The following is a 72089-nucleotide window of genomic DNA, read 5'->3' as shown; positions in this document are numbered from 1 at the left end:
GTTTGAGAACATTACAATACATCTAACGAACATCACAATATCAAAATAGTGATTATCCCCTGTTTCTCACTTTTTCCCTGTGGCTTTTTTGCCGTCAGCTGCTCTTATGTGGGATTGACAGTTATGGATTTCTTGCACTAAAATGTAAAAGGATAATTTATTAAATTATTTATTTTTTATTTTAGTAGGGAAGAAGGTTTATTGATATCAGATTAAATGAAAGAAGGTGAAGTACATATAAAAGATGGATTAAGAATCCTACTTGGTGCATCAGAGTAATACAAAAAAGATTGCTGCAAAACTGCCCAATCTGTGTCCTTGTTTGAAATGGTAACTCTACTGATATAACAAATAACTATTAACAGAACACCGAGGATGGCTATAAATATCATATGCGCTTCCAATTTCTGAATTTGAATTGTTGTGATATTCTTTTAGTGGGCTTGTAATAGTTGCTTGTTCATTATTTTTTGAACTTTAAAATTCGATGCTATTGTCATTCTCTTTGTAGTTCCAAAATTCAAATCACCCAGAGGAGAACAATCTCAAAAGGGAAAGTCCAGCATTTATGAAGGGATTAGATGCTATCACATCTTCTCTTACTCATATTGGTGGTAGCATTGGTAAATCTTTGGAGGTGAGGTTTGATGTGAACATTTTTGCTTACGTATTATATTTCTCGTGTCTTATAAACATGTTCTTTACTTGGTGTTTTCAATCTTTCAAAATGTATTAGACATTTAGATCAATATTAGAATTCTTGGTTATGGTGAGGATGTCATGTGTCCTTTTATTTTACTATGTATTTGCCTTGTGGGCTTATGTAGATAGGGATGGGAATGTTATTGTAGTAGGTTGTTGGTTATATTATTTCTTGTCAGGCTTCAAATACAAATTTCAAACTTCCTTTCCTTCCAAAAAGTATGTGTTGTGATTCCTTAGCACCTTTGCTAATTCATTTGTGTAGGAAGGTTTAACAATTGTTGAGAACCGGACTTCAGATATCATTCACGAAACTCGTAGGCATATCAGGAAGAAGCCTGGAAGCTTTGTAGGGCAAAATCAGGAGAGAAACCATTCTAGTACAGTTCATCAACAATCCCAATTGCGAAACCAGATGTCACCTAAGCAAACAGACCAAGAACTTCAACTGAAGGCATCACGCGACGTAAGGTGGCAACTGTGTATCACTTTTTATTGTGGTAGAAGTACATGTGTGGTTAACTTGTGCAGCATCAAAATTGCTCAATATTCTAGGTCCATTTTTTTTCTTTTTACATTTTTTTTTCATTTTTACTTCATGCTCTTAAAATATACTGAATAAATATTTGTTTGTACTGTAAATATCTTGCTTTCTCATATTCAGTTAATCAAATAATAGAGATATGACTAAGGGTGGACAATTTTGAATGTGTCTATTGATTGACGCTTCTATCTTAGGATTCATGGTCATCAATACATGGGGTGTGAAGATACAATTTGGTAATTTACATAATACAAAAATTGTCACTCATCAAATTCGAATCAAAGTACATGAAAAAAACACACATTTTTTACACAATGAGTTTCTTTTAATTTTTTAAATTCTAAAATTACAAATCAGATGTGTTGTGTGGAGTAACCATCTCTGTCAAATAACATAGGTACCTGTGCTCATATACATACAGCATAATTATAACCGTATCAAACAAATCCCATTCCCTTATTTATAACACTATCCTTTTGTATATTTTCTTGTGTTTGTTTCAAGGTAGAATATGTATTGGTCCAATATGCATTGCTAGATGGTAAGAGATTTTTGTCTGACCTTCGCAGTTAATGGGTGTAAGCGAGCCTAAAGAAAGCAATCATTTTTCTTTATTTGTATTTAGAGTCTGGATCACACATCTGTATTTGAATGTTGGAGTGTCAGACCTTAAAATGTTTTTTTTATCAATTAATTACATTTTTATAAGTCAGTATTTTTATTTTAAATGTATGGAGTTTATAGACCCTTGAAATTTGAATAGGAAATGTGTAAGAATTTTTAAAAATTTCAATGATTGTTGTTCAGTTTGAAGAAAGACTCAGTAGTGCATTAGCTAGTTTTTTCTTAACAATTATTTTTCACCTGACAGTTTCATGTTTCTCACAGATGAACTTGTTTTTGTGAAATCTTCAGCTAAAAAGATATAAAAGGAAATGATATTTCTATATTTCTATTGAAGGGGCAGCCTTGATGTTGAAACTTAAAAGAATGATAGAGTTAAAGTTGCATTATCTCTTTAGTAGTCTTCAATTAACCATGTTTTTTTTATTAAACCATAAGCCTCCCATAATTGATAATATGGAACCTTACCTGCCCACCTATCTGGATAATCATCGTTTGCTACGTTGAATATAGATAATCAAATTCATAGTGATGCTTATGTCCCTAGTTTCCATTGAGTATATCTCTTCTCACCTTCTAAATTTAATCACTAGTTTGATCTCCACAAAATTAATTTGCAAACCTATAGCTATTTTTAAAAACTGTGGCCCTAAAACTTGCACATAGCCATAGCCATAATCATCCTAGGTCAATCTTGTGGACTCTACAGCTGAAGCAAGAGTAATGCCAAATTAATACTTTGGTGTTACTTTTCAGGTTTTTCTCAACTCATTATTTTGCCTTTACTATTCTTATATACCATGTGTTGGATTGATATCATCACTAATGCATGAATACTTTTGTATTTCCTTTTGTGCGTGTTTCTTTAGATAAAGGATCATGTTTAATATTCCTGATTTATATATTCCCTTTTCTCCAAAGGAAAAAAAAAGTTGATTTTTAGTATGTTTGTTTCATGATCATATATTAAAGTTTATGACTGAATTATTCCTAGCATGGTTCCAAGTTGAATCATTTATCAGCTTCTATGAATATATCTTAATCTTCTTTATAAGATGTGTTGTTTGCATTTTTGTTTATGTCACAGGTTGCAATGGCAATGGCTGCCAAAGCAAAACTACTTCTTCGGGAGTTGAAGACTGTCAAAGCTGATCTAGCTTTTGCAAAGGATCGATGCGCTCAGCTAGAGGAAGAAAATAAAATCCTCCGTGAGAATCGTGAAAGGGGAGACAACCAAGATGATGATGATGATTTGGTATGCATGTCTCATTGTCCTTTTTTATCCTTTTGGTTTTTCAATTTCATTAGTTCCCCTTTTATGCATATTTCAGTGGCATACAGAAGGTTATCATCTGCTATTCTTTTCACATTTGATTTCTCCGCATATTTGATATTGTTTTCACATATTTGATTTCACACGTCCCCTTTTCCAATCTATTTTTTTTTTAGCACAGTTGGCCTTTACTTTTGTTTCAGTTATGAATTATTTTATGCTTTTTATGACGTGGTTCTTATTGATCCTTAAATTCACGCCGCATAATGATAAAGCCACTTTTGTTTAACGCACTTCAAACCCTATATAGGTAGAAGCCTTGTGCACTGGCTAGCTATTTTTAATTTTATGCTACGCATTCAGGGGTTTAAACTTATAATGTATGATAGTAGTACTTTAACATTGCAGCCTGCTTATTTTCTGGTTGTCATTTTCGTTACAATTTTAGAATTATTCTTGGATGGTTGTTGACCCTTTTACTTGCTAGACTTCAAGTTTTCTTCTTTTTAAAGTTTGAGTTTAACTTGACTTTATGGATCAACTGTAAAGATGTTAGGAGCTGACATTGTGCATCCCTGTGGAGCCCACATGTCTCTTATATTTAGCACATTAATAATGTTTTGTTGGGTACAGAGGATAGGAATAAAGAGAGAAAAAAATAAGTTGCCAGAGTAGAACTAGATGAGAAATAATGTAGAAATTAAATGTGTTTTGATTGAACAAGAATAGAGAAGAGATGAAGAGAATAAAAGTAGGTTAGAAATAATTAATGAGTTCCACCATTTTTAAAATGATTTCTTTACTTTTCTTCTCTCACCAAATGTTCTATTTTATTTCCATCTGCCCCATTCTCTCAATCTAACAACATCTAACAGTAAAAACCTTTATGATCTATTTGGACAAATTTCTCCTTAAGCACTTATTGAAGAAAAAGAAAAAATAAAATCAATTTTTTCATAAATTAAAATTAGCTTAGGGATAAATTAATATGTAGAGACTCTCATAATTTTTCTAATTTTTTTATTTTTTAACTTGTATACAAACTAATTTTAGCTAATGTAGAATTTTATTTCATTTTTACTTTTTTCCTTGAAATTTGTATGAAAAAGTTTCTTAATATGTTTTTAACAATTTTTTTTATCCGAGCCCATCTAATTTAAACTTGAGCTGAGGTGGCTAATGCTGGTTGCCCTTATGTATAATTTGTTTACAATAATTAGAGCCAAGTGCCCAAGCCTAATTACATTTTTCATCTAGGTTGAGTTGGCTACATGGGAACAATCAGGCAGGCTAACCTGTTTAAGTTAAAAGAATATATTTTATTTTTTAATTTTTAAAATAATTGTGTTATTGAAGTGACTGAACCAATCAAACCAACACGTGGGGTTAATGAATGGTCTATGATGTGTCATAGATAGTTTAACCTTGCGCATTCCATTATGAGGCATCATGTCTTAAATCGTCATATCACTAGTTCATATGAAATCTCCAATACATCTAACTCTTAGGCTATGAAATCTCCAATACATCTAACTCTTTGATGGGTTCGGGCTGAGGTTATGCACTCCGTTATATACTATAATAATTTGATTATATTTCTTGTTTATATGTGATATCCAACAGATACTTTGTCACACTCTTATGTTGCATAATATAAAAGTATTTGTTGACCATTTGACTTGTTCTATTTCATTCCTGATTATCAAGATAGTTATCGTATGATTTGATGGTTGGGTTAATTCACATTTTATTTGACTTTATTAAACAGTGTCAGTTTCTAAGCTCACTTATTGTATATGGACCGCAACCCATCTTATCCTTCCCCTTGTTCTTTTCCTCTTCTCTATTGTTTGCATCATTCGCCCCACTTCCCAATGCCATTCAGAAAAAGGAACCAAAAAATCTCACCCAATTGATTCGATTATCAGATTAGTCCTCACGAAAAATGTGTTTTGAACATACTTGTAATTCCCATTACAGATACGACTGCAACTTGAATCTCTTCTTGCTGAAAAAGCTCGCCTGGCGCACGAGAACTCAGTTTATGCCCGTGAGAATCGCTTTCTAAGGGAGGTTGTTGAATACCACCAACTTACAATGCAGGATGTTGTCTACTTCGACGAGAGTACTGAAGAAGTCACTGAAGTTAACCCTCTTAACCTCCCCCAAGTGCCTAATATATCCCTGGATTCTATTACTACACCCACATCCCCCCTATCACAGTCTCCAGATCCCAACCTTGGCATCACTTCAGAATTAACCAGAGGCATCCCATCTACTGTATCTGGAAAGGATGTTAAAATCGTAAAGGATTCACGGAATTCTGAAACCACTAGAAGCATCTCTTCCATCACAGGACATGATGCAAAATAACATGAAAGTCGTCTGTTGAGATAGTGATGCACCTCTTTTTATACTTCTTTTATTTTATATTTATATGCTGCTCGTTTCATGTATCGTGGGTGACATTTCCTTGATGTAATTTTGTACCTTAACCTTATCTCCTGTAACTTTGGGTTTCATTTTTTTATTTTTTCATTATATCAGCATATGTTACTTATGTCAAAGCAGCAATACATGACAAAAAGTTCCTGTATCATGGCTAAACTTGTCAAAATCATCAACTCATATTTAATATTTGGTTTAAATTATGTTAGTTCTCATACTGATAGTTTACTATTTATTTGAAAATCTCACTTAGGTCTTTAGGTTTTGGTTGGTTTTAATCGAATCTTCATCGAATTTTATTTTTTAAAATGTGATGTAATTTGATTGTTTCTATTAATATTGTAATAATGATGTTAACTTATGTGTGATGTTTCAGTTTATGATTTTTTTTTTATTTTTTTTAAATATATTTTTTTAATTAGTAAATGAAGATTTTTTTATGAAGATTTTGTTACGTAATATTCAGTGTTATGTGTTACAATTGAAATAAGTGTCGTGTATAAAATCTTAATTTAATTTTTTTATTTTATTATTTTATTTCAACTTAGTTTTAAGTTTTATTAAATAAAATGATTTTGTTTCCTTTTAAATTATAATTAGATTTAATTTTTATATCAATGTTATAATGATATTTTAACAAGATTTTTATTTAAATTATATTTATTAATCTTTGTTTCAAATATTTGTATGAGTTGATTTAAAAATGGCAATTTTATAAATATAAATGTAAAATTTTAAAACAAAATTTAAATAAACTTAAAATTATTAAAAATATTAATTTTAATAAAAATATCATTATAATAATTATATAAAAGTTAAAAGGGTTTAATGGAGAGAGTCTTTATCACACCACACATAATAGTGTGAAATTACTGGTATATAAATATTTAAAATAAAATTTAAATAAGATTTAATATAAAATATAAATTTAAATAAATTTGTTAAAAATATTAATACAAATATCATTATAATATTTATATAATGTTAAATTTGATTTTAATTTAAAAAAATAAAATTGTTCTAGTTTAAAAAAAAAGTTGTTGTCACGTTTACATTTCACTGACAAATAAAAATTAAAAAGAAAAAAAAACATGAATGAGTTAACGTTATTAGTATATTATTATTAAAATAATCAGTTATATTTTAAAAATAATATTAAAATTGAATAACTTAAATTAAATTTTTGAAAGTAAACCAATTTATAAAATATCAAATTTAATTATAATTAATTTTATCTATCACATTTATTTCTTATTTTTATTAGAGACCAAATATCCCTGAAATAAAAAGCATAGAAATATTTTCCTTTGAGATCAATAATCTAAAGTTTAATGAGTCGTTTGAGATTCAAAAGTTGTCCTAAAGTTTAATTCCTAACAAAATCATAGTTTCGAGGATACTTGTAAAAGTACTCTGATATCATAGTCAACTTAACATTGACAGTTTAGATATTAGTAATATAATAAATGCAAAATGTTTACCTTCTTACTTTAAACTTGTATTTATAAATTGAAATAAACTTTTGATTAACACAAACCTAATTACGATTAGTCACAATTTATTTCTAAGTTAGTCAATTGATCTGACTAATCGATTCATTTTGATAACTATTCGGTTTTGAAAATAATTTGCATAAATCTAAATAAGAATTTACGGTTTAGTCTATAACTGAACAAATAGTCCTACTATATACCCATCTATACTTATTATTATTGCACGAGATTGACTTAAAGCTTTAAACTAGTAATCTAATCACCACCAAGGTAAACCTTAACCATAAGAAATATTGGTTAATCACAAACTTCTTTTTGTTTAAAGGGTTTGAAGTTTAACTGAAAACATATATGCTTTAACTTACAGTAAAAACTTATAATATTTGAAAAAAAAAGCTTTCTGTGGATTGCTTTTTCATTAGGATGTTCATCAATACAAAACAGATCCAAATCAGAAAATATGTACCGAGTTAGAGCTTCCCCAGAATAAACAGATCCAGTTAATTACATTATTGATATTTGTTATTAAGCCATATTTTTTATCATTTAAAATAATAGGATAAATAACCATTGCGAGTTTAACACGATTTTTACTTGAATATATATATATATATATATATATATATATATATATATATATATATATATATATATATATATATATATTAAGAAAAAAAAATGTGAGGCTTGAGAATGGAGAAAGCTTTGTTTCAGAAGTGGAATCTGTGGGCATGATATGATATGATGATGGCGTCTGCCAAAAGATACTCTTCCGATAGACAAGGATCGAGTTTCTTTCGCTTTTCTCTCTGATTTTTTACTGAAATTTAGTTATCCTTTCCAATTTACAGTTTCTTTCACACCCTCTTTCATTGTCACCTAATTTAACTTATTCAAAATTATTATTATTATTATTATTATTACTATTTCATTTACTATTTATGTAGTGATGATACCCCAAGATTTTTCCATTTTCGTAGAAATAAGAAGTTCTTATTATGGCAATTATAGTAAAAAAATATATTCTGTATAAAAGAATAATTTGTTTGAAAAGAAAATAAAAGTTTTTAGTCAAAATTTAATTTTGATCCTTAAGATTAAAATATTGAGATTGAAATTGAATACAATTCTTTTACTGGTATTTACTATTTAAAATAAAAACTACTTACGACAAGGATTATGAAAGTGATGACGCCATGGAAAAAAGAAAAAGAGACCCATGACGCAACTTGATTGATTATGGATGACAAATCTTTTTAAACTGCGTTTTAAATAGGAATCCTTGGAAAGTTTAACGTCCATTCAGCAACCAAGAGAAAAAAAAAACAGAACATGTAATAAATAATCAACATGTCAATTTTTATTATTGAATAATAAAATGAAAAAGTGATTTCACAAGGTAGCAGCAGTGCTGCTGTTCATGATAACTGTCTTGACTTTAAAATTAAATTCCATATTAACTTTTTTTTTTATATTAATGTTGAATAGTTATCAGAAGCTCTTAAGTTTTTTTGACATCCTTTTTTCCTAATTAGGCAGTTGAAGAAGCCACTGAGACAGGAAGTTAGTTGTAGCATTGACTATTAAATGTATGCCTTAATAATAATGCTATTATTAAATTACAGTTGCAATTACCAGCTATTTTTCCACCTCTCTACCTATGAAACAGCTTCACATGCTTCTTTTTAGTACAGAGTTCACATGCTTGTTGGTACCTACTTGATTTGACACCCTCAAATTGCAATGTTTTTCACCTTTTCCTCTATCTTTTTAAAAACCATTATTCTCTCTGGATTTAATTCAGAATCTTAAAAAAATCTTCTTAACTCTATAATTCTGGAAAATATCTAATATATTCCTACTAGACACAAATCTAATGATTTTTCTTTAGATTACCTATTACAAAATACAATAGTGAAAAACTATTGACCGAGTTTTAGAAAGAAAATAATATATATATTTACAGCACATTGGTAATCAGATAAAAATGTACCAGAAAATATACATAAGCAGAAAAACAATCCAAGTAAAATCTAAAATTGGCAAATTAGGGTCCCATGAAACACAATACAATACAACACAACAACACAGCAAAACAGAACAGAACAGCAGAAGGAGGAATTTGCATGCAGTAGCACATTGACATGTACATCAATGTGAGTGTGAGTGTGAGTATCTCCATTCCCAATCTCAAACGGCAAAGCTTCCTCTTCTTACATATCCTGATTCTTGATATTTTTGCAATTTGTTAATTTTCTTTCTTTCCTCAACCCATTTTCTCTCTCTCCCTCCCCACCATTTTTGTTCTTCAACCAGATTCTGGAATGGGATAAGGCCGTGCCTGTTTGCTACTTCCTTCAATCTGAAACACCAGACTGAATCTTTGACGACAATTTCAACATTTTCCCCACAGCCCACCACATCACGTCACTTGGTCCCATGAAAGATCTGATTTTTAGTTCTTGGGGGGTGGGGTTTCTGCCGTTTTTCCTTTCGTCATTGGTATCTGCAGATTGCATAAACAGAATGGTCAACACTTTTTGCTCACCTTGTGTACTTTAAATTGTAAAGTCTCTCTCTTTCTCTCTCTATTTTCTGTCTCTGTGTTGCATTCTTTGCGTGTCTGAGTCTCTGGCTGTTTCTTTCAGTGTTAGAGATATTGGTGGTTTTAATTTGATTTTGACTGAACGAATGAGATCTTGATGAGGGTTGGAACCATTTTTTTGTTCTCATTGTTGCCATTACTTCTTTCTCTGCCACTTTCAATCGCTCAGCTCCCACCTGACACTGCAATGTCATCCCGGACCCTTGATGCCATTCTTCAAGATTGCGCCTTTAAGGCATTTTTGAGGCCAAAAACTGGGGTACCCTATGATGCCCAAGTGCCCAGAAACCTAACGGGGATTAGAGTTTCAGCAATGAGGCTTAGGAGTGGTAGTCTGAGGACCAGAGGTGTTGAAAGGTACGAAGAGTTTCAGATCCCAATTGGGGTGTTTGAACAGCCTTATGTGGAGAGGCTTGTTTTGGTGTACCACAACTTGGGCAACTGGTCTGAGAAGTTTTACCCTTTGCCTGGTTACTCTTATTTGGCTCCTGTTTTGGGTCTGATGTCATACAGTGGTGCCACTTTGAATGCTTCTGAGTTGCCTGAATTGGACATTAGAGCTTCTGATAAGCCAATTTTGATCAAGTTCCCTCATGTAAAACCAGCACCATCAGGGTCAGTGCCAAAGTGTGTGTACTTTGATCTACAAGGTTCTGTGCAATTTGACATCCTATCACATGGTAATGTATGTTCAACAGTCCAACAAGGCCACTTCTCTATTGTTGTGGAGTCTAATGCCCCATCTCCAGCACCTGCTGCTGTTGCTGTGGCTGCTGATGTTGGAAAAGGAGGTACTAGGAACAAGCACAAGGTGTGGATAATTGTTGCATCATTTGTTGGTGGGTGCCTGTTGTTGATCATGTTGAGTCTATTGATTGCTAAAGTGAGGAGAACCAAACAAGGGATGAAGATTCAGCAGTTGGAATGGGCAGCTGAGAGCAATGAAACTTTGCATATGGCATCCATTGGAGGCACCAAAGCACCACTAGCAGTGGGGACTCGCACAAGACCAACGATTGAAAATGATTATGTACCTTAGATTTCAGGATTCTTGTTGGATCCACTTTTCTCTTTTTCGCTGCTTTTTGGAATTTTTGTGTTCATAATGAGTTCAAAAAATGCTTTAGTTTCCCTAACTGATAGCCATCATAATTCAGGCTTCTTGGTTTAGTTTGGTATGATTTCCATGAATCTCATTGGCTTTGCTTTTACAATATTAGACCAAAAAACCAGAAAACTTGGTTTTGTTTGGTAGAATAGAACCTTCATTTATGTCATCTCTGATACTTTGTTTTAGCTGGGAAATCCGTTGTGTTGATTTAGCTGTTTGTGGACTCACTATATAGTAGAATTCAGAAATTATGATTGATGTGATGTAACAATATTCTGGAGTAACAATATCTAAAATCCTATGTTATTGTCTCCGAACATGCCGTGAGCTTTTGTCATCAAAAAAAGATGAAGATCATGTGTCTTGCTCAAACAACATTCTTAGTGCTAATATTTTTTATTTTATGAAATTTGGTCTGTTGTTAATAAAAGATTAAATTAAGCCTTTCAACTCATAAAAATGCAGCAATGTGACCATTTTATGTAATGACTTGTTTTCAGGAGATTTTTAAATGAAGAATGCTAAAGATTTAAGTTTTTAAAAAAAAAACACATATATAAATAAGATCATTTTATTTTACATTTTTCTATAAAATCATTATATCTAAAACCTACTTTCTCTCTACAATTTTTTTAAGGATATCTACCTTTTTTTTCTTTTCCGAAGTTACAAACTTGGAAGCAACAAAGAGTAAATATAAAGTAAAGTGAACAAAATTATGTTCAGACTGAGTTTTTTTCTCTCTTTAGGTTAAAAGGATGAATTTTTGTTAGTCTAAATTTCTAGCAGTGCATTTGTTTGTTAGCTTATAGTAGCAAAATTTAGCAAATCTAACACACAAAATCTAAGCGAAAGTCAAATCAGATTGTTTGATTCCAATGAGTAAAAAGTTTTTCCTTATTTATTTTATAGATTGTTGATGTTTACGATAACTCCTTGTTCAACTTAACCTTATATTTGGATAAATTATAACTTGCAGGAAATTTAAATGTATTGAATTTAAATTACTTTATTTTTGAATTTATTAAATTTCTAATTTCTAATTGTTTTGTTCAGATAAAACTATTCAAATTTATTATATTTTAAACCTTTTTTTTATTTGGATAAAACATTTTAATTACAAACAAATATAAAACTTATAATTTCAACCTTGAAAACATGAATAAAAAAATAATCATAATAATAAATAGATAACAGTTTGTCATACATCGAAAAGTCTATTTTGTGATAGTGAATAAATAATATTTACAATATAAAAGAATAAATAATTTATATCAAAATTAAACAAAACGCTCTTACTCTCAATAAAAAATAGTTTTATTGACATCAATAATAATAATATAAAAATCCTATTTGACCACGGCTAAAAAAATAACATAGTGATGTTGATTGAGAAATAACTGATTGATATCGAATAAAAATAATATATGTTGATGTTAACAGAAAATAATTACGTTTGACATAAGTTGGAAAAGATTACTAATATTATAAAATAATACGTATATTGGTAAACAAATAACTTTACGACAAAGATTGAAAATATTGCGCAAAGGTCTCTTTATCCTATCATTTTCTTATAATTGAAGCTTTGGATTATGATGAATCTTTTAATATTTTAATTTTTTTTCCTTTCTCGTGATAAATATTTTCATTATTTCATATGATAAAGAAATATGAATAACTTTAAAATCTTCTTTCCTTTCATAAAAACTAAAAAAAAATAAAAATATCCGCTATACAATACTTTCGCTAAAAATATCTTAAAAGTTTTATGAAAAGGAACGATTCATAATTTGAAAAGATTTTTTCATTAAAAGAAATATTCAAAATTTATTGTTTTATAAAACAGGACACTTTAAAATTTGAAAATATATTTTTTGTTTATGAAAAAGGAAAGATTAAAAACTGAAAAGGATATTTTCTATTTTTATAAAAAAGAGAGATTTAAATATTAAATGATTATTTTTATTTTATTGAAAAGGGAAAGATTTAAAATTTTATAAATACTGCAATTTTTAATTATGAAAAATATTTCTTTTAATTTGAAATTATGTTTGATTATGTAAGCTTCAATTGATTTGAGTTCATTTTGCATTTATTATAAACTTTCATCTCTTTAAAAGTATAAATATTCTATATTCTCTATAAGTTTTTAGATTAATATTCTATCATTTTCACGATCACATCGCAATATTTAAAGGTTGAAAAAGATTTGATTAAGTATTTTATCAGAATTTTGATTTGGGTAAGTTTTTTTAATCCTTCTTTTTCTATTTTCCTAGCACATGTGGGGTTGTGTGTAATCCACATGTTTAATCAACTGATAAATATAAACTTTCTTTTAGATTGAACTAGTGGTGTTATTTTGGTTTTGTAATGTGTACTCTCAAAGTTATTTGAAAGTTTCAGCATTGTAGAAGTTTTATAATTATGGAAGTTAGTTTTCTTCCATAACAAAACTACCTCTAAATAAGGGAACTATCCTGAACTTTTGGATTGATATTGACAACCTTAGTTTAAAATGATTATGATAAAAAAAATACAAAAAATGGAATTGCTTGAGTTGCATTTAGATGAATTGAATCTCTTATTGGTATTGTGAATAAAAAAACAAAAGGTTTATATACGAAAACCTTGATATGTTTATTTAGACGGTGCATTTTGGTATTTAAAACTAAGCTAATAGGTTTAAGTGGAGGAAAATAGTTTTTAAAATTGTTCAAAATATGTTTTAATTATTTTGTATCTTTTGTTGTCATCTATACTCCTTGAAATCGAGTTGTGCTCAAGAAATGACATTAAATGTATGTATAAAGCATTGTTGGTCACTTAAGAAATATAACTTAATTTTCAAGTAATATTTTGAACTTTTTGTGAGAGAAGCAAACACAATTATCTTTCATAATTTAAGCAACGAGGATCAATGTTGATTCTTGTCTTGAAAAAGAATATTGTTTAAAAAATGGTGACTTAATTAAGTTGACATGCCTTTCTTTCCAAATGCTTGTTTCATTTGTGGAATTTAAATGCTATAATTATATTATGTATATGGTTGAATCATGTAATCATTAAATGTTTGATTGGAAATATATAATTGAGTTGTATTTTACACAATAATTGATCGAATTATGAAAAGGTGGATATTTATGATGACAATATCATTGAGTCGAGGTTTATGGTATTTATAAGTAAAAAAAAAACATTAAATAAAAAATGTATTATAGTTTTATCGATGGTCTAAACCATATAAGTTTGGGTGGTGAAAAGCTAAATCATGTTCTTATACTAAAAAACTTGGTATGTTTTGAGTCTTAGTTTTTGTTTCGGTTACATTTATCTGGGGTCGGTCGTCCTTCGTTGTTATGCTCTGATCGACCAACTCTTCAAGTAATCCTTTCCGATTGGTGGTTGACCTGCAGAAGACACTTCGACGCTCAAGTCAGATATGTTTCATAAAGAGGTCTATATTTTAGTAGAGCGTAACACAATCTGACCTATTAATACCTGCCGCTATACTTCATATAGTACAGTTTTTATTTTATTATTATTATTATGCATCTTTGAAAAGGTTTTGAGTTGTGATGAATTACTCCTATTTCATTTAGATAATGTTGTTATATAAAAGAGTTATTCATGAGTCTTGGGTAATTACTGATTCCTTAAATTTTATAAGTTATGATGTGAATGATAATATAATTAATAAATATATGTGATGTTATAATAATAGATAATAATATTATAAATTTGTAAATGTATTCGTATATATATATATTTTAAAAATTTATTTAAAATTAGTTTATCCTTATTCTTATTTTATTTATTAACAGATATAATGGAAATTGGTACGAAAACATATAATATGCAGATAATGATTCAAAATAACATGGAAGTTTTATGTTTTATTTACTTTATTTTTTAAATATTATGGAAGCTCAATGTTTAGTTATATGTTATACTTATCTTGAAAAAGGATTCAAAATTAAAAAAAAAAATGTTTTTAACTAAAAGAAAAAACAGAAAATGATATTTTATGTAAAAAAAAGTTTTGAAAAAATATTTATATACTGATAAATGATAAGAGAAGATTATCTAGGAATATTTTATTTTGAAGTTTAGTAAAAATAAATAGTGTCTATAAAGATGACTGCACTAAATGTTATAATATAATAATTAAGCTAAATGTTACGATGAACATCTAACATTTTGAATCCAAATATATGAATAATATCCTTTTTTATGTTGTGTTGTTTGTCTTTATTTGTATAAATCTATAAAAAAACAAATACTTTATTTAAAAATTCTTTATTGATTTAAAAGAACATTAAGAGACGTGAACACATTCCGGAATGATTTTTTAAATATTTTTTATATGTCCAATTTGTATAAAGAGTACACTTGTTTATGCAAAAGCAAAGTAGTATTTGATCTAATATAAAAGGCTATACACCTACATCAAACTAAATAATCGATGTTTTTTGAAGTTGCATATATAAAAAAGACTACATGAAGACAATAAAATAACTAATTGCATATACTTTTACATTATTATTCTCTTGCGGTGTCTAACTCTTTGAAAAAGAAAACTTCTTATAACAAGTTTTTCAAATAAACTTTGTATCGACAAATATCCTCTCTAAGAGAGTTTTTATATATGTACTTATTTTAAAACACTTTGTTGTTTTTTAATAATCAAAAGTAATTTAAAACACTTAGTTGTTTAACTCCAGAGAGTTAAACTTATATTCAGTTGGATTATCTTATGTAGAAGTGGTTATACTTATTGTAAACTAGGAATGGTAAAACTCGTTATATCTTTTCAAAGATAATGGAATCCTTTAATTTTTAAAGGATAAATGTAGTTATTGGAATGAAGCAGTATAAAAATAAATCTCTATATCATCTGTTTACTAGTTTTCTAAACATTTTTTTAAAAAATTCTTAAGTGTTCACAACTGTCTATAGACGAGCTGATCCCTATAAACAGAGTCTAAGACTAAATTACGAAAAAGTTTTTTAAACTATTCAAATTCCTTTTAGAGTTTACCTATTATTTCCCTGAAAAACTTATTTTCTTAAAAATGAAAATAGTTTTTGTCACTTTTATTTTAAAGGCCTGATTCCAACACACGGGTTCTAGCAGGTAGATGCATCAGTATGAGTTACCACTTTCAAACCTTCATAATCTATATAAACAGTAATTTTAGATTTTCCATAATACATTATTTTAAAATGAATTCACTAAAATAACCTCCTCAATAATAAAAATGAAAACTTTAGCCAATTTCATTTGAAGAGAAATACATTGTAGTCATCTAGGATGAAGAAAGTAAGATCCAAGTGGCATTAAAAATGAACCAATGCATGTTTATTTGTTTTGAAAATTTATTGCAGTGAGATGTGATGCATCATCGACAACATTGCATGAGATTTTTGAAGATTACTAACTTGCCAAAAAATAAATACAAAATAGCATTGTAGGGTGTGCATGAGTATCATAATTGTCACCTATCTTGTGGCTTATTTGCTCCACACGTTCTTGTCACTGGCCCAACATTGCACATTATCATTTATTTATTTACTTTTTTATTTCTTCCAATCTCTCCTACTTCTTCTAGGAATCCTATGCTACCACCTAGCTTCCTTCTTCTTCTTCTTCCCTTCAATCTTTCATTCTATGCTTTCATTTTCTTCATCTTTCTCTCCCCCATTAATAAAATTCAAAAAAGAAACAACATTTCTTTCTATTTCTGTCATTTTGCAACTCATGCATAGGTGCCAACAAATAGAGGAATAACACCCTTAAGGAATCTGACACAATTACATCCGAGTTCAGTCTCAAGCCTCATTCTAATATCAAAAAGATTGATTTTTTTTCATAAATAAATTAATGGGCATTTTCAATTTCTCACGTTACATCTTTGGTTACAAAAAGTTTATATCTTTTTATAATGGTAAGAGTACTTTCACATTATATTTTATGCCAATCTAATTGATTACCGAATAAACAATATTAGGAACTCATTTAATATATGTTTTGACATGGAAAGGTATTGTATTATAGTGTTTCAAACTTCATGCATGTGATAAGTTTTATTCCAATTTTATACTACTCGGATGCTATTTAATACTTTATACCTATTTTAATGGGATATTTTATTTCAATGCACAACTTTTATTCTTAATTTCAAATAACAACCACCATGAATTAATTGACTTCATTTAACATTATTTTTTTCTTTCTTTTCCTGTCACTTTTTTTTTGAAAAAACACACATAGAAAGGTGTGAAGTGACTTGTTCCTTAGTAATAGTAATAATAACAATGTAAAAAAAAATATGATTTTTATCATTATAATAATAACAATGATGATGTTTGGGTGATTCCTTAGTAATGAGGGCTATGAAAATTCCAATCAAAGCAGAATTTGTTTGGTAGGTGGGTTGGAGTAAGACAAGAATAGGGTGACAGGTGTTTAAAAAACAAATAGCATAACATTAATACTAACCAGATTTGAAACAAACTGTAAGCAAGTTGATTATAGTAATCAATAATAGCGGCTATTAAGCTGTCAAAATTAATAGCAGTATAATAATAATAAATAATAGCTTGATATTTTGCCCTACTTTATGAGATTTGATATGCTAAGCACCAAAGTAGGGAAACGAAGTTACAAATTTTGATTGATTTGAAGGCAGTTAGAAGATATTTTTCTGTGTTTCTGTTGTTGCTGTTTATGACCAAGTAAAACTTCCAGAGACTTCACAAGAAGAAAAATATTTTATACTATTTCGTTATTAGTATTCACAATATATAGATACTGATATGCTATTATGTATAAATATATAAACATAAACATATTAAATATAATTCATATGCGTGAAGCATGATAATAGGTAGCGATTGGTTTCAATCTACATGCTCATGATCTGGTGACACAGAACTAGTGATCCTCATTGGTCATCGGAGTGGCTTCTTTCTTTGATTCTTCTTTCTGATTGATAGGAAAAAATCCATGTTTTGGAGGCTGCATGATTGCTTTAGCATTTTTAATTTGTCCTCTGCAATCTGCTTATGAATTGAAGTGAATATCTGATGAGATTTCTCTTGTAGTTTTGACTGTTTGGTTTTTTCATCCATGATCTCTTGAATCCCCTAATACGTGTTTGATTAGAGAGTTTTCTGTTTTGTTTGGTAGCAAACCAAAAAACCCACCTGTTTGTGTTTGTTAAGGAATTAGGAAAACACGCAAACATGATATAAAGTCTTCTTGCATATGCAACACAAGCCAACAAAACATCAATTAAAACACACCCAGAGAGGTACAGAGTGACACCCTTTAAGGCTTGCTTTAACTGCTGAGCTACTACAGAAGTGGCCCTCCTTTTTATTTGTAGCTTTGTACCTTCCTTTATTGTTGTTTTTCCCTGACCATTTTTCTCTATTGTCTTTCTAACTCATATGTTAGGTGATTCTGTTCATATCGGGATTTTTGAACCACATCCAATCTCACTCGATCAACTCTTTCTTCTCCCCTCTTGTTGCCTTTCAATTTTCTCAAAAGCCTAATCCTTGCAACCAACCAACCAACCCACATCCTTGTACAATTCATTTCTAACATGTACAATCAGATTTCCTTACCTTCATCCCAAAGGGCCAATTCACCAAACATAAACATGAGAAGCACTTTTGATGCTGATAGGTATGTAGATGATGTGATTCTTCTGCCGTTTATTTTGAAACTTCTGTTTTTCCTTTGCACATACATTTGTATATTAATTTCTTTCAATATGTTCTTATTTACCTTTGTTCTAGTCAGTACTTAGCGGAGCTGCTGGCAGAACGCCAAAAGCTTGGACCTTTCATGCAAGTTCTACCCTTATGCACCAGACTCCTTAATCAAGGTCCGTTTGTTCCATATCCATGTATTCAAGTATTTTTCTGTGAATTTTCTCCTATTTCTTCTCCATTCGTTTAGACTAATCTCTATTGTTTCATTTGAATTAGGCCATGTCATGGCAAAAATTACCTTTCTGGTTACTTGTACTAGTTTTTCACTGTTCTTTGTCTTCAAAGGTTTTGAATTGTGGTCGCAGTTTCGTTGCATTCCTCAATATTGTGAGAAATTGCGGACAAATGCGACCGATGCATCCACAATTGTGGTTGTAGAGATTCCAACAACCTTGACATTGCGGGTGGAATTGCAGCCAGGGACTGTTTATTGAAACCTTTATTTAAGGTTCTTTAAAATGCACTGAATTGTCAATTTCTGACCTTCACCAGCCTGAACCAGTTAATGCTTGAGAATGAATCTTGGTTACTAAATGCCTAAGGAATTAGAAGTTTAAACATGTATGTTTTGAAAAACAATCAACTGAATTACACTCTTCTTTTGCAAAGCTATCTTCCCAGTGATTATCTAGAATTTGTTTCTCTTGATCAATCAACAACAGGGAACATCTTAGAATGATACTTTTTGGGTGTCCCACAAAAAGAATATATGGTACTCAAAGATGGTGGCAATTTAGCCATTGCCTCCTTTCAGAGAAATGCAAAAATGTTTCTAACTTTGAGACTTTATATAGTCTAAGAAAACAAAAATAGGCGTTGTCTTTTGCATGAGTAGAACAAACCTTCAAATGATCACTTTTATTCTTAATGGCATTCAGTTTTGATAATCAAGATGTTCATATAGATGGCATTCACTACACTTCCTAGTTCCTATGCATAATTTACAGTTGCCTTACTATCAGAAAGGTTGCATTAATACCATTCATGTTCCTTGATTCACTAATCTCTGTACAAGTTCTTATATTCACTATTACATTTTTATTATCAGAGATTTCAAGGGTTACTGGAAAGAATGAATTGGTGCAGACCCAAGGGTTTGGTGACTTTGATAGAATTCGATTCATAAATCCAAATCATATGGCTTCTCCAAACTCAACATCAAACTTTACTGGCTGGAACAGTCTGTCACATGAAGTAAGCACCTGAGTTTTATGTTCTATGCAGTGTATATCATTTATGTATTGTTGTAAAAAATCTGATTCTTAACCTGTATAGTTCTAGCACTAAATGCGTAGATTCCCTCTTCTCCATTGTGTCCAAGGTGGCAACATTGCCTCTATCAGAAATTTATATATGCTTTAATCTTTGTTGTATAACACAGTTTGATTTCTTTCTATCATGTACCGACATTCCTCTTATGTATCTGTTTCATTATTTCATTGTAATCTCTAGTTTCTTTTACTGATTTGTTAAACTTGTTATACATCAGAGGTTAGCTGGTATGCAGGGACTAAACATGGATTGGCAAACTTCACCCGTTGTTCCAAGTTCTCCCATTGTGAAGAAAATATTGCGCTTGGATATTCCTAAGGATAGCTATCCAAATGTAAGATTTGTAACATGCTTCACAGCACTTTACTATAAACAATAAATCAAGCTTATTATTATGATATTCTGATAGTTTTAGGACTTCAATTTCTATGCACTGTCAGTGTAAAAGTTTTACACTGTCAATGAATCAAATATCATGACTATGACTAGTATGACTTCCAATGTAATTATTGTAAAAGTCAATAAACTTGCTACATATGAAGATTTTGATTGATGATGATGACAATATAATGGGTGCATGAACTATTTAGTTTTGTATTCTGTTAACCTTTGGGTTAATAAGGCTATTTTAATTTTCAGTTTAATTTTGTTGGCCGGCTTCTTGGCCCTAGGGGTAATTCACTGAAGCGAGTTGAAGCTACTACAGGGTGCCGTGTATTTATCAGAGGGAAAGGTTCAATTAAAGACTTAGACAAGGTAACATCCTCTGGTTTATGCATTGTTCACTAACTTTATGGAGCCTGATTTTCTTGTCATCAATTTTTCATAGTTTCTCCTTTAAATTTGTTGAGTACTTTTGTTGTTTCCACATCAATGTTTTGTAAGCTCTAAATTTGTTCTAATTTTCTCACTATAAAGGAAGAGTTGTTAAGAGGAAGGCCTGGCTATGAGCACCTGAATGATCCACTTCACATTTTAATTGAAGCTGAACTACCTGCCAGTGTTGTTGATGTAAGGTTGAGGCAAGCACAGGAAATCATACAAGAACTACTTAAACCAGTGGTATTTTTCTCCCTTTCCAACTACGTTACAGAGTTTACAACTTTTTGATTCTATATAGTGACTTTTTACATGGAAATAGTCATTTTTCTTGTTTTGACTGACATGTCAAATATCTATACGATATTTTATAGTGTGGTAAATTATCAACCAACTTAGTCTGATAGTGACATTTTAATTGAAAAAAGTAAAATGTTTTAAGGTGAGGACTAAACTGAAACCAGAAAATGTGATGAGAGATTTTTTGCAACTTTTTCCCTCTGTATCATGGCTACCACTTATGGTTAACAGTGTGACTAACTAATGAAAGGCAATATTGTAAGCATATTAACCCATGCCCTTCTTTCTGCACAAAATTGTATTTGTTTTTCTTTTCCTTCAAAGGAAAGCCTATACCAGGAAAAGTGCTACAAATCTTTTATTGTGCCTTCTTTTCAAACAAATTTTCTATGAAGAAAGAAACATGATGGAAATATCTTGTGTAGTTAAGGAAGTGTTTCTGATTCTCCTCCCTTTTCATGTGCAGGATGAGTCACAGGACATTTACAAAAGACAACAACTAAGAGAACTAGCTATGCTTAATTCCAATTTCAGAGAAGAGAGCCCTCAACTGAGTGGTAGCATCTCTCCATTCACTTCTAATGAAATAAAACGGGTCAAAACTGATCAATAGTGATTATATGTTGAGAATTGTTGCATTCCTTGAATGCTGAATGCTTCCTGTAACTAAATTTTGTAAAGCTGCAATGAAAAGACCTTGCTGATTTGATGCTGCTGATTTGAAGAACAAAATAAAGGAGAGAAACAACATAGTATTCATTGTCACTAGACAAGAACAAAAACTATTCAACTACATTTTGACCTATTTATGGCCCCATTATCATAATGATATTTTTTTTATCTTAAAACTGTCTATTTGCAGTATTGGAAAGATATGTTTTCATATCAGATGTACTTCAACTTCTTATATCTGCAATTTTTCTAGTTGAGTTGCACTTATATTTATCTAAAAAATTGACTTCACTCAAATCCTTATCACATGCATGACCATATGTAACTATGCATGTTTGCTACAGTGTACTATTTATCTACAGAGCACAATAATTTCTCAATATCATGTGACAAAGTTTGGCATATGTTACTGAGCATTAAAAGTATTTCACTACTTGTTCTCAATGTGGCCACTTCTTTGATAAAAAGTTTGGAACAAATGAGCACCAAGCAAAAACAATTGTGCTATATGCACTTTTTAACAAACCCCTTTTGTAGCACAAAATCATGTCTTGGGGTTAACATCAATGGTGGGGGCTTAGAATTTATTGTTGATGTTGATGTTATTGACCATGACTATGGTGATAGTCTAAAAAGACAAACTAACCTTCTTGTAGGTTGACTCATAGATCATTGTCTGTGTAAAGTTGGGGATATTCTAGATTGCATTTCTCCACCATGCATGCAGCAATCATTTCACTATGGACATCACTTGCTTTCTTCAACCCTTTATGAACCTCCTTTACACCCCATAAAGATAAACTTTTTCTTGGATGGGAATAAAGATGAACTCAAAGATGCTTTTCTACTAAATCGATCTATCAGATGACATCATTGTATCATTATAAAATCAGGTCAGAAATCAGTTTCTACTAAATGGATTTCAACCTGTTTTTTTGTCACTGATGTTGAGATTGAAGAACAGAAATGAGCTTTTCGAAGTCCATTTTTCATCACAAGGAGCAAAAGAATGTGTTTAAATGAATGTTTGACTATTATGTTTGTTCAAAATAAAGTTGAATTTGGGAAACAATTGTACTTGGAAGTGTTTTTCATATTTCTAAGGGTTGGTTTTGAATAGCTTATTTTGCTTAATGGTTTTTTATACATTGAATATATTAATTCAACTATTAGATTGAGAGTTCTTCTCACTGACTAAATTAAATTAAACTTGCTAAACTTTAAAAAAGGAATTAAAGATTACTTTATATTTGATATTTCATCAGTTAACTTTATCTTTAACTTATAATAATCTTTTTAAAATTTAAGAATATAGGCTATGAAGTTACATATCTAAAAATTAGTATATATAGATGATGAAAAATATATTATGTTAGTCCATGCATATATTATTCAAAAAGAAATATTTAAATATCATTAAAATTAATATTAAATTATATTTATTTCTACATTCGTTCTAAAAGTAACACGTTTTATCTAAGTTCTTATGCGATCGGACTCAGGAGTCCAATCCATAAATAATTTTCTATACCAAAAAAATGACAAGTTCATTAATAATAACTCAATATATTATTTTTAATATTTATTTATTAAGATTAATTTCGCGTATTTGTATTATATTTGTGTGATTTGGGTCTTAGATTTATATTGCGTAAATTGACTAAATTACACAAATAGTTTCTTTAGGTTTTGAAGAATTACGTTGATACTGCATTTGTTAATGCTACACAAATATTTTATTTTAAAAATATTACATTGTCCCATTCTTTTGTCACATGTCATCATTCTTAAGTTTTAATAATATTACATCATATCTTAAATTTTAAACACAATATATATACAAAACTATAATTTAGGAAAACTTCGTGGACTTTCAATGTAATTTATTTTATTATATTATAAATGTGTAATTCTTATTATTATTAATTTTTTTAGGTTAAAGTATATTTTTCGACTCTTTATTTACATATTTGAATTCGTTCATATAAAATTTATTTATGTATTTTTAAAACGTGCGAAATTCATCTTCATTTTGGACGGCGTTACTTTTGTGATCAGCCAACGGCGAGTTCGGTCGTCGTCGTGTAGGAAAAACAATATCGGTTGGTAGAAGCTATCTGGTTTTGGTTTGGCGCAAGAGAAAGGAGTAAAAGGTGTTAGATCCAATTCATACTTTATAAATAGGTGTAAACCTCCTCTCCAATCGATTTTGTGGAATTAGGTTTAAAATCCACTTCTAACCCTAGAAATGTTCGCGTTGACGCTATCAAAGCCGCTTGTAGTGATCATGGTATTCGACGACGATCCTGGTTAGCAAGAGGCACGCAACGGCAAGCTGCGGCTAGTGCAGACATCGCTCGTTAGAGGAAGAGAGAAGGGTTTTGGCCTGGTTGCCTTTGGTGTGCGTGTCCATAGGATGATTCCCGGAGATGAGAAGAAGATGAAAGAGAAAAAGAAAAAAAGAAAAAAATGGAAAATTAAATAAGAATTAAAAACAAAAACTAGATATTTTTTAAATTACATGTCATTTCTTGTTTTAAACTATCAATCAGCCATGTCAAATATCACTTGAGTACGATCTTCTTCAATAAACAAATGATCACAAAATTAACACTGTCAAAAATATATTTAACTATTTTTTTAATCGATTTTGTCAATGTTTAAGTAAATAATAATATAACATAGTTAGTTATTATGTTATTTGACACATGTATTACTGATATTTGATTGCAATGTAATTACTAGAATTGTCATATACATATTTTTTATTTAATCAAGATAATATATATATATATATCTAAAAATTTGAAGAACTAAAATTATAATTAAGTCTATCTATTACCATATATTTATTTCGTGTGAATTTTTCAAAATAACAATAAAACCTAAAGATTTTAGTAAGATTAATTTTTTTATCAGCTCTAATTAAAGGAAATACCATATGTTGCAAGATTATATTTGAATAAAAATATATAATATAATATATTTTAATTTTTTAAAAATGTTGTTTTATCAGTTTATAGTTTACTGTAAATATTTCTTGGTAAATAATTTCGCAAGACAGATGTATTTATCTTGTCAAGATAAACAATATTTAATCGTCAACATTTTTACTGATATAATGATTACTAAAGTAAACTAAATCAAATATTGTAAGTCCTGAAAGTAATTTATTAAATACTTCATAATAGAGTAAATCACAGTGATATTTCTTGAGGTTTTCATAAATTACACTTTTCTTTTTATATTAGTATAATAATCTCCTCTAATTTAATAAGTATAATAAGATAGAAGTAATGTGAGTACTAAATATAATTGACAGCGTGGTTGAATATATATTCTGATAACAACAAGTATTAAGAAATTTTAATTTTGTCTTTTATAAGCATATAGTTTGCTGAATTGGTCCAAAGTTAGATACGCATGCCACACATGTCACCAAAGGAAACTGATGCATCAAACTGCTTCTTCAAACTTCCTTTTAAAATTTCGTTTTTCTGGAAACTTTCTTTTATTTAAATGTAATTTGAAAGTTTAAAATAATAGTAATTACTCTTTTCTTGTTTATAATTTTGTTTATTATATATATATATATATATATATATTATAAATATTTTCTTAAAATAAAATAAAATAACTATATTTCTTACTTTCTTCACAAGAACCTTAAAGGGAACCTCCACTCCTTTTTTTTTTGTTATTTATCTGAATTATCCGGCCTCTTTTAAAAAAATGATAACCCTTCCTTATTTTTAATTATATAAAAATATAACATTTCTTTCAAATATATTAACAAGTAATGTTCCTTTTACTTTTAACCTACCATATAAAGTCTATTAATAAGTTATTTACTCCTTTTTCTTTTTTTCTTTTTTATGAAATGTTGATACATTATAAATTACGAACCTCAGTGAATATAATTATCACTAAAATAATCTAGTTCTACAATGAAATAAATTTTAAATTTATCATGTTACTAAACAAAACTAATTAGTTTTTGGATATAAATTCAAAATCTCCCTGTGTCATTGAAAATTAATTAATATTTAATAATTACGACATCAAGTAAATTTAATTAATATTTAATAATTTACGACATTAAGTAAAGTTAATTAATATTTAATAATTTATGACGTCAAGTAAATTTAATTAATATTTAATAATTTATGACATCAAGTAAATTTAATTAATATCTAATAATGTATAACACCTTCCTTTCCATGTATTTTTGTTATTTTTTTCCAGAAAACACCATACACACCCAATTTACTAAGTAGGGTATTCTTGTAAGATATGTCGGTAACAACGTGGTCCTTTGTTATTGTATATAGACCCACTCCAATAATAATAATAATAATAATAAACTAAACAATTTTTTTATAAATTACAATTAACCTATTTATTATAGAAATTCTTTTTATTAATTTTAATTTATGAAAATTCTATATATAAGAATACACGTTTTTCATATTAAATCAGCTTCTTCGAAACCATATAGCTCATTCCTTCTTTACCCTTATTATTGATCCAACTTTTCTTCCTTCACATTTACACTCGACCTTTTAGTTTTAAATACGATACAAATCTAGAATTAAGAAAATAAAATACTTTTACTATAACGTACAAAGATTAACTAACACCAAAGTTATTTCAATAATAATAATAATCTCAAATTTAATTTCTAATCATATTAACTAGTTAATTGTCATCTTAATAAATTCAATAAAGATTTTTTCACACAAAAATTAATCAACCTATAAAAAAAAGTTAAGAACACATGATACACTTTTGGTAGTTAAACTTTTACTAGCAGTTGTGTCATATTTTACTAATTTCGAATTTCTTGATATTTCTCAAATTTTTAAATTTAGAAAGAAAGAGAAGCATTATTATGACTTTCTAGGGTATAGTACATAGATATTTTTTCGTTAGAGGTCTAGGTCGCAATAAAAGAGAATAATACACTGACTGAGACACCATTAAACTATTGCACAATATATTCAAATTGAGTTTATTTTTATTTTAACCCATAGTTTTAATTATAGCTGGCTATATATGATCTGTGTCTAAGGCTATGGATATGATATTTTTGTTAGTTGCGGTTCATTTTTAGAATCTCTGTGAGCCTTGCATGTGTCACGACTTTTGTCCTAGTAGGTTCATCAATCGTCATGGAAACAAGCACAGGTTTGGATCCGACGCTTCCGCTTCTCCAAAACGACAATTATGAGAACAACTCCGCCAAAAACGGTGGCCGGACTGACCGACTCACTCGTCGGAACTCGGTCAACTCTATCAGAACCTTCTTCTTCTCCAAGCTTCCCGATAAAGTCCGTTCTGGCCTAGACTCCGAGTCTCCCTACGACGGCATTAACCTCTCCTCCACCACCGCCTTAAGCAAAGGTCTCTATCTATATATATGAATATAAGTTTAATGAATATTTATGTATAGATATGTTTGGTGTTTAATTTTGTATTGAATAACTGTTCACATAATGTATCATTAAGTTTATATTTGTGTTATGCATATATCACGCTGGTGAATTTTGTATTATGTGTAAAGTCAAATGTCAACAGAGAAATTATTGAAGGCTGTGATGCGTGTTCTTGAATCTTGCTTTTTTCTGTGAAGTTCTTGAATAATGTTTTTTCTTTTCTTTTTCTTTTTCTTTTTTATTTTTTTGCTAAACTAGTCAGCTAGTTTCTCATTTTATAATGTATAGCCTCTACATACTTCTATATAACAATTTATCACTGTCGGGATGTTTCTGTGGTGATTTTAAACTGTTAAAGTTTCTGTTATCTTGTAAACGTCGCGGAATATGCTGTGTTTTGGTTTAGAACTTAGATCGAAATGACTGTAGGATGAAATAAATCCTGTGTTTTGGTTTAGAACTTAGAACGAGATGACTATAAGATGAAAAAAATCGTTTGGGGTTCTTTTTAACTTTGAATTTGGTTGAGTTACAGGGGAAATAGAATACTATGAAAGACAATTAGCTACTCTGAAATCGTTTGAGGAAGTGGACTCTGTGGTGTCATCTGATTGCATTGATGAGGAAGACAGTGCTGGACTAGCTCAACAAGAAAGAGCGATGAGGATTTCTAATTATGCAAATGTAGCATTGTTGATATTAAAGGTGATAGATATGTCATTTTGTGTGTCTGTCTAGAATGCATGTGTTATATCTGAAGTAGCGACCAAGTCATGAAAGGATTCTCTCCAGTGTTTAGAAGAGAATTGATTTTTTGAACTAGCTTAGATCCTGTTGGATAAATGTCTTCACAGTGTAAAAGAAGTAAGAAAGACAAATAAGTAAGCTTAAAAATTATATTATATATAAGTTAAAAGCAGTTTTAGAAGAAACTAAATGAAAAAACTTTTACGTATTAACAATCACGTAAGCTTATTTTGACTTGTGGATGAAGCTTAGTTGATTGTTTAAACTTGTTTAATCATAATTAACTCCTTAAGTGATTGTTTTTCTACTGCCATTACTGATAATTTTTCTGAAAAATAACAATATATACATATCTTTGTCTAGAGTTATGCGACCATAAGGAGTGGGTCAATAGCTATTGCGGCATCAACTTTGGATTCTCTGCTTGATCTCATGGCTGGTGGCATACTTTGGTTCACTCACCTCGCAATGAAGAACATAAATATCTATAAATACCCAATAGGAAAGTTAAGAGTTCAGCCAGTTGGCATTATTATCTTTGCAGCAATCATGGCTACACTTGGTGGGTCAAACTGAATTGAGCTATTCCTGTTTTCTCACTGTCCATTATGCTCTTATATTTTTATTCAAAAGTGTTTCCTTCTCCTGGAAGTTGCATGCCACAATATCCCTTTTATTTAAATTAAAAAAATTCAGTTAAAAGTTAAAGATTTCTGATTCAGATTTCAATCTGGATGTGCATCAGCTCATGCAATGCAAACCAATACGAAGGAATCAAATTTCTATACTTTTGCTCTTTTCAGTAGAATCTAACTGCTCGAAGTTCTAATGTCTATGGTGAACTTAAAGAGACAATATTGTTTCCCAAACAATAGAACAAAATTCTTAAAGGCTTTCTTATTTACCTAATTAAGGAAAAGGATTCAGCTTAGGTTATAGCTGATAACAGGTTGCTTACAGAATGTCCAATATGATGGGAGATAGGTTTAGAATTATTATTTTTTCATTCGACCATAAATCAAAAAGGTCCAAGTATGAGAAAGAATGCTGCAGGCGGTATATCCGTCTTCCCCAAGCTTTTAAACCCCCACAATTGACAACATACAGCTTCTACTAGAATCAAAGTCTTTAAATTAATTTTTCTTAATGAAGTGATAGATAAAAGGTGAACTTCAATATGTTGAAGTATACGTTCAAATGTTAATGGTTGTAATCCTACTGCTTTTTAAATTTACATATTTAGTACTCTACAGTTTTCACATATTTGTGTTATTAAAAGCACTGAAATGCATTCGTATATTAACAACTAATTCAATTCACTATAGGCTTTCAGGTATTAATCACAGCTGTACAAAAACTAATACAAAACAGTCCTAGTGAAATTATGTCCCCGGAACAGATAATATGGTTGTACTCTATTATGCTATTTGCAACAGCAGTGAAGCTTGTGCTCTGGCTTTACTGTAGAAACTCGGCAAACAAGATTGTCCGTGCCTATGCAGATGTATGGTGGTTTTCTTCTGATGTTTCTTTATGAATGAAGTTAAAATACAACTGAACTATCTCAGAAATGCCAACTTGCAGGATCATCAATTTGATGTTGTAACAAACGTGGTTGGATTAGTTGCAGCTGTACTTGGTGATAAATATTACTGGTGGATCGACCCGATTGGAGCTATTATGCTTGCAATTTACACTATTACAAATTGGTCACGCACTGTCATGGAAAATGCAGGTATATCCTTATCAGTGTTCTGAACAGACAGATTTTAGCGAGTGTACATGCCCATGAGAGAAAACTATAAACGAACATCGATAACTTCTTAGCTACGTTTACTACACTCGTGTTCCATGTTGGGAAACGGGATATTAAATCAGGGTTCTCCACTAAGCACAAATGTCGTTAACTCTAGAAAGTAGATTCTTTTACATCTCGCTCTTACTGCTTCCACCACCACTTTTCTCAAGTCGTGGTGTCCATCAAAACTCTACTAATTCTGATTCTGGATAACTTTCTATGTAGTTTCACTGGTGGGACAATCTGCACCTCCTGAAGTTTTGCAGAAGCTCACATATCTCGTTATAAGGCACCCTAGAGTCAAGCGCATTGATACTGTTCGCGCATATACATTTGGGGTTCTGTATTTTGTGGAGGTATGCTATATTAATACAAAATCGATTTGGAAGAACTCTAGCTACAAGGCTAACCCTGATTGCCAAAAATTAAACTATAAATGACTACCTATTTGCTAATTTTAGCATTCTATATTAGAAACGAACAAATAATGTTAGGGAAGTTATTTTCTAGATCTAACTCATTATCACAAGAAAAAAGCAACGAACAAATAGCTCTGTTCTATTCCTTTTTATTATATAATGTTAGAAAAGTGATTGTCTAGGTTCAACTCATTTTCACAATAACATTCACGCTGAGTGACAATTAGATGCGATGTCTCCAATTGGGTTCAATTATTTAAATCTTATAAATTACAACTTGAAACTAAATCCAGGTCCGCTTGAATTTATGGAGCAGAGACTATCAGAAGCGATTTTGCATCCAATTTTGTCCCAGAAAATCTTACAGGTGTCACATGGCATCTAAATTTAATATAGAAATTCATAAAAGAGGAGGGAAACACTTTATGAAATTTAGTTTTTGATAGATCAACAGTCTCATTTTAAATTTTGTAGTTGATCATATTTAGATAAAACCTGGTCATTATTGTTGTTATACAGAAATATGCTTTCCATTCGGGCTTTCCCTTAGTTTATAGTAGTTTTTTTCTTCTATGTACTTAACACTGAACATATTTGTAACGACTGAAGGCTTGGGTATATCGATACTTGCACATGATTTAGACTATATAACTATTTTTTCGTAATGGTTCGCATTAATCCATGCTCGAATTATTGAGAGATAAACTATGTGCATGTATGAAATTGGATGCAATTCTCTGGTAGTACAAATAAAATATATTTCTTCTATCTGGATTATGCTGATTGCATGATTTTTTAAATCATTAATAAAAATTAAGAAGTCATATTTCAGTACGATTAGATTTTGTCTCTTCATTTGGATTTGGTTTGTAACAGGTTGACATTGAACTGCCAGAAGATTTACCCTTAAAAGAAGCACACGCCATTGGGGAGAGCCTACAGATAAAGCTCGAGAAACTCCCAGAAGTTGAGCGGGCGTTTGTTCATTTAGACTTCGAATGTGATCATAAACCAGAGCACTCAGTTCTCGTCAAACTGCCCAACAATCAGTCTTAAGCACATTTTTCAGGTATATGTATAAAACTGCCCAACCTCTGTTGTAGAGTCTATGGCAAATAACTTCTTCACGAAGAACGAAACTTTAAGCAGTAGAGAAGGATCCAGCTGTTTGTATGTGTGAAACGGCAACCATTATGTTTGCAAAAAATTTCCTTTTAATTAAATTGTTATTTAGTTCAGAAGACTTGTCTGGAAAAGACGAAATACGCTAAAAAAACAGAGAAGGGGTCCTTGTAGACCTCGACATCTTTACCACAGCTCAGAAACAATATACACAACAGAAACCATATTTATTTATTTCTATTCTGTTTAAAGTGTGACAGAATAATGAGATTTCAATACAACAAATGTGCGTCTTTCAAGCTCCCAGGGCATTTGGAAGACAGATTGATACATAATTTATAGTTACAGTTCAGACTATAATCAACAGGTAACAAATGAATTCACCAGGTGAAACGAAAAGCCATACATTCAATTAATTTCCTACTGGTAAATGACCTAAGCAGTAGCTGGTAAGAAAGCTCTTCCGGGCGCACGATTTGCCAAAGGTCCGTGACACCCAAGAACCTGAGAAGGACAAAATCAAATAGTCAATCTACTAATCCTAAAGAAACTCAAATCAAAATTTCCAAGTTCCCTTCTAAGTAAGGGATTTATTCAAGAATAGTGAATCACATTGCAGAAATACTTTTCAAAATAACATTTTATGATCTAAGGACAAACCTTGGCGTTGACCCCATCCGGCACAATTCTGTTTTCAGACTTCAACTTCAAATACTCACTTCGACTTAGCTTTGTAAATCCCCTGAAAATTTAAAGAAAACTACTAAATAAACGGGCATTACCACCAAATTAACCTTATTTAAGCAAAAAAAAAAAAGAGGTTAAATTCAAGCTGGTTAACAATTCTTGATGTTTTTAATCTTTTAAAATATATGAAATTTGATTTTAATATTTTTAAAGAAATTATTAGTTTTTTTTCTCAAAAGTGATTCCCATCGTCATTAAATAATGTCGAATATATTTAGACATATAATCTTAATTATCATTCTAATATAGCATATATACATCATGTCATCAATAAACAATAACAGAAATTGTTTAAAAATAAATAAATTTACAGAGCTAAAATGGTAAGAATGTAAATTCGTACGGGTCATCCACATAAAAGAAAATTATCCTCCAATGAAATAAAAATCATGTATGCCTTTTTAATTTTAATACAATGTAGAAGCACTATTACTCGATTTTGCAAATACCAGTTTTAAGAATTAATCTGCCACCAAGTTTTTCGCGCAACGGTTAAAATTTTCCAAATTATTGTAACATCCACTCTATATTCTTAATATTTCAATTTTCCCAACGATTTAGAAGGGTTGTTTATCGATTTCAATCAATGCAAAAACTGATATATGAATATATGAAACCAAAATAACTAACCACTTTCTGCTGACAATAATCTTCTGACGGCCAGGGAACTTGAACTTGGCGCGGCGAAGAGCCTCCTGAGCGTTCTGACCATTCCCATCCTTACATCGAACGGAGAGCAGCACCTGTCCAATACTCACTCTCGCGCATGTCCCCTGCGGCTTTCCGAACGCCCCCCTCATCCCGGTCTGGAGCCTGTCCGCCCCGGCGCACGATAGCATCTTGTTGATACGGAGCACGTGGAAGGGGTGCACCCTAACGCGCAGGTGGAACGCGTCCTTCCCCGCGAACTTCGCCATGTACTTGTTGCAGGCTATGCGCGCCGCCTCCAAGGCCTCGCTGGACACGTTCTCCTTCTCCCAGGAGACGAGGTGGACGCAGAAGGGAAACTCGTCCACGCCTTTCTTCTTCATCCCCACGTCGTATATTCGGATCTTCGGATCCGGAACGCCGCGGCAGAACCGCGACTTCGGATACGGCTTGTTCTTTATCTGACGGTAACAACGCGCCGGTCCTGAACCACATCACACGCTCACCGTTACAGAAATTGGTAACACAATTCCTCATCCTCTTTCAGTCATTAACTATTCGATCATATCATATCGTTCTTTAGGACAATCATTTCCATTAACCAACTGGTTACAAGTTTTAATAGCCAGCGTAAAATTATTAAATTCTACATTTAACATTTAAATTTAAAATCAATTCATACATAAACCCTACAGTTAAACTAAAGTTGATGGAAAACTAGTTTAACTAATTGCTTCATGTTATACTTCAAAAAGTTCTAGGCCTGTTATTAGTTTCTAATTATATAAATGTCACAGAATAGGGTTATATCTAAAGACGAAATGTAAGAAAATTTACTGAATCAAAACATAAAAGATGAATATTCTATGCTACCAGATAAAGGAATTAAATCATCAAAAAAATTATCTAAATATGACCTAACTAACTACTTTACTAGATTTCTACATTATTCAATGATAATATATTTGGCGTAATACATTGAAGAAGCAGATTTAACATTCAGAAGGAACCGAAAGAAAAAAAAAAAAGAGAGATTCTTGTGGCTTACTTCTTCCCATTATGTTTGAGTTGCGTTGATGAAATAGTCCAAGAGTTTAAGAAGGAGGGGGAGAAGATGGTGGTCCTTTTATACCCTTCGGAGGTGCACGCGGTTTGTGTTGGTGTGCGTATGGGCGTGCGTCATGTTTTCTGGCGTGGGCCCGTTTTGGGTGTCGGCCCAGAATGTTCGAGAAGAGGTTAGCTTTTTGGACCCGTTATTGAGACCCAATAAGACCATTTTCAGGTAAGCCTTTTAAGTTCCACCGACTTAAAATGATTTGGTAAAACTCGCCATCTATAAAATGTTATAATAATTACCATGATTTATTATTAAGTACATATAATAAAATAATTTAAAAAATAAAAAAGTGCTCCTAATTTAACGAAATGTTCCATTTTTATTTTTAATAATAAACGCACCAAATACACCCAACAGGCACGGATGTATTAAAATATCTATTTAGTGTATGTTTCTCATAAAACTTTTAAAATTGTGTATTAAAATAAATTACACCACTCATTCAAACACTAGTAAGTCACTTGCACAGAAGTTAAACTCCTATTCTTTAATGGTTCTTTCTTTACCGTTTTGTTGTTCCACTTCGTTATTCTCGAACCTCACCATTAAATCATCAAGACAATGATAGAAGTAACATTTGAACATAGAATCTAATTTCTATATTCCATTACTGTCATTGAATACATGGCTAACAAAACAAAAATTTATACTATAATTAATTTTAAAAATAATTATTGTGAAAGATAATAAAATTAATACAGGATAAAAAATCTTTACAATATTGTGTTTATACTATTTACTTCCGAACAATCCTTATAATTAAAACTTTAACATTTCAAGTCCGGAAGTAAATAAAGTTGCATTTAACTGTATACTCAACCGAAGGATGAAAAATAGAGATTATAGACAAAATTCTTTGATCAAGTATATATTATGAACTTTTTAAACAGCTGTGGAATTCTTTTTCATTTTGATGACAATCTCAACTTTGAAATCCTTCCAATTTATAGCATACAATAAAAAGGTAAAGAAACAGATAATCAAAAAATAGTAATTTATAAACATGGTTCAAGAGGGAAGCTACTCTTTTTAGCCAGTAGGATTAGATTAGAGTATCAGTAAACAGTTTGAATAATTCCATAAATGAAAAGTTCAAACTTAACCAAAATAAAGAAAGAAAAAACTTCAAACATTTGAATAAGCTACTTCAAACATAATTCAACTCCCTAGTACTCATCTAGCACTACATACAAACAACCAGTGAGCATATGATGGTATACAAAATCGATGTTATTTACCAGCTAGAGCTCTATCAGTATATCATATTATACAGAGAAGAAAATTTAAAGGGTGAAAATGAAAAGCAGTAACCATATGGCCAAATTATTTAATGCACAGGCTAATGACAACCTCATTTGAATCACCATGATTGCAGAAGGTAATAATTTTTAACTTGTATAGTTCTATCTTGGCTTGATGCTTGGTATTACTCCACTAACAAGGTCGCTACCAGACACATCCCCTGATACAAAAGGAGTCTTCATAGTAGAAGCAGAGGATGAAGATGGTATACTGTGAATGTCAGTTTTGCCAGAATCACTGGACATAAATTCAGCTTTCTTGGTATCTGATTCTGGCATTGTGGACCATATGTTTTCAAGCTCTCTAACCACTTCTGCCATTCTAGGCCGTGCCTCTGGCTCATCTTCGCAACACTTCAAGGCCAATGTCAAAAATTTCTCCACATGCTCAGATGGATAAGACCCCATGCGTCCATCGATAATTGAAAATATTACACCTGATTGGTACGCAATATTAACCTGAATAGAATTCAGAAAAGTTAGTGCAAAGGTGAATTTGGGGTATCCCCAAGCCAAAAGCTAGAGACTGATCTCACCAAGTACTCAGATTAGTTTATAAGACTGAAAGATTTAGAAAAGTAAATTGTCAAACACTCTATTATTTGACATCTTAAGGCATAGGAAATGGTTGAAGGAATATTTACACGACAAAAACAAAAGGATAGACAGACATTACTTGAAAATTCTTTAATTTGATTCAACCTATGATGTGAAATACTTAGTTATGCTGCTGTCTACCCAAAATCTTCGATTAAAGGAATAATAGTTGGACATCAATAACCAAAAAAAAAAGAACCTTTGTTGACGAGAATTTATGTAGAGAGAAAGGACTCTCTCTGTCTTTGTATTGAGATGACATGATTCAATTACAAACAACACTCAAACTATATGAGGGTGAAGTATAATGAGACAGCAGAAAAAGTTCCAGCTGTTATCAGTAGGGAAAAGGGAGAGAAAAGAGGTTCTACAATAAGCAAATACCTCTCTAACAATATTTTTTCCGTGTGAGATAGGATGCATCCCAGTCAAAAGTTCCAGAAATACAACACCAAGACTATAAACATCACTCTTGTCAGTCAACTTGTGAGTTAAGAAGTACTCTGGATCAAGGTAACCCTGCATATTCAAAACAGTGAGAAAAATAGATTAAAACTCACCAAGTAAACAAAAGTCAACCCTTCAAAAACCATGTTGAGATACTATTTCATTACTGAAGCTTAATTGGACGGAGACAACTGCATGAGTGAAGCATGATATAACCTAAAAAGTTAACCCATCTTGCTAAATTGGTCATCCTTATAACTTATATACCATTATTTAATCTCTAATCAATGTACGACTTGGTGCTATCACAGCAAGCTCTAATACTTTTGAAGTTTTAATGCCTGTACTTTTCTCAAAAGAAACACTCCTAACATTAGCCTTAACTAGGTCAACCTCTATAGTTTTCTCAAAACCATTATTTTCTTTTGAACATTACTATACGCTCTATATACTACTACTCGATGCTAGCAGCCTTTTCCATGGTATTAATTTGGCTTGTTAATAATACAGTGCAGAGATAATTGCTACGATATCATTGATCTGTTATTCCTATACTTATTTATCCATTACAGCTTACACTAATAGTATTTATACAAGTGCCAAGATAGATTAGTAATTCAAAAATATGATTTATAATCTTGTAATTATTATTCATGTTCGCTATTTAGCAAAACCAAATCCAATCATGAAACCCTTACCGGGGTCCCCTTTACCACCGTAGATACATGACCAGGAACAACTCCTTCCATATCTGGAACTGGGGCAAGCCGCGAAAGTCCAAAATCAGCCACTTTTGCCGAAAGTTTAGAGTCTAACAATATGTTGCTGGCCTTTACGTCTCGGTGGAATATTGGAGGATCAGCTTCTGTGTGTAGATACATGAGGCCTTTAGCTGCTCCTAGTGCAATCTTCAATCTCATGGCAAAAGTCAAGGGTTCTTTCGCTGTAACTGTAAACAATAGGCTTACTCTTTAGAGAGACATCTTAGAAAGGAAATTAGGCACACAACTATGTATGTTGGGCTTCGAGACAAGTAATATGTTCAAAGCATATGTGGCTACTCATTCATCAGAATAATGCAATGAAACCAAAATCTTAATAATTTCATAATATTAGAAAATAAGAGCATAATTTATACCTGAAAGGTGATCCCTCAATGTGCCATTAGACATAAATTCATAAACCAGCATCTGCAAGAATGAAGCAGCAAGCCAAATGGAAGGAATTCAATATAGTCAGCAAGAAAGTTTAAGTCATACATGAATATCAAAATCCAAATTTCAATAACAGCTTGATGTGAGTTTCGACCTACATATAACTTCCTTTTGTTTAAAATGGTTCTAGCTAAGCCCGTAAGTGCTTGTTTCTTAATTTTTGTACAAATAACTTCCTCTAGGAGTTAAAAAGGGGTAAAAATCTATGGGATTATTGGATATTAACTTCCACAAAGGGCATCACGAATTAAGAAAATCATTAAGATTACGAAGTAAAATAGTGAGTGTTAAATTTTATGAATTTGGAAAAAGAATTACCTGTTCACCTTCTTCATCACAGTATCCAATCAGAGAAACAAGGTTGCGATGATGTAACCTTGATAGTAATGATATTTCTGTAAGGAACTCCTTCTCACCTTGCAGAGATCCCTCTTGAGCACGTTTTATGGCAACAATTGTGCCATCAGAAAGAGTCCCTTTATAAACCTTCCCATAGCCACCTTGTCCAACTTGAGCAGAAATGCTGAAATTGTTTGTGGCGGAGGACAATTCTCCATAAGTAAAGGCCCTTACACCATCAATTTTTATAGAGATTTTAGATGCTGCAAATAAACGTAAGTCTATGTGAATAGAGAAGACTTTATTAATAAATCATTCATTAACCAATCAGATATGGTTTGTAGTCATAGTACCACATAATTTTTTTGATTCCATCATATCAAGTTCAAACAGGAAGAAAAATGGATATAATTCCACCAAGAATGTTGAAGTTCTGATGGGAAAAACTTAAAACAATAGTAATTTTATACCTAGTGCAAACTATATCTTTACAGCTTATAGATGAATATCCAAACTGCAGTTAAATTGATTATACATTTTGAAAAACACTAAAAACAAGTACAGCCAATGTTGCGGTATTAGCACCTCCTTAGTCATAAGTATCCAATTTACAAGCAAGGCTGATGATTACAATACAAATCATGATAAGAAGGGATAAAATTCGATTTGAGCAACCTGCAACCACATGAGCTTCTCAATACACAAGCATCTTTAATATTACAAGATTAACAAGCTACATAGCATGACGGTCTTGAGCTAAACTTCTTGGTTCTCCGTATGATTTTTCAACTTTGATTAGATACAACGTAAAAATTCATACAAACATAGATATATTTCAGTGGCAGAAGTCTTGTCTTTTTATTAATGTCTTATATCTTGTCCACACACTCCCCAACCCCATAAAAATGTCTCTCTTTTTCTGTATACTGGTTATGGCCTAGAGCTATCTTTGGTGTTCTGTTCATAGCTGTTCACAAGGCCATTGTTATTTCTGAATTCTGATTTGCAAACATTACGAGCTTTGCTGTGTTAAATTTTGTCATGTTCCTTGTTGTGTATAGGATTCAGTTCACCCTCCTCCCTTCCTACTAGTCGTATTTTCTCTCGTTTTTATTTAATCAATTTTCTCTTAACAAAATCTAAGAAAAATATCCAAGGACATTTATCAATGAATGCAACAAAAAGAGACAGAACATCTTAGAACTATTTCAAGAAATCAATTTATTATGACATGTCCACAGAAGCCATCCCAATGGTAAATATGACATTAAAAGAAACTATATTTCAGATATGGTTCAGGCAATAATAATAACACCAAGACTTCTCATCGTGAAGAGGAAGAGCACTTAAAACAATTTAAAGAGGAAAGTAGCGATACAGCTGATAATTCATGTTACAGAACTCACCCTGACGTCGCTTTGAAACAGTATGGTAACCTCTCATTTTGATTCTCAATATAAGAAGGGTAACAATTGCAGATAATGTCACTGCACAAGCAATTGCCCCTACAACTATGCCAACCAGTGCACCTGTGCTTATTCCTGATTTTGAATCCTTGCCAATTTCTGCAACAACAATATGGGCAGTATGAAGACAGTCCTGTGACAGTTATCAAATATGATATTCAATATTTGGAAGTACAGCACACATTTGTGCAAACAAAATTGGAAAAGTGGACATAATGTGTGTGATACAAGATCCTCTCCTTTTGACTCCTAATACTCCAATACCTAAAACAGAAAGGCCATGTGAAAGCTATCAGGAGTTAGCAAAAATGATGCACTAGGGTATTGGTCAAAAGTGGCACTTTATCTTCTTCATCTTCTTATGAAGCTTGGACATGCCTCACAAATGGTGTGTCCCCATGTGCAACACATATCGAGCACCAACACATGTAAAACACATCGATGAAGTGTCAAATTTGACAGACTTTTTTTTTGTTTGGAAGATAATTTTGACATGCCTTAAACACAATGTTAATAATGACAAATACAATGATTTTTTAAAAACCCATAAACTTGTAAACTCATTGCATAAGTTGATTTTTATGTTATGATTACATAAATAAGGAACAAATCTTATACTATCACTACTTTCACTTTTTGAATATTAGATAGATGGATTAAATTCATTTTTGTATTAGGTAACAATATATTTATATTATTATATATGGCTAACCTTGTTTATAGATGATATTGAGTACATAAATTATTGGTTGTTAAATTAAATAATTCATAATTATCTAATATATAAATTTGTGTCCCATCTCCAACATTTTCGACACTACACATGTCAGTGTCGTGTTCGATGTCAATACCCGTGCTACATTTTGCAAATTATTAATGGATATTAGGGTTTGGTTATAAGACAACATAGCTTCACTAGGAAAGGGGATGCAGGAAAGGAAACTATTTCAAGGACAAGAATTTATGTTGTTGGTGGGTTGAAGGATTAGCTAAATCCGGACTTAATTCTTCCTTTTTGATTCCTCTATAATTTCACTTCAACTTTATTTACTGTTTTCTTTCATTAATTCACAGATTTGAATAGCTATAAATTAGTCATGTATTATTTAGACAGATTTCATATGATAGAAGAGTTTTTACTCTAAACCCTAAATTTCTTGTAGTGATCTAGGAACTTTCAGTTTCTCACTTTTCAATCCCAATTTTTCTTGAGTTTTGATTCATGAAATCTTGTTTGGTGGGAATTTGTTCCTCTCAATTAAATGTGTATATTTTGTTCTGGTACACCTAAAGTCTCATATTCCTCAGAAGTTGAGGTCAAGATCAATTTAAATACATTTTATTCTCTCAAACCTTGTCTTTAGTTTCGACTCCTAAGTAATATATGACTATTAAACATATCAAAAAAAGAAAATTACAATTACTTTAGTATCTTAGAGAAAACTTTATTGGCCAATTCAGTGGGAAGCATTACTTTAGTTGAGTTTCAATTCAACACCTTTATGAAAGGGAAGGAATTGTGAGGGCATGTTGATGGGCCAGTCCAGCTCCCAAAAACTAGGGGTGTACACAGGTCAGCTTAGGTTGTGTTTGGACAAATCCATTACACACCCAATAAAAATATCTCGAGTTGGGTCAGGTTTTGACATTATTTTATTAGACTCAAGTCAATTAATTGGGCCATAGTTTTTATTTTGCTAAATTTTGTAATTTCAAAACACATTTTGTTACATATTTTAAAATATTATTTTAAAAAAGCAGACTATATTATTTAATATTTAAATAACTTATTTTTTCAAAAATGCACTTTTAGTTAATAGAGTAATGGAGTAAATTTAAAAATAGTAATATTACTACAGCTATTAACATTATTTAATAACTTTGGTAGTCAGATTAAGTTGGGTTGGGTCTCAAGTTTAAACTTGTCACCTAACCGTATGAAATTGGGTCAGATTGGATGGGGTTGGATTAGGTTTGATCCAGTCACAAAGAAAATAAACCCAATCTGTTTGGATTAGATTACGACCACGGATTATCCGACCCAATAAACACTCCATCAGAGATAGTTTGGGACTTTGAAATAAGGAGACATATCCCCTACATTCATGAATAGGAAGGGAAAAAAGGAAACAAGACAACGATAGAAAACTTCCTAAAGAATATCCAGTCTGATTTGGTTCATATTTGGTCCTTTAAACTTAATTCTAACAGCAGGCACAGAGTCATCTACCAGATTCGACATAACTTTTAAACTTTTATCTTGTTTTGTTCACACACGGTATGTATAAAATCAAACATGAAACAAGTAGTTTTGTTAAAAGTATGCATCAATCTTTATTCAATCAAAGCAATCTAGCAGATTCAAAGTAGTTTCAAAGACTTACCATCCTTGTAAGGACCCAAAAGATCGAAGCCAAGCAGTTCATAAGGTCCAAACAGATCACTGTCTTGAATTAGCCATCCTGTGAACATGCCTGTGATCCGTAGGAGCTCACTTCTACTGAAAGTATGATTGCTAGTGTTATTAACATATAGAGGAAAAAATTTCAAGTCCATTCTCAATCGAGGTCCTGCTTGCCAATAAAAAGTATATTCTAGCTGATCGGTAGATAATTGAAGACCAGTAGTCATGTAGGTCTCAAAATCATCCAAATACGGAGTAAAGTCTGAAAATCCAGGACTTTTCAGCCGATAGGCAACAAGCAATGGAAGTGCACAGAAACAATCAACAGAGTACTCATAAGGAGGAGGGCATGCTTGAGGTTTACATGAACTGGAGTTTGTAGTGAATGAGCCATTTGTTACAGTAGCACCTTCAGATCCACAGAAATGATCAAAGGTTTCGTTTGAGCAAAGGGGATTCCCATCAAGCCTGAAATACATATTTTTTTAAATAATGACATGTGAAGCTATTTAAAAAAGACAGGACGATGCTAAATCCAATGCTATATTCTTGACCTTAGGCCTAGTGACTGTAATGTTTAGAACATGCATAACAAGGAGAAAAAATATGAAAATCTCCAATCTACACCACAATGATTTAAGAACAAACTGACAATAATAGCTGATAAGTTTAGAACCGTACACAACTGTGACGTTTGGAGGAAGATCAGTACTTCCTGATATGGCTGTAAGGCTATTATTTTGCAAGTCCCTGCATGATCAGAAACCAAAGCTCAGCAAAGAAGAATGTACTGAGTAGAATCTACTACAAAGAGGGACATACAGATAAACAAATGATATTAGCATGGTGAAATTCCCAAAATGGGAAATTTATCACTTAAGATCTTACAAAAGAAAGTTTTCTGTTCCATTTGAAGTCTTATTCGTCCAAATAGAGGATGAAACACTGCCATTCAATGAATTGTTTGCAAGTGACCTGCCCAATAGAATGATAATAGAAGAAAAAATCAATTTTTATAACATGATTGATTAAATAAGAAATTTAAAAGTTTAATACTTCGATATAAAACATCTGTTAGGACACAGCCTCTTATTACAAAGGCCTATTAAAGAAGAAACAAGGAAAAAGGAAAATACAGCTCTTTGTTTTGATTAAAGCTGTAAAATCTGTTAGTTATAGTTGTGGGTTGAAGGGAGGTTATGTGTAAAGAGGTGTTTACGTCTGGGGGAAGGGGGAGAGAAATAGTTTTGTTGTGGGAGGTTGCTAGACCCTCGAAGTGGCAGTGAATGTATTGTGAACACTTAGTGCAATTGGAAGAAATATACAAAACTCTCATTTATTTCCCTTTGAGAATTCTTTTTGTAAGAATTTCTGATCCAGTTTCTATAAACATCTCAATAGTAATCCAATATATGATCTATAAGTGACATAAGGTGGGAGACAGTAGTAACTCTTGTCTGGCTTATAGAATGTATAATGTAATATAGCTTGATGTAAAAGAAAAGAGGAGAAAACAGAAAACAACTTACAACTTCTGAAGACGTGGAAGATCAACAAAGTAAGATGGAATATTTCCAGTTAGGTGGTTGTTTGATAAATCACTGCACATATCTCAAGAGGTCAAGAACTAACATTTTGGAAAATATTGGCAAAATGACATATGGAATCCAAATAATTAAACATAAAATCGTACAACAGATGAAATGATAGAGACTCTCACATGGTTGTGATATTCTCAGAAAGCCTATTGGCAGGAATCGATTCGTTCAACTGGTTGAAACTAAGGTCACTGAAATTTACACAAATAATAGAATAACCACAGTTACAAACTGCCCTAGAAATTTTCTTTTCCCAACATGTATATTACAAACTTCATTTTTCAGGAAAAGATACTTCTCTTATTACAGATAACTGAACTTACAGATAAAGAAGGTGAGGTATCCTGCTTAAGTCAGGAACTGGTCCTGTCAAACTGCAATTCCTAAGGCTCCTAATAATACAAATAAACCATTGATAAGATTTAGAAGTCAATCTTGACATCAAGCCCTTCGTCTTGACCAAATTAAATTTTCTTCTCTGGTGAGAAATTTATTTAGCAGAGGATAGAAGAAATACATAGTGATTGGGTGTTCTCCTCCAATAGTGTGCAAGAGCCAATTCAAATCATTTCAAATCGTAAAACCAATCTAAAGAACCAAATATTGAACAAACCCTTAGCTGAAAAACTTATCTTTTCAGTTAAGTTTGCTATTTTGGTTTTCAAGTTCAAAAACCGAACCACAAACCTACTGAACTTAGTGGTTTCCATATTATACTCTTAAACTTCTAGGATATTTCTATTATATTTCAGTAATAAAAAGGAATTTTATTATGTATTTGACATTTTATCGAATAAGAGTTGTCCATAAATGAAAAATAGGCGTCATAGAAATTTATGCATAGCTTTGGGGCTCTACACTCACTATATATCTAATGCAATTTCATTTGGTTGCTGACTGAATATAGTCTTTTCAAATTTTTTTCATAAAAAAGAGACAAAACCAAAATATATAAACCGATCCAAACAACGAAGACTGGGTTGGCATTATGGACTTTATATTATTCTAGAACAGATACCAAAAGCCTTTTCTTTAGACAACTACAAAAATCCTTCCAAATAAAGACAAAAAAAATGAAACCAAAAGAAACTTTCTGAACAATGAGAATAGTTGAGTAAAAAGAGAATTTGAAATTGGAGGGCTTACAAGATCCCTCTTGTGATCTTCTATTTATAATGATAGAAACTGATACAATGGAAGATGAAAGATCAAAAGACTACCCTAGATTCCTAGGTACAACTTATAGAGTGCACTAGACTTCTAGGTACAAGACTAGGTACTAATCATGATTACAGCAGATAAATGGTTCCCAATGCACTACTTATTACTTATTTCAACAAGAACATCACACATAAGCATTAGTAACAGAGCATCATTGCTAGTGAATATTATACAGTTACACGATACTCATTTGAGGGAAAGAATGTTAGTTCGTGTCAAACTCATTCAGCCATAAATTCATAATGCTCTACCAAGGATTCAAATGTCTAAATATGATTTCCACAAGCACTTCTTATTTAAACATTTTTTTCCCTGTGCTTACATATCATATATATCTAAGACTTCTCCCTTTTGTATGATTGTCACTCCTAGTATAAGAAATCAATCATAAAGGTTATAGTATCTCAAATTGGTACTTCACCAGTAACATTTAAAATAAAGACTTAGGCACCTGAACTTGCAAAACCCACTAAAGAACAACGAATTACAGAATTCACTTACATCTTCAACAACTTCGACATGTTGCCATAGGTATCAGGAATACTATTTCCTTCAAAGTTATTGTTATCAAGTTGACTGCAAAAGCAAGATAAAGAAAGACTTTAAAAATCTAATTAAACAGCAAGGAATATTTATTAAAACAGTCAACAATAAGTAGAACACATCAGAAAAGGATTAAAAGTTTTACAGTGACAAATGTAGCAAATATCAAATATTGATGTAACAAAATCTATGATAGATGACATAGCTGGCAAAGTAGCCAGCCCTGTTTTCCACTACTTGAGCAATTTCACTTCTTACAACCTAAGATTGATAAAAAACTAAAGCATCAGATGGCATTGAAATAAAATTCCATTTCTCTACTTGGTACAAGGTGTTCCTATCATGATCATTTTTCTTGTGCTTTCAGAAGTATTCTCAATTCTTCCTTTTTTAAAGAATAAAGAGGACCTTTTTTGTTCTTTTCCTTGCTTAGCTGTCACAGTAAGTTACAACTGTAGCTGTCAGACAATTATAACTGACACCTAGTCCTGACTAGTATGTATAGTGCCGTGCCAGTAACTAGACCATCTTGTACATTTTGACTAAAATCAATACAATACACATTCTGTTTTTTCTCTGAAATCTAATAAGATGTCCCTTGAAACTAGTTCGATGCATTTTTCCATCCAAAAATAAAAAAGAAATAAAACTATACATGCTTTTATATATATATATATATATATATATATATATATATATATATATATATATATATATATATTACTTAAACAATAAGAAACCTACATGATAAGTAAATTTGGCAACTTGTACAGCTCAGGGGGCAGATATCCAGATAAGTTGTTATTGTCAAGAAGACTGCAGAAACGGAGATGCATCCTTTGAGCAAGATATAACATGATCATTAAGAATTAAAAAAAACACACACATGGGAAAAATGTTAGTAGCTGCAGATGTCAACGATATCCAATTACCAACTTACAGATGAACAAGATTTGGTAATCGGGAAAGCTCTGGTGGGATTTGCCCGCTGAGTGAGTTGTTGTTCATGTGACTGCTCCATTGAGGGGAGGGGTATTAAACATTATTTTCTTTCTATTTTCTAGATCAGGATAAAAAATGTTGAGAAATAAAAGGTTTAACATAAAAATATAAAGAGTGGTCATTCTTAAACCACATTTTCGTGTCAAAAGCTTACAAATGCTTTGTCTTGTTCAGATTTGCAAATGACGTAGGAAGAGATCCTGATATATGGTTCTGATCTATTTGTATTCTATCCAGGTTTGGAAGATAGCCAATCTCCTCTGGTAGTGGACCTGTTAAATTATTTCCATTCAGGAGCCTGCGAAAAACACATTTGATGAGAAACAATGCAGAAATTTTGCAACTCTTGTTATATTACTACTCCTTTATTCATACAACCATTAAAATTAATCTTTTACCCCCTTAAGGAAACAATATTTAAATTCAATTTACTCATATCAACTCAGAATTCAAGCAATGACAAGGATGTTTATGCATTAATACTTCTAAAATGTAATAAAACAACTGAATTGTTCGATCAATTTGATTGACAACATACATGCCTAAAGGGCTCAACTTACAATAGTTCCAAAGATTTGATATTGCCAACTTCCTTTGGAATACTGCCACTTATGTTGTTCCACATAAAGTTCCTTTAGAATACAAACAAAAACATGTATCAGAGGAAGTAGGTAACTAGAAGCTACAAAGGGGTAAAAAACTCAAATTAGCGAAATCCCCTACTCAAGCGAAAATGGTATCTAGCAAATGCTAAACTGAATATTGTTCAGGATATTTGTCCTTTCAAACATCAGATCAAATATTTTCTTACAATCTTTTCATGTATGTTAATTTGCCAAGCTCTGGTGCCAAGGTTCCAGACAGTTGCAAACTCAGTAATTGCCTACAGCCAAGAAAAAACAAACTCAATGGAGTAGAAGTGAAAAGAAAGCTCTCAATTCTCACACAGATTGATAGATCTGCATTATAAGTATTGAATTACTGACGTCAGAAATAAAAGGAAATTGATTATTGATCAAGCATGCAAATTTATCAAAATATGCTGAAAAGATCATCATAAAGAAGTGTTCACTTGTTGTGTCCCACAGCTCTCATCCTGTTTAGGTGATTATACTGATTTCTAGAGGACAGCTTATAAACTATAGAGTAGGAGGATGTTTGACTCACAATAACGACTGAATCTATTTGCAACCTATGAAGGAGAGTTAGAGAGAACAGCAAAGGAGGAAGGCTAGCAACACTCTACACTCACCTCAGCTAAAATTTAATGAAAATCACTAATTTTGGTGGATCCAAATCTAAATCGAGAGCGTGAATCGTTAAATAAGATGACCCACCAAAATTTGCGATTTCCAATAAATTATAGTCAATAATGGAGAAAATCTCAGAGAAAGAGAGTGCCGCAAGCCCTTTTCTTATAAAAGGACAAAGGAAATGTTAATATCAATTATGAAAAAGAAATGCCGAGTAGAAGATAGAATTCATACAATTCTTCAACATGCAGATAGCCATCCTCCTGTGTTTCATTGAAGCACAAAACTCCTTTCCACTTTGATGTACATGGGTCTCCATGCTTCCAATTGCTTAAATTTCCATTAGGATCAATCAAACTACTCTTAATGGCTATCAATGCTTCAACTGCACATTAATTCAAATGAGAACATCATATCATCATTAGAACCAACAAATACAGTACACATCACAAGCAACACTTCACAGCTACTACCTAGTTTTTTTTTCTTTTATTAGAATAATGGGTTCTCTTACTCCTTTCTCAATTTTTAAAAAAAGTCTGGGTATTATTGTTGTAAGAGACACTTGCGTACATATTTTCAGATTTTATAGCAATTTCACACGTGATCTTTTCGATCATAGTTATACATAGAAACAATAGCGTATGCTACGACATATTACATAAATCACTCCGCAAGATAAGAGCTACCGCTTCCACAAACACTTGTATACCATCAAAGAGAAGCTATCCCGAAACAGGTATCTCAAAATCTTAAGTTGTTAGGTGAAAATAAATGGTTTTTAATAGTACATCCCTTGCACAGCCCCTCATGCAAGGGTCCTTTGAGATAAAGAATGATTAGTGCACAAGTCCAGCTACCCTGTGTTTAAATTCCAATTTTTATGTAGAGGAATAGAGAAGTTAAGAATAAGACTCTAAACTAAATAATTTAATTACAGAGACTCTTACATAATGTCATGAATGAACCAACTAGTCAAAAAACATCAGTGCATTCCTAATAGAAGCAAATCAATCAGGGAATACAAAAAAAAAAAAAAAATACCTTCAACAGTGCTAGTGATGTTATTCTGCCCAGCAGCATGTAGCAAATAGCAGCAAAACCACAGGATGACAACAACTTCATGCTTGAAACTCTTTGAAAGATACATCCCAAAAATGCAAAAGCACTAGAACTCTCAAATATCTCTCATGAACTAGGCAGTGCACTTTTCTCTCCCTGATAACAACAAAACCATGTGAAAAATTGAGAGGAGAATCTCTACTTTTCATTGAAAAATTACATTAAAATAAAGGATTAATGTCGATTAGCAACTAAGAGATTCATACAACTATGTTTCACATAAAAAGGCGATCAATACACATGTGTGCAGATATATTCAGCTGAAATTGACTGATAATGGACTAGTATAGACTGATACATCTACACTACAATTATCTCATTCCAAGTAAGAAGCATGAATACAAGTTCAAATCCCAGCAACTCTTACACTAAAGCAAAACCGAATTCAGAAACAACCCTTTGAAACTAGAGGAGAATACCTGAGACAAGAGAAGAAAAACTGAAGCCAAAATACAAAAAGACTCAAACTTTGAAAGAAGTAGATAAATAAAAATAAAAAAAGTAACATATGGGTGTGCGACATGTTAAGTACCAAGAAGGTGAAAGTGAAAGGGCGTCACAGTATGCGATGGTTCGTGGGTATTGTCTTGTCTGGGCTCGCCACAACAAGAAATGCAGCAGAAAATGTGGGGGATTGATGATGTGGGAAGGCCATGTTTTTCACAACTGTGGATTTGAACCAAATGCATTAAAATATTGGTGAAAGAAAAAAGAAATAAAGAAGCTCTGAAATGAGAGGGTGGGCGAATTTGACTTTTATGATACATGAACCAGACATTCACTACACCCAAAATCAGCATGAAAATGCCTCTGGCAAGAGACAACAACCAACTACCACCCAGAGATTCAATCATTATTTTTCTTTAAAATATTGCTATAATTTATTTATCGCAAAATAATATACTAATCAAACATCAAAATTAAATTAAATCATCATTAAATGAAAATGTTTTTAACAATTATAAGATTTTTTTCACTCAAATAATACATATGCATTCAAAAAACATAAATAATATGATTTTTTTAGTTTTGAAAAAATTAAATTCTGAAATATGATTAGAAGAATTGTTGGAAAAATAAGTTAAAATTCAGTTTCTGTTTATTGAATCAAAATTTTCATTTCTTAATTTAAAAAATAAAAAATATATCAAAAATTATAAAAAAAAAATAACACAATTCAGAATTCAATTTTTCAACATTAAAAAAAAATACTATTTACATAAATATTTCTCGGAGAGTAAATTTTAATTCCAGATATGTTATTTGATAAAAAGAAAAAAAACCATTTATTGCAGTTTTTAACGAGCTTCAAAAGTGTTATTTCAAAGTCCTTATAGCGGTGTCGGCTAATTAAGAAAGAATAAAATAATGAAATAAAAATTAAGAAACTAAAATTTATTCACTGTAACTCCAATTTCTGAAATTAATGTCAAATCAATCATCGATTTAATGAGTTTAAAATTGTAAAAGTGTTAAACTAATATTTAAAACTAACAAAGCAATCATTAAATTATAGGTTATCAATAAATTTAGTTTTGGAATTATAAACATTGTTCAAATTAGTTTGAAAATAAAACTATAACAAAATAACCTCTGAAATTAAAAATGGTCAATATTTTATTTACCCACTTCATTTTAAATCTTATTCATTTTGTACTAGGTCTTGTCAGACCTCGGAAATTCCACCTGTCAGACCTCAAAATTTTGAACCCAAAAATCCTCCGTCAGACTCATTAAAAACATACTTAGAAACCCTCTACGCGGACGCCAGGTGTCAAGAAACGAGAATCCAAAAATCAGATAGTGGAATGCAGGTGTCAGCAGGAGAGCGAACGTTCGTTTTTAAACAAAACTCCGCGTCACTCACTGCATGCACCCTTCTCCTTTCAAAAATATGATCTTTCAGTTTCTCCTTCTTCTCTCTAGCAAACCCTCTCTTCTCTCTACTGTAACTCATCTTTCTTTACTCCGATCACGTTTCAGAAACCGTAAAAGTGTTCCCGACGTCTTAAGCTTCATTTTGAACCGATCACTTCAACGTTCTGATACTGGTAAGTCTTCTTTGTCGTAACCGTTCGTTCTGGCCAACATGCAAGCCAAGTTCTGGTTTCATGAGTTCTTAGTATTAATTCTGAATCATTGTTGGTATGTTATTTGATTTTTGGTTCGTAGATTAGTTGAACCGTTGTGAGTAGAAGGAAATCTTAGTTCTTTGGGCAAACCAACTTCAGTCAGTAGGACGTCCGCGTACACTAGAGGTAAGGGAAGCTTATTCAATTTAATTCTTATGTTTTTGACTATACTGCATGAACTTTCGTTGAATTGTATGAAGCATGACTATGTGATGATTGATTATTTGATATGTGAAAATAACTGAGTTGATGTATGAGTATGTGAAATGGACTATAGTAGTAAGTATGAAATTTTGAAGTATTATGCTGAGGAACGAATTTGAATATATGTGGACAATGAATAATAAATTCCCTATGATATTGAACGTTCGTCATTGAACGGTCCTTGAACGTTCGTCATTGAACGGTCCTTGACCGTTCGGTGTTTCTTATAAACTCTTTTGAGAGTGAATTCTTTCATTTGGAAAGAGTTCTAGTTGAGGACGAGCGCCTTCTTGTAATAGTACTATGTTTGAGCGTTCGGCCAAACATAGATTCACTTGCGTGTTACGTGAGAAAATGAAAACCTTGTAAACAGATATTTTGTATGTTTAGTTATTCTTCAACAATGTCCCCAATGTGTTTATCCCTATGATTATAAATTGTTCCTATTATAAATTATTGATAAGTTTCAGCTCTCACTTCCATAATGAGTGGCGTTCGATCTTATACCGAATGCTCATAAACCTTTTAATTTAGTTATCCTGATGAAACCGCGTTCGTCCAAACTCTGTAGAAATTTCGTTACTGTGTTCGGTTATTGACTGGCACTTAGTCTTGATATATATATATATATATATATATATATATATATATATATATATATATATATATATATATATATATATATATATATATATATATATATATATATATATATATATATATGAATTATTCTACGTCAATTCTTTAAAGGGCGTAGCACGTATACCTTTGTTGTCTCCAACCTATAGTCTTCCTTACCTACTGTATTCTTCAAGTGTTGATTGTAGTTCATGAGAATCAGTTCATTTAACTGATTCATGTTATAAGTAACTTCGTTACACATTTTTATAGTTGTGTTCGATTTCTTCTTAACTCTGAAAGTAATTCTTCAGTCTTGTCTTATTCTAGAATGAGAGATTTTACGTTCTTGTTCATCTCGTTCGCCCTTGTTCTAAAGAGGGTTGAACGTTCGTTATTTGACGTTCTTGGAAAGTGTGATAAAAACGATATTAACGTGAGAAATTATGAAAGATGAAAAGTATATAATGTGAATATAAGGTTTTGGATTTTGAACGAGCGTTTCGGGGAGGAACGACTCATGAGTGAATATTGGAAAGTTGTAAGGTATGACTGTGGTAATGCTAAGTTGTCGATTCATCCTGATGTTCCGTGAGTACTCGTCCTCACGTAGAGGGGGTATGTCATGTGTGGGAACGGCAGGAGGTCCTCGTCCTTAGGGTCACTTTGGACAGATAGGGCTAACCTCGGGTGGCAGCTGTTAAGAGTATCCCAGTTACTACATCACCCGGGTGCACGAACGTCGTAGCTACACAGATGTCATACAGTCCGGACGGTCGGTCTAGTAGTAGGCCTTGCTTTAAGTATATTGTTAAATTCATATGTGTGTTGGTGTATGAATTGTATGTTTGACAATGAATTAAATTACATAAGCTTACCCTGTGTTTTCCTTGTGTTGTCTTGTTGTACGTCCGTCTTGTCGTTGCAATGATCATCCGTGTGGATGTGAGCAGATGGAAACGCACTACTTGAAGAGGCGCTGGAAGAAGAAGTTTTGGAGGACGAGAACCTCGTTGATGTGGAAGTGAAGGCCGAACAGTAGGACGTTCTGTTGTAGTTAGTAGTTTAGTATGAAGTGACCGTTCAGTCACTTCCTTTACTTTTTGTATATTGACCGATCAATAATAGGACTTTTGTAAGCCGTTCGGTCATGTTTTCCCTTTCTCTTGTACAGCTCACTTTTGATAACCTATGTAAGGCCGTTCGGCCAAGATCGTTCGCTTGTTTAATATAAAACTGATTTGGTTTATCATTAAATATAATTAATTCTATTATATGGTTTTACTGTATTTTTGAAATGTTACATGTTTTTTTTCATTTGCCTAATGTGGTTGCATTTCTCGATGTATAAATTACAGTATCAGTGCCATAAATAACAAAAATTAAGGAAGTAAAAAGATTTTACTTTTAATTCCACTAATGTTTTGGCTGTATCTTTTTTTTTTTGACGTCAAAACGCATATGTGTATAATAATAAGTTGGCACTTACGTGTCAATTTTATAAAACATTAAATGACGTATATCAAATGAATAATTTATTATTGTTTAAATTTATTATTTTAAAAATAAAAAGCAGCTTGGTTTGATGAAAGTAATTGATGAAAACATATGAATCATTAAATCAACTTTCTAGATTCTTTGTTGAAAGTGTTCATATTGTTTCACACCTTCGATTACGACCTAATGGTATGAAATTGGTGGATTACTTAGTCTAAAAAGAAAGTAATGTGAAATAGGTGAACCAATAGTTGGGATTAGGCAAACCTAAAACTATTCTAAATTGTGTAGAAAGCAACCATAAGTAATTACTATACGAAAGTAATAGAAATTAGATTAGGTTACTTTTTTTTTTTGTGAAATTTGCACCTTTGTCAAACATGTGCAATTGCGGAAAAAGAAAGTGTACCAAATGCCACTATCTGTGAGAAGTTTCAATGTGTATATATTAATTAAATTTTGTTTAATATAAATAGACAAAGTTAAGATATTTGGAATATATAATTGTTTCTAGAATATATTTTTTATCGGCTGTTGTGTAATTGTGTTTTTCTTTTTTATTTTAATAATTGTTTTTGAATAAAGTTGTTTTTGAAAATAGACAAAGTTGTTATTAACAACTGCTTAATTAAGACCTAATTGGTGCTAAGGATACTTTATATTAACTTGTTCAATATTATAGTTAATTACTCTGACTTTCTAATCTTAATGGTAGCTTGCTTAATCGTTTAATTAACAGTTAATTGTGTAGTATGTAACTGATTGTGTGATGATACGATAGGAAAGATTTTATTATTTTATTGTTTGGTCTTTTGAATATAATGTTGTTGATTTTATTGAATGGTTCATATAAAAGTTGAATGGAAATTGTTGTTTCGATTATGTGATAACTAACCTAATGCAACATGAATGGTGTGAAAATTTGTCTAGCTGAAGCTATAAGACGTTCGGACAACATGCAAAAATAAAAATAATGATTAATAAAGTAATTTATTATTTTGATAAAATTTTATACGATGGCAATAAATGATAAATAAATTTTAAATATTAACATAAAAGTTTATGTTTATCTTAAATTTCGATAAAAAAAATTAAACACCTTCTTTTAATAACTTCTAAATTGTAATTAATTTAATTGTTAATTTATTTCTTTGCTTTTGCATGTCACTTTAATGTATCGCATAATTATCACATCGAACTTTATATAAGTGTTCCTTCAGTTCTACCATTAAAAGTGATATAAGATTACTAAATTTCGGACCAAAATAATGAAGGGGGTTTAATTGTTAGTTTATTTATTTACTTGTATAATGATTCTATGGAAAAATATACCAACAATAATTTATAATGTGTAAATTTCATGTATATTATCAATACATAATGTTTTTTTACATATAATCATTAAGAAATAAAAATGCAAATATGAACAATATCGTTAAATAATAAATAGATGGCATTGATCATATATATAGCTTCCGTTGAATATAATCTCACGTATAGAAAATTTTCATTAAATATAATTAAAATTTAAATCTCTCGACCTGTCAAAGTTATTAAATAAAACAGTAGTACAACACTTGCTACATATAAAGTTGCTATTTAATATATCCATTTTTAATAAAGTTAGTGTAGTTAAGTTAGATGCACTAAATTAATATTATGAACACGGCATAATTAATTAATTATCGTAGTAGTTACTATTATTATATCAATAATAGAATAATTATTTTTTCACTTGACTTTTTTTTACAAATATTCCAATTTACATATGCTCAAGATCTGTTTCCACATTCACAACACACATGAGTAAATAAATAAAGAAATATATATATACTTGCATAATTTCTTTCCCACATTATTAGTTGTAGATCTTAATTTTGAATAATTTTCTTATGGGAATAATCTAAGGTGGATGTGTTCTGGCATGGTGGCTTTTGTACACTAACTCATTTTCTATAGCAAGAGTCAACACACACTTTAGAATTCATGAGTGTGATACTTGAGTCAAGTTGAAATATGAAATTAAGAAAACCAAATATATTATTCTCACTCAAGCGAAATATATATTTTTAAATGATTATTATAATTATTAAACTACCAATAGTACATTATTATAGCAATATTTTTCATAATATTGCACGAAAAACTATCTAAATATACTTCTTTTATGAATGAAGTATTTTTAATTAGTTGCACTACCAGGGAACAACTAAGACACGCAATAATCAAATAAAATTAATAACCATAATATCTTCATTGAAGTTTTCCATTTAAAAATTGTAACAAATAGTATGGGTTTTGAAGAAACGAACTCATTAACAATATATAATGAGAATGATATCTAACTCTTATAAATTAGAGATTGATATTATTTTTAATTAAAATTTTTAAAATAATATGTTTATGGATATTTTATTTTATATATGTTTTAATTTTATTTTATATATAATATAAGACTTAAATTCATATCTAAATTCGAGTAAGTTATATTTTTTAAACATATGTAAATTAAAAATAAACAATAATAAAAAAATACAATTAAATTTTAACATTAATTTATTAAAATGAACATGATTATTATTTTAACCTAATCTCAAGTTTATTGAAACATTGTTATTAAAGTCAATTATCACGTTGTGGAGGTATTATCCGTTTTAAAACTTATATAATGTTATGACTTTATTTTTAAAATAAGTTTTAAATTATGTAAAGAGAAAACAATATTTAAACTATCTTATATTTAATTCTTAAATGAGGTGAGACAATTGAATATAATAAATATAGTTATTTTATTTTATTTTTTTATCATTAAGTGGTTTTGTTCTCAATTTCTATAGTTACATTTGTTAAGATAAAACGAAGAAAATAGGTAATAAAAATTATCTTCTATTTGAAATAAGTAAGAGAAAAATGAGTTAATTTTAAGAAAATATAAAATGTTTATAAATTTTGCTTCCAAAAGTTGAATATGAGATTTATTTGTAGCCAACTACTAACTAGGGTTTGGAGTTTTAATAATCTGCCTGGTTGTATCTTTCAAAATGGAAAACGTTTTATGCATAATTGACATTATGAGACTGAGGTAAGAGGCATCACATCAAGCACAAAAGTCAAGTTTAAGGACATTTATGGAGTTGTAGCAGGTAGTTTGAAAGCAGTTGAGAATTGTCAAATTTTGAACTTACAAATATCTAAGTCATACATCAAATTAGTTTATACTTAATTACCTAACTATCCAAATGTCACAAACTTATTTGAGTTAATGTGAATTATGATTATAGCGAGCTGTTTGGATAAAGAAGATGCCATTATTTATGCAATTCATAACCTACTTTTGCTATGCATTTTTAAGTCAAGTCTTGGATATAAAGTTTTTTATATTCAACATGAATAATCTGCAAAGTCCGTGGATTTTTTGTGATACTACTAAATTTGATAAGTTTTTTTTTTCTGTCTAAAAAATTATTTATTAATACTTTCTCTCCAATTTTTTTATACGGCTTAATTAAATTTTGAATTTATGATATAACCACAATTAGCAAAATAGAGAAATAATGAACATTCAAGCACAATCCCCTAATTAAATCTAGTACAATAAGTTAGATAAAGTCAAGAAAATATTGATTCATCAATATCTGAAGATGACAAGTCTCGCTTTCAAATGTTATATGCTCTAATTTAAGTGATATTTTATTTTGTATACCCATTTAAATTTACATTCGAGACCTTTCTTTCAGGTAGGATTTTTTGCATAATCCATGTCTTATTCTCTTTAAAGGCTTATATTTTATAGGTCATTGCGACACCCCAACCAGAATCCTTCATGACTTCTTTAAAAAATTTAGGTTTTTCTCTTTTTGTTAGAGGTGTAACAAAATTTTTGATGTTTAGCAAAAATTCGTTCATTATTTAGAAGGTAAGTAATAAGGTAAAGAGTACCTAAGACATGTTGTTGAGCATATAAACTTTCTGAGAAATTTACTTTTCTAATGATACAATTTACAAAATCCTTATATTTTGTTGATGGAATTTTATTTCTCATCCACATTCCCATCTTTGTCTCCATATTTTCTTCTTTTTGCACTACCATAACATCATCCTTATCAACTTCAAGTGGAGATGCTACCTTACCATCCAACCACTTATACTTTCTCCCTTACTATCATCATCACAAGTCTCCCATCAAATATCATGAATATACTCAATAATATAATTAACAGGAGGAGTATAAGGAGCATTGTCTAGTGAGTCAACAAAAGGAAATTAATGTTCTTATAACTTCATAGCTCGAGAGATAAATTATTTATTGGATTCCAAATCATACAATTTTCATCATTTTTGTTCATTGGAGTACCCCAAATATATACTTTTGACTTCTGCTAGCATATATGTATCCAATATGATGTCGATGATGTGTATGACATAAACAACTAAAAACTTTAATGATAGTGAATTGAATAATACAATTTGAGGCATCAATTAATTGAGATATAGAAATTAAATTACAAGTTAATTGTGACACAAAAAGAACATTTTCAAGCTGCAAACGATCATCAAGAACCACATTGCACTCCTTTATAGCAGTGACATATTTCCCATTCGACAATCTCACCGAATATGGTTGGCATCTTCTTTACATTTATCAAATAGATAAATTTCCTATCACATGGTGTGAGGCTCACGTGTCAATAATATAAAGAATGTCAAAAGGTTGTTGCCATTGTATTGGAGTGATACAAAAAGAAAATAGTTTTCCTTAATTTGTTTTTAGCTTTTGATACTATGTTAAGAAATAGAAGAAGTACAATAAAAAAACTCAATTCTTCTTTTCATATGCCACTCATACACTCCACTAAATAAAGACAAAAAATATCACTCATAAAAATGTTTATAAAATAATGTCACTAATTATGTCAATCAAATATTGTTCATAATTATCTTCACAAAATAATGTCCATAAAAAGGCTAAAAAAAATATCTCATAATTAATGATAAATAATCATAATGATAATATCTCAAAATTTATCAATGTTTCTATTTATTTTAATTAGTAGAATGAGATAGTTGGTATTTCTTCTTTTTTTAGTGTGACAACCCTAGGTTTCATTATTTTAACCAATTTAATGAAAACATTGAGAATAAAATTGTAAAATATATTTAAGAATCATTCATAATTGATTACTTTTTGTACATGTAGATAAAACAATTATCATATTTCAAAGTAGATTTGAACAATTTAAAATATATCAATATATTTTTGGTTTTTTCTTTAATGTTAAAAAATGAAAGTCACTAGACTTTATACTTCCGAAATAAAAATGCTAAAACCTTCGAAAACATTTGAACATGATAATTTTTTTGATCTTGACAAATGGGATTTATTCTCGTAAGGATTGAGAAGTGATAAACAAATTGATCTTCTTAATTATATAAAAGGAAAATATTTTTTTTCAATGCATACATAGCTTATATAATAATGTTACAACAATTTCAATATCAATTTCTTAAGTCGAAATGAGTTTTTCAAAACTAAAGATGATAAAAATTTATTTAACATCAATAATTTTTCAACAAATATTAAATAGATTGACATCTTTCTTCAGCTTATAACAGACAATACTCAGAGTTTCAAACTTAATCTTGATAACTAAACATGAAGGTTGTGCTGGTTGCAGGCAACACCTTACAACACAAGCTAACAACAGTCATGCACTACCTGTGTTTGTGTTTCTGAAGACACACCTATCTTTCAGAAAGATTAACAACACATGAAACCTTAATAAGATTCTTTGTTTTGTGTCAAATTAAACCACATGTTTTACTTATTGTATGAGCTCCTATAAATTCCTTTGAATTTCATTCTTATGAATGTACTCCTCATGATACTTAATGCGTTAACTAGAACATTACATAAATCAATACGTCCAATGTTTAGTATCTTATTATCAATTGAAAAGAAATAATAAATGAAATTTATTATGATAATTTCATAGATAACTTTACATCACACAAAACCTAAAAAAATAAATTTTAAATAACATTATAATACATTTTAGCATACATTATTTAAGTAATAAATAAAAATACATTTTTCTTAAGTTTGTTTTAAATTTTCTAAATCCGATCAACTACTCATGTTCAATGTTTTATGTTGAGTTTAGACTGCATTTCTTTTACGCCTAGAACAAAAGGAAAACACCAAATAAGTACGGGAAATTTATGCAGAGCAATTCCATTGTGCAAACTTTCTACACTCTATACATTAATTCATGACAGCCCTCTTTGTTACATAAACTATTATCAATACAAATCAAACATCAATACTTTATAAATAATTCCCAATACATTATTAGGATTATATAGGTCCACATATTAAATACACATCTATAATTTGTACAATGAAAACCATAATTCGAGCTTCTACACTATTACTTCATCAAAAAATAAATATTATAATTTATTTGTTGCCATCACCTCATAATACTTATAATGAACCTATAGCCGGCTCTTCCAGAAAATTCAACATTCTCCACATCAATATTCAATTAAAAACCAGCTCACAAAAAAATAATTATATATTCAATTCAAAAATTCAAAGTATGGATTAATGATATTTATTGTTGGCAAGAATAAGAAATAATTTTGAATTATGATTATATTTGAAAAATTTATAGTTCCCCTATCGGTTACAAGTCACAATTACAATGATGGCATAGTTTGAATTTCAAACAAAATTAAAGAGCTTTTAAGTGTGGTATTGATTTCAAACTCGGATGCAGCCAAAATTCACGTAGCTCTCTCCAATTTCCTTTAATATTCTTTTCTTATAAATATTTATTCAAACTTCTGAAACTCAATGTTGTGGTCCCTACCAACCGCCACCATTAAAATGACCACCTTCCATAATGTTTTTCAAGTTATCCTAAGAATTCTCTTAATCGATAGAACTATTTTATATTAAAGTTCCAAGTTTGGTCATCAGTCTCATTTCTTACGATAAATATTATTATTCATCGAAATGTTAAACTCATACTCAATCAATAGATAAAATTGTGGTATTATCAAAGTTATTCAAAGTCGTTATTTTTTAATATTTAGTCATATTCTTGTATATTTCAAAAAAAATTAAAGATTCTATCGATTAAATAAGAGGAATTTATAATACATAAATGAATATAGATTTTACTTTATAAATTAACTATAATAAGATTCTTATAAATATAAAAAAGAAAATAAATATATTAGTCTATACGCATTTTTTTAGTGTTCATATGTTATAATCTTATTTTATTTTTAATTATATTGTAAAATTAAAAAATTAATAAAAATAAAAATAAACTATCAGAATGTTAAAAGTAACTTCACCCACTTTAACAACACAATACATTATGAGTCCGATAAAAGAAAATTACAAATGAGTAACTATCCATTGTTTTTATATAATAATCATTATTAACATACAAATACCCAAAAACATAATCATTATTAACCTACAAATACCATTTTTTTATTATCTAATTTAAACTTTTTTTTTAATAATAGTTAAATATATTTATTTTCTTTATTTAAAAGATATAAAATCTTAAGCAATGTTACATTTAAATTTTATTTTATAATATATCGCACATAGAATTAATAAAGAAAACAAATCTAATTTTTTTTAAAGCTTTTTAATTACAAAAATTTATTAATGATTCAGATTATTTAAATATATATATATATATATATATATATATATATATATATATATATATATATATATATATATATATATATATATATATAAACACAGTGGTATAATGTCGTTTGAATTTTAGCTAGTCTTAATAAAATAATTACGAGATTTTTTTCTTTTTTCATTTTTATATCACAATAAAAATTATGTAAACATGACAATATAATTAACCAAAAATGATTAATATTCTTTTAAGCTCTCAAAACAATTTATATATATATATATATATATATATATATATATATATATATATATATATATATATATATATATATTTATAAACTTGATAACTAAATTAAATTGACTACGCAAATAGATAAAGCTCTCAAAATAGTTAAAACTTCTAAGCTAATCCGAAATTAAAGATTCAAGTCATTGGATTAATTGTTTTTATAAATTCTAGTATAAATAAATAAAGAATTTGACTCACTAATAACTTGACTTACTTGAACGAATAATTTATTTGTACGTGAAGAAAACAAAATTTTAAAATAGGTTTGAATTTTGGTTACTTGTAAAGGGGTGTAGATTAAAAAAATTATAATTTCTTAAATTTACTAATAAATAAATTAGATTAAATTGCTTACTAAATGATGAAGTCATTATGAATAGGTTGCTTTCCCTCCTTATTGACATCACGAAGACGAAATCAATAACATTTGTGGATGGGCTTCGCTGGTATCATGGCCCAATAAAAGCCCAGGAGCCATTCGTCATCCTAAATGGAATATTATTTTAAGATTTGTAGAGTTTATTTCACTAAAAAAAATCATTTTGAATCAATTTAATTTTTATATATTTGAATTCATTTAGAATCAAATTAATTTAAATAAAATTTTGTTTTGGTTAAAAGTGAACTCGCACTCAAACCATTTTATGGTTGCCAAATTTCATATATTTGTTGGGAGAGATAAATTACCGATAAAATTTTCTCTTCAATTATTCAACTTAGTTGCATATTAGATTATATTTAAGATTGTTGTTAGAATTAATCTAACTTTATTTTTGGATCATCTACTCTATTCTCTAAGAAAAAAAAATCCAATAATAATGAACAAGTGAACGTATTTAAAAATATAAGTCTTATATAATTGAGAAGAATGGCTACTTGAAACTAATAAATATTTCACAATGACAAGATGATAACTAACATCATTATCAAACTCAAAAGAAAAATCAAAATTGATTTAAGCCATTTTCTAGTGGTCACTTTTTTTCTTTTTCTTTTTTATCAAAATGGCCCAACAATGCCCAGCTGTTAGATTTGGATAGCGAGGGCCACCTAGTTTTGTATTCTCTCTCTATCCATTCGTATAAATGGTGGGCTTCAAAATTAAGAATGGGCCCAATTACTCTGCCGATGAACAAAGACGTGTTTGCTCTTGCGGAAGACCACAAAAAAAAAATGCATTGCGGAAGTTTATATCAAAATTATTTTTTATATCGTCCACACATTTCATTATTGGAGTTTTATAATTACAAGTTATATGCATTCATGTTTCAGTCACATTCAGAAATCTAAAATTAGAGACATTTAAATTAAATTCAACAAAATTTAAAACATAAAAAGCTAAGGAGATAGGAACACAATTTAAAACAAAAGATTTTGGAATGATTATTGATTGGTTGAAATTAAATCAGTCCATTTTTATTTAATTCCTTTTACTTTAATAATTTTTACTAGTATCTAAGAATATTTTTTATTTATAAAAAATAAATTTAATAATTCCTTTTTCCTAGTACTACCAATGTATTTCTTTTTTTAAATTAATGACAAAAATATTATCGTGGTGATTTGTGTCCGTCATTCACTCTTTTTGTTGTGTGGTTTTTTTTATTAAATAATGAATTTGTATGTTTGCATGCTATGTTACATGATTTTAACAGATAAAATTATAATGTTTTTTTAAAATGAAAATATTTAAAATAGTAGAATTTTTTTTTACCAAATTATTGTAATAATTAGAGAACTATTCCACTTGAAAATTAAACACATGTTTTAAAATATTTACAGCAAATTTCATCCAACTCAGTTAACTCTCTTATGCATTTATGGTTTCAAAAACATGGAAAACATAACAACTCATTCATTTTCATTTTATTTATTTGATTTAAAAAAATGTTTTACAACATTCTCATTGCCCCAGCTTATGTCTTTTCCTTGCAAGAGTGTCTCTTGTTTGAGACGTGTCTTCAACAATTTGAACACTGTTCGGAAGTTCGCTTCCATGTTTCCTGGTTCTGAGCATGCAATAAAGAAAGTGGGTTGTTTCTGAAACCCTAAAATCCATTAACAAAAATAAAGATCTATAGAATGCTGAAATTATTGTCTATCATAGTTGTCACCAACAAATGAATGAAATCAAAAGCAAGATTTCAAAAGTGAAAATCTTTTCCACTGTACGGAACATGAGTCTAAATAGGAATGATAATACCACACGGACAACGGATATTCATTCATTTTAATATATTTATTTTATAAGGTGAAGAATGATGGAGTAAATTGTGTTATAAAATTCTTTTTCTGAATTGACTTTTGGCTTCATTTTTCTTGGTTTGTAAGTCATTTTCTCTTGTTCATTCAATGAATTATCCTTTTGTTTAAAATGAATTATCATTTTGCTAAGTAAACAGTTTGGATGTGATACAATTTGGATATCAGATTTCAGATAATACGCAATGGTGCGAGATGATAATTTTTTTTATTTAAATTTTCAAGAGAGATAAACAAAAATACATAAGAGAAAAATATAAAATAAAATAGAGATAAAGATGTCACCAAGTTATAATCAACAAGTTCGATTGTTATCATTATTGTGTTGTCTTGATTGGGGTCGAGGATTTTAAAATCTTCATTTGTAAACATAATAGAATGCATGTTTTTTACACGCCTTTCCACTGGTTGTACTATTTTTAGCACTAGGGTATGCTTCTTTTGAGTGGAAGCTAATATCCTCCTTTTGTAAAACCTTTTGAAATCGTGTTAACTGTACCCTTTAATGGACAATCTAGCTTTACTCTTGTTGCGACTTCGTAAGTGAACCGACTTTTTACATCGATCGATTCTTCAAGTTTCCTTCTTAGGAAACAATTTCTTGGTGAATTACATCCACAAGGAGGACTTCTTTCAACATGTTCGACTATCACAAACTTTTTCAGATGCTTCGCTCGAATCAACTCTTCAATTTTATCTCATAAGGTAACATGCTCTTTTATGGTGTGTTCGAGGTTGCGATGGTAAAGGCAATGTCTATTGTCTTTTGCATTAAGAGGAGTGGTTTTTTACCTAGGTGGAGGCAGAATACCCTCACTCAAAGCTTTCAATATTTTTTTAAAGAAGTGTTCAGAGGGATGTATTGATGAAAATGTGGTCCTTTCATAGGTTACTTGGACCGTGCGCCGCTTTTCCCGAAGGATTTTCTATCACCCTTATCATCGGTGGATGGCTCGACCATCATCCCCTTTCGAAAATCTCTCATCTCTTCCACATGCATGAAATTTGCAGCTCTCCGCCTTAGTTCGTCGAGATTTTCAACGGGCTGCTGCACATATTGTCAATGAATGACCAAAATCATAACATTGTGATCATGTGGTGCATGGTGTCAGGACTAAGATTTCTTATCAGTGGGTTACTTTGTCGAATTAGTCCATGGAAGCCCAAAGAGACTTGTCCTTCTTTTGTCTTACATTGACCAGGGTGATCGAGGTCAAGTGGTGTGGTCAGCTCATGGAGAATTTGACTCCAAATTTCGACCTGATTGTGGTTGAACAATCTGTAGTGTTCAGTGGGAGTAACGAAAACCAAGCCAAGGCCTTTCCCTTCAATGAAGTAGAGAAAATTGCTCGTCGTATACATTGTCATTTGGTTCATGAAAATCCTTATGTGTTTGTCCAGGTCGGTGGATCTGTCATACTTCTAAAACATTGGCATTCTCCAGATGTCGAGTAAAGGGGTATTGCAATTTCCAAAGTGAAAGGGAGCATTTTGATTGTGTCTATCATTGCTACAAATGGATCATGGTTTGTACTGGATCCAAAGCTACTTTCCTAAACCATATGGTCAAACTCATCACGCAACTGTTTGGTTGGTCCTAGTAGGGTTAGGGTGAAGACATAGGATTCTTCAGGCCCTTGCCCCTATCACATGGTTTCATTCTATGTGTGCAAGGCTTTCAATTCTTCCTCATATTTACTTTGCATTTCATGCATTCACTTTTGTAGGTTCCTTATCATCTCCCTTGGGTCCAGTTGATCATCCAAAGCTTCTTCTAGCACAACATTATTCGTATATATTCCTTGTAGTCACCATGTGAGTTTATAAGTGTTTGTTTGGCCTCACAGTAAGCGTCAAAATGTTTATGCTAGATCGGTGGAGTACCAATAACTCTTAGGTGGTTCGGTTTTTGGTTTCCTTCTCCCTAATTTTTAAATCTTCGCCTCTAGTCCGTGTGATATAATGAATCCTCATTTTGCTCAATTATTCACTCGGGTGGTACATTCAAAAGACACTCTAATACTTAAGTCAAAAAGGGTTTGGTCGCTCAAGCATTAAATACACCAATAAATATCAACAACTACCTCACATGACCCCCTTATTTATATAAATTGTAATAGACTTTTATTTACCACCAACCTAATTATAGTTCAATCACCTCTTAATTATAATTATCATATTGATTTACACTAATCACTACATATAAGTCTAATTAGACTAAGGTATACTCGATCGATTATTCTATTCACTGCTCGATCTTCATAAAAACCTGATTGAATATGTTCTATATACATAAGTTAAGTTGGATCTTACCTAATTAATATATATTGCTCTGATCAAGTACCTACTATACCATATTGTTGTATAAATAGAACCTTTATACATTCAATTGAAATTAAAGTTTGATATGAGAGTTTGTTATGTAAAATTGTAATGTACGAGTTTAATGAATTTTTATATGTATGTAAATTAAAATTTGTTAATATTTCAATTGAGCCATACTAATTTTACGTAATTTTTTCATGTTATTTCTCTTACTTTTCTACCATTTATAATATATTTTGTGGATTTATATGAGTTTAAGAGTTTTCTTATGTATGTAAATTAAAGTTTCTTAACACTTCAGTTTAGCATTATTAGTTTTATGATATTTTTCATGTTATTTTTCTTACTTTTCTACCCTTTATATTACCTTTTGTGGTTTATGTGTGATTGTTATCTATTTGTGTTGTAGATTCTCCATACCAAATTTGTTTAGATTAATTTCTTCCATATACTTTCTAATTCATTTATATTAAATAATAAATATTAATTTTATTAATTTTAATTATTATATTTGTAAATTTTAAATTAACAAATTATAAAATTATTTTAATAACTTTTTATTTTTTTTATTTACCACGGTCAATTTCTTCCTATCCATAATTTTGCGAGGCATATCAAATCTATTAACCCACAAAAAAAAGTAGTATGAACAAACATGTTTTAACTTATTTATGAGATTAAAAGATTAGTCAACGAAATTACCTTGATCTTCTCTAACTTCTTCACCATATCTACCACCAAAACTTGTTATCTACTAATATTGTTAGGGATCCATGGATGATTTTAAGATACACTTTTTCTATATCATTTATTTATTTATGTGTAAAGCAAAAATAGTATTATTTTGATTTTAAGTTCGTATTTTGTTTTTTAAAAGACGCATCAAATTAGTCTCATACACAATTCTCGTACATTTGAAATATTATTTGTTTTTAATCTTTTTATCACAATTTTATTATTAAAAATCGTCTCAAAAAACTGAAAAAAAAATTAAATTATCTATACTTCAATTTTTAAGCAATCATTGAGAACAATTGATAAAGAATAAACTAGAGTAGTTTTACACAGAAATTTAAACATTAAAATTATATTCAATATAAAATTAAACATTAAAATTACATGACTGAATTATTTTGTATCTTTAAAATAATTTGTCCATATGCACCGGTGTCAATAAGTCTGCTTTAGCCCCTAAATTTGAGTGAAGGGTGTTACGTATAATTATTTTTGAAAAATGAGATTAACAAAAATATATTTTTTTCAAAAAAAAAAAATTCAAGCACAGATTTTTTTTACGTCATAATTCTTTTTTTTTTTTTAAAAAAGAGGCTATAAATTCATTAAACTTTTTTATGCGAGGGCAAAGTAATTCAGCATAAGACAGTTTTCATAAGCAACAAAAAAAAATGTAATACGAAGAAAACATATGCTATCCAAAAAGTTAATCCAATTAAAATGTTACCATAAAGGATCTACAACATGCAATAACAAATTTTAAACATAAAAACCAGATGCTAATTATTGAAAACAATATTGCTGCAAAGTATATGACTTCATAGTTAAAAAGGAAACACATCTTACAAATGAAACAAAAAGTTAAGTTAAAAAGAATATAAATAAAGAAGAACCTTTATTAATTTATTATCGGCCTTGTCAATATAGCAGTTGAAAATATATAATCTTTGATTTAAGGATATTTTTTTAGTTTGGAGCCCACATAAGAAGGATGTAACATTAATTAAATGATAATTCATTGTAAATTAACGAATTCAAAAGTGTATATGGAAATTGTTTATTATAATCAAAGCCTCTTTTCTATTGAATTTGGATAGCTGAATCAGTGTGAGTAGTTGGCAAACCTGTATCATTGTCTAATTTTATATCTCCAGTATCAGCGTAAGTAGTTTCAGAATAATAACCATAGTTTAGGCTACAGTTCTTTAATTTCTATAACTAATTCGTATATATATTTGAACTAATGGTAGTAACTTTTTGTTTTAGTTTTATTAATATATATGTAACATCATGGTAAATCTATTTTATTTTTTATATTTTACATTGGATTTTCCTTAAAATATTTAGTTGTATTGAAACTATACTTTGATCATTTTTATTATGTTTTTATAAACTAACATAGTTAACTTTCATATATTAATTAGTACAATCAACAACAAGAAAGCTTAAAGCACTAATATAAGATGCATTGGACGTGAACTATACCTTATATAGTATTGCTAATTATTGGAAATATATAATAAACCACTTCAAATATTATAGAAAACTCATATTTCGATTTCATATATGTTATGAAAAAAAGATAATATTTATTTATTACTGTATATCTTTTTGTCTATGTATTAAGCAGTAGATTTGATATTGAAAAACTTTGTTACAGTTGATAAGTTATTTTTTACATATTAGCAATTAGTATTTATTGTGTTATATTGTAGTATTTAGACAATATATTTTTGTATTTTGATCCAGTTAATTTATTTTTTTATTAATAATTATGATTAGTTACATATAATTAATTTTGTGATAATTTTGGTGCACTTAAATAAGCGTTAATGTTTAAGTAGAATCTTATAGAATTTTAATTTTTGATAATTGGTATATATTCATTAATAATTTCATGTTGACGTACGTATAAACCATAATATAATTTTAAAAAATAACATTATATATTATATTATAATATGTGTATTTATAAAGTAATTTAGTGCCTGCTAAAAACATATTACATTAATTAATTACATAGATTTTAGTTATAACTAATATAAGATTTTTGTAATCTACCTTTTTCAAACTTATATATATATATATATATATATATATATATATATACGATATCTAAAATGAATGTAAGCACTTACACAGTAAATTTGGAAGTAGGGACAATTTTAAATAGAAAGAAATTTTAAATTAAACCTACTTCATTCCTTGCCATGTGTATTTTCTTTCTTTTGTTCTAAATTATATGCAAGAAGAGGAACAAAAATTGGTAGCCACATTTCTGTGTAAAAATCAACTAATAAGATGCAAGTTGTGTTGTTTGAGTCAAATTATGGACAAAATAAAAGGACTGAAGAATAATAGAACAGAATATGACCCACATTATCTGAAACATAGGAACCCCACCAAACATGCATTTTGATGTCATAATGTTTTAATAGGTTGTTTGGATAAAAACCTGATTATATTGGTGAAGTTATGATTCTTGATGTGTTTTGGCAATTATAGAAGAGTCTGATCCAATGAGATGAATTAAAAAGTCGCTTTTCTAGGGTTATCATCTTATCTCAATGAGGCTAATAATTTTCTCCAAGACACTTCAATACACGGTATGTTATAAAGTTCCCACCTACTGTCACTGTATACAGTTATGCTTATTTTGAAACAGGGAAACGGTGTAGGTGGCCGATGTCTCTGCAATCAATGCTGAGTTTGACCAGTAAAATAAAGGCTTTGCTTTGGAGTTAAATTTGGGTCAGTGTCTCTCATTTTCTCCACAAAATGACCCTTCAAGTTGGAAGTTAGAAGAAGGACATGGACCGTTTTCAGGGTTAGGACCAACCTATTTTCTTCTTAGTATGAGGCACTGGACTCCTACTATTTTACGTTAAGATAATAATATTTAATAACATTTTAATATTATCTATATGTTATTTTATGATTGATCCAAAATTACTTCACAATAAATAATAATAATTATAAATATTAACATGGATCAATCACAAAATAATAAATAAATAATATTAAAATGTTTTCAAAAAAGGATTTCATGTTAAAACCTTCACCAACTTCACATTTCTCCCTTTGCCATCTGCGTCTGAACATGGGGTGTTTGCAGCATGTGCAAATCATATCATACAGTAACAAAGTAAAAGTAAGTTTGTTTAGTGTTTATAGTGATAGGTAATCATTGAAAACAATAGTAAAGAAAGTTCATCAGTTTGCATATAGTAGTATTGGTCTTTCTTCTTTAACTTTGTTTAGGATTTAGTTTTTTATCTAATGTGAGATCTACTTCTTTCAAGATGTTTTTTAAAAACAAACTCAAAAAATAAGGTTTCAATGATTAATCTTAATATTACTCGATAAATTTAAGATCAAAACAATGTGATATAGTCTGACACCCATAACAAAACATTTGATTCTTGAACCAGATCGAAATATGTTAATTTTTATATTATATTGAACTCATGCTTTGTTTATATTACGTCTCTCATGATATTTTCTTCAAAGACCATTATACATTTATGTTTCCATGACATTTTTTTGTACATTACATATATCATATTGATTAATTTCGACTGAGAAGTTCAATTGACTATTATTAATGACATTTTTCTTTTAGTTATCTTATTTTGATTCACAGAATTCAAACTAGAGATATCTGACTTTAGTTGTCTGATTTTTATATAGATATTTTCTGTTGAATTTTGAGAAAAAAAAAACTAAGAAGTTGGCATTTTCGTTTCAGTGTTGGGATCGTGAAAAGGAAAAAACTATATATACATTGTTGCAACCACAAACATGCAAGCAAACACAAACAAGTGCATAGATCTTAAAAGATACATTTACTTTGTTGGCGCTTTATTTATAGTGAAAGTCAGACTATGTCATATTTTTTTGGTACTACAAGAATCTCTGGTGTATTGAGTATTGAGTTGGTCACAGCTTGTGCTTAACTTAAGCATTTATTACAGTAATGATTTATCTTCTTGCAAAGAAAAGGAAAGGCTAGATATTTTTTTATGCACCTCTCCTTTGTTTCTCGTCTACACTAGAACTTGGAACCTACTTGAGACCAAAATATCTTTCTAGACTATTGGTTACAAAACACATTTAACACTTATAACTCCTTTTATAGAATCTATATAACCATTTTTTTTATAAAGAGCTCATTATTTTTGTTGAATCTATCAAGAAAGAAGTTCATCAGAAAGACACAATATCAACCATATAAGTGATTGACAATATTCTCTATCCAAAATCTTAAAGCAGTGGATTAGTGAGTCTTTTATCTTTAGATAATACTTTACTTTTTCATTTTTATCCAATACGAGACTTATAAGTTTTTTCAGTAAAAAAATGTTAGTTATTTACAGTAAAAGTGTATATTATTCTAATACGTTTTACTATATACTAATGGTGTCATTTCAACAAGAATTTATCAAAAAGAAAAACTAATACATTTAAGCTGCACTACAAAAATACAATATAAATTACTGACAGTTATTTTACTATAATGTGATGGAAAGCTTGTGTATAACACTCTATCATTTAGGGTTTGGAAGAAGATGAAAGGCTTGTGTCTTTTAATTTTATTTGTTTTCAACTAAACCCTCATAGTATACTAAGGATTTTGAAGAAGACACTTGGTCGCGGATGGAGCCAAAGAAGGAGCGGTTGTCGTCATCGTTGATAGAGAATAAATCATTATCTAGGATTCTGATGAGAGAGGTGGAGGAAGGGGCAACATCAGTGGTGGTGGTGGTGGAAGGAAGGTTACAGCCATAATTGTAATGGTGGAAGTTTCCTAAGAGCTTGAAAGAATGGAGTGGATGAGTTTGGATAAAAAATGAATAATTAGTTTAGTATAAAGATTTTGGGTTTGAAAAAATGGAAAAAGAGGAAATTAGAGAATGTAGGGAATCATTTTGGCAAAATTCAAATAACAAAAAAAATAGGAGGAAATTTAATAAAGGATCAGAAATAATTAAAAAGTTTAAATTTATTAAAATATGAAGTTAAACACATTATATATGAACATGGTAATTAAAAACGTTACATTTTATATGTAAAATATGACCGTTTTTCAATTATCTTAATATACTGCAAAAAAGAAACAAAATAATTTTAAATAATTGTTATATATTAAAAACAATATATTATATATTTTTGTAGTGTTTACTATTATCTATTCTTCTTTGCGGTTGTTTTCTTCCCTTCATTATCTGTACACTCCAATTTTTTTTTGTGCATCAAACACTTTTTTTTTCGATACCATTTTCAATTCTATGAATTATATGGTTTGATCACAATGCGTTGGTCAGCAGCTTATGAATTTCTAATATTCTTCTATATTTTAAAAAGTATATATGATAATTGTATATTTTACTTAATCATGTAAGGCTTTGTTAGTTGTACATAAAAAATATTGTAAAAAGTGAATGTCCTCTATAAGTATTAAATGCAAAATTAGACTATTTGTGTAATCATCTCTTCATAAATGGAGGATTTCTTGATTAATGTACTGATCGATAACAATTTATTTACTAAAATCTCGTTCATTTATTTGAATTTTTAAAAGAATAAAAAAATATACCTCTCTATATATATTACTGTGAAAAAGGTATACTTTGATTGAAATGTTATAACAGTTTTTTTTTTAAAGAAATGTTATAAATCAAAATTTTAATTTAAAGAAAAGATATTAATTTATATTTATTTTCATTTTTAGTGCATTAAATAATTTTTAAAATGATTAAATTATTGACTTCTTAAACCATATTCATTGACTAACTTTACAATAACTTTAATTTGTTTTCTTTTTATTTCAATGTGTCACACTATTTTTTAAGATGCCATTGCAATTTTTATTATAATATATAAAGTTATAAGACTCACATGATAGTTAATGCTTTATTTAATTGATAGGTTTTATAATACTTATATTTTAATTAATATTTTAAGATGTATTTTTTTTTTTAATTTATAACTCATGATTTTATTAAGATTCAAGATCTTAAATATTACATTATATTGATAATTCAAAAAAAAATTATAAAACTCGTTTGAAACATTTATATGACTTCTATGGTAGATGTAATGTAGTTTACATTAGGAAACTTACAAACGTATGTACAGAAAAAGCAAAGATAAATTGG

General features: G+C 30.0%; 6 protein-coding genes across 13 annotated transcripts in view; 4 read left to right on the top strand and 2 right to left on the bottom strand.

The window, feature by feature from the left end:
• LOC108343160 (uncharacterized) overlaps nt 1–5808 on the top strand; it is a 14167-nt gene extending 8359 nt beyond the window's left edge. Inside the window, exons 3-6 of the mRNA XM_017581259.2 lie at nt 512–637; nt 968–1168; nt 2958–3125; nt 5124–5808. Coding sequence (XP_017436748.1) covers nt 512–637; nt 968–1168; nt 2958–3125; nt 5124–5516 — 888 coding nt within the window. The 3' untranslated portion in view covers nt 5517–5808. The remainder of the gene's footprint in view (nt 1–511; nt 638–967; nt 1169–2957; nt 3126–5123) is intronic.
• A 3348-nt stretch (nt 5809–9156) lies between these two features.
• On the top strand, nt 9157–10822 carry LOC108342077 (uncharacterized). 2 transcript variants are annotated; one of them, XM_017579781.2, is made up of 2 exons: nt 9157–9252; nt 9401–10822. In XM_017579781.2, exon 2 carries the CDS (start codon nt 9787–9789, stop codon nt 10726–10728), a length of 942 nt encoding a protein of 313 aa, XP_017435270.1. In that variant the 5' UTR covers nt 9157–9252; nt 9401–9786; the 3' UTR covers nt 10729–10822. The 2 variants fall into 2 exon arrangements, with proteins under 2 accessions (XP_017435270.1, XP_017435271.1); XM_017579782.2 differs by having other exon boundaries at nt 9194–9649; nt 9733–10822.
• A 6769-nt stretch (nt 10823–17591) lies between these two features.
• LOC108340982 (KH domain-containing protein SPIN1) lies at nt 17592–21827 on the top strand. 4 transcript variants are annotated; one of them, XM_017578572.2, is made up of 8 exons: nt 17592–18119; nt 18266–18499; nt 18613–18701; nt 19637–19782; nt 20078–20194; nt 20500–20616; nt 20779–20922; nt 21446–21827. In XM_017578572.2, the coding sequence occupies exons 2-8, from the start codon at nt 18417–18419 to the stop codon at nt 21590–21592; spliced, it is 843 nt and encodes a 280-aa protein (XP_017434061.1). In that variant the 5' UTR covers nt 17592–18119; nt 18266–18416; the 3' UTR covers nt 21593–21827. The 4 variants fall into 4 exon arrangements, with proteins under 4 accessions (XP_017434061.1, XP_017434062.1, XP_052735156.1 ...); XM_017578573.2 differs by having other exon boundaries at nt 17595–18499; nt 18617–18701; XM_052879196.1 differs by lacking the exon at nt 17592–18119 and having other exon boundaries at nt 18469–18499; nt 18894–19782.
• Nucleotides 21828–26613: 4786 nt separating this feature from the next.
• LOC108343229 (metal tolerance protein 4) lies at nt 26614–31291 on the top strand. The gene is made up of 7 exons (XM_017581367.2): nt 26614–27054; nt 27622–27791; nt 28197–28395; nt 29159–29337; nt 29418–29568; nt 29857–29987; nt 30927–31291. Exons 1-7 carry the CDS (start codon nt 26823–26825, stop codon nt 31104–31106), a joined length of 1242 nt encoding a protein of 413 aa, XP_017436856.1. The 5' UTR covers nt 26614–26822; the 3' UTR covers nt 31107–31291.
• Nucleotides 31292–31380: 89 nt separating this feature from the next.
• LOC108343230 (60S ribosomal protein L10) lies at nt 31381–33828 on the bottom strand. Its single transcript, XM_017581369.2, has 4 exons — nt 33616–33828; nt 32550–33051; nt 31833–31914; nt 31381–31676 (listed from the first exon to the last, which is right to left on the bottom strand). Exons 1-4 carry the CDS (start codon nt 33623–33625, stop codon nt 31608–31610), a joined length of 663 nt encoding a protein of 220 aa, XP_017436858.1. The 5' UTR covers nt 33626–33828; the 3' UTR covers nt 31381–31607.
• Nucleotides 33829–34794: 966 nt separating this feature from the next.
• On the bottom strand, nt 34795–48983 carry LOC108343290 (probable LRR receptor-like serine/threonine-protein kinase At1g06840). 4 transcript variants are annotated; one of them, XM_052879194.1, is made up of 22 exons: nt 48724–48983; nt 48559–48610; nt 48114–48287; nt 47304–47454; nt 46628–46699; nt 46377–46448; nt 45971–46114; nt 45755–45826; nt 45559–45630; nt 44773–44847; nt 43374–43442; nt 43173–43241; nt 42982–43053; nt 42341–42427; nt 42134–42202; nt 41433–41920; nt 38989–39147; nt 37562–37845; nt 37168–37219; nt 36728–36978; nt 35967–36101; nt 34795–35444 (listed from the first exon to the last, which is right to left on the bottom strand). In XM_052879194.1, the coding sequence occupies exons 3-22, from the start codon at nt 48217–48219 to the stop codon at nt 35088–35090; spliced, it is 2856 nt and encodes a 951-aa protein (XP_052735154.1). In that variant the 5' UTR covers nt 48220–48287; nt 48559–48610; nt 48724–48983; the 3' UTR covers nt 34795–35087. The 4 variants fall into 4 exon arrangements, with proteins under 4 accessions (XP_052735154.1, XP_017436967.1, XP_017436968.1 ...); XM_017581478.2 differs by lacking the exon at nt 48559–48610; XM_017581479.2 differs by lacking the exon at nt 48559–48610 and having other exon boundaries at nt 48611–48734.
• Between the last annotated feature and the right edge of the window lie 23106 nt (nt 48984–72089).

Source organism: Vigna angularis, chromosome 6 (genome assembly GCF_016808095.1).
Source record: "Vigna angularis cultivar LongXiaoDou No.4 chromosome 6, ASM1680809v1, whole genome shotgun sequence".
NCBI classification, from domain to species: Eukaryota; Viridiplantae; Streptophyta; class Magnoliopsida; order Fabales; family Fabaceae; genus Vigna; species Vigna angularis.
This window is presented reverse-complemented; position numbering and strand designations above follow the sequence as displayed.

Coding starts and splice junctions, on each gene's coding strand:
- LOC108343229 (XM_017581367.2), top strand. CDS start 26,823: ATGGAAACAAGCACAGGTTTGGATCCGACGCTTCCGCTTCTCCAAAAC. Junction 28,396..29,158: donor AGCAATCATGGCTACACTTG/GTGGGTCAAACT, acceptor AATTCACTATAG/GCTTTCAGGTATTAATCACA. Junction 29,988..30,926: donor GGGTTCTGTATTTTGTGGAG/GTATGCTATATT, acceptor GGTTTGTAACAG/GTTGACATTGAACTGCCAGA.
- LOC108342077 (XM_017579781.2), top strand. CDS start 9,787: ATGAGGGTTGGAACCATTTTTTTGTTCTCATTGTTGCCATTACTTCTT.
- LOC108343230 (XM_017581369.2), bottom strand. Junction 31,915..32,549: donor ATTATTGTCAGCAGAAAGTG/GTTAGTTATTTT, acceptor TTAAATTTTCAG/GGGATTTACAAAGCTAAGTC. Junction 31,677..31,832: donor CGGATGGGGTCAACGCCAAG/GTTTGTCCTTAG, acceptor TGTCCTTCTCAG/GTTCTTGGGTGTCACGGACC.
- LOC108343290 (XM_052879194.1), bottom strand. CDS start 48,219: ATGTATCTTTCAAAGAGTTTCAAGCATGAAGTTGTTGTCATCCTGTGG. Junction 46,449..46,627: donor TTAACATACATGAAAAGATT/GTAAGAAAATAT, acceptor TGTATTCTAAAG/GAACTTTATGTGGAACAACA. Junction 43,443..44,772: donor ATGTCGAAGTTGTTGAAGAT/GTAAGTGAATTC, acceptor TTGTATTATTAG/GAGCCTTAGGAATTGCAGTT.
- LOC108340982 (XM_017578572.2), top strand. CDS start 18,417: ATGTACAATCAGATTTCCTTACCTTCATCCCAAAGGGCCAATTCACCA. Junction 19,783..20,077: donor GGAACAGTCTGTCACATGAA/GTAAGCACCTGA, acceptor GTTATACATCAG/AGGTTAGCTGGTATGCAGGG. Junction 20,617..20,778: donor CAATTAAAGACTTAGACAAG/GTAACATCCTCT, acceptor CTCACTATAAAG/GAAGAGTTGTTAAGAGGAAG.